General features: G+C 43.4%; 1 protein-coding gene across 2 annotated transcripts; it reads right to left on the bottom strand.

Annotated features, from left to right (window-relative positions):
- Positions 1 to 35,746: 35,746 nt before the first annotated feature.
- Positions 35,747 to 64,364, bottom strand: stk35 (serine/threonine kinase 35). Of its 2 annotated transcripts, XM_015364632.2 has the most exons (3): positions 63,644 to 64,364; positions 56,909 to 57,662; positions 35,747 to 43,091 (listed from the first exon to the last, which is right to left on the bottom strand). In XM_015364632.2, exons 1-2 carry the CDS (start codon positions 64,149 to 64,151, stop codon positions 56,950 to 56,952), a joined length of 1,221 nt encoding a protein of 406 aa, XP_015220118.1. In that variant the 5' UTR covers positions 64,152 to 64,364; the 3' UTR covers positions 35,747 to 43,091; positions 56,909 to 56,949. The 2 variants fall into 2 exon arrangements, with proteins under 2 accessions (XP_015220118.1, XP_006639520.1); XM_006639457.3 differs by lacking the exon at positions 35,747 to 43,091 and having other exon boundaries at positions 56,705 to 57,662.
- Between the last annotated feature and the right edge of the window lie 746 nt (positions 64,365 to 65,110).

Raw genomic sequence — 65,110 nt, 5'->3', positions numbered from 1 at the left:
TTGAGTGTACAGTAACAGTACATTGTACATTTACTCTTTTTTACAAAACCTTTCTACACATACTGTAAGCGCTTTAATAGTGAAGAAAAATCGTGATCTGAAGAGCATTTGAAATCCATTTATTTTCTAACCGTTTCTTCCAATTCAGGGCGAAGGGGGAGCCAGAGCCTGTCCCAGCAAGCAATGGGTGCAAAGTGGGGTACACTCTGGACGAGACGCCAATCTATCACACAAAAGCACACAGACACACTCGCACCTAGGGCCAGTTAACCACCCAGTATGGTTTTGCACTGTGGGAGGATACTGGAGCACCTGGATGAAATCCCTGTGACCACAGGGAGAACATGCAAACTCCACACGGATAGTGCCCCAGCATTGTGAGTTAGAAATGCTAATCACTCTACCCCGTCTCTCCCGGGTTTGAAATCAACCCTGTTCTATAATCGTAAGGTATAGGCTATGTAAGGAGTGGGGAGTCCGCTTCTCTTAAATGCACACAATGGAGAACGCCTGATTCTGAGCTGGCGAAAACCACCTGCCCAAATAAGGAGTGTTGCTTTGTAAGCAAGGGCTGTTGACCTTCTATGGACTGATTCAAAGGCAACAGCAATGATGTAGAAAGAGAAGTGGACTTATTTCTAATGCTGTGACCAGCACAAGACTGCCCAAGAGGACAGGTAATGACTTGTGCCTGATAAGTGATGGAAGAGAGATGAATGAACTGTTTTTAAAATATTTTGGAGGACTCGACAAATCGACAAAAGTACAGGGGTGGGGGTGGAGGGAGACATTATTAGTTCAGTGGCCTTGGAATTTGGATTTGCTGTTCTAACACCATTAGCATTTAAAACACAGATGGGCAATCCTGATCCTGGAGGGCAGGTTTGTCTGGACCTTTACTAGGCATCTTTACAAAACCAGCGCCGAAGGAGCCGGGAGAAGGTGTTGGACTGGTCTAATTAAGCCAGTAATGACTTAGGATGTTAGAATAGAGATCTGTAGACACATAGGCCCTCTGGGACTGGACACCCTGTTTTATAAACTGGTTTGCTCAGCACAGTGTCAGATAGTGTCAAAGTTTTTATGTTCTCCTTGTGTTCATATGGATTTCCACCTGTTGCTCCAGTTTCCTCCTGTTGTCCAAAGGCACACTAGTAGGGTAATTGGCTTCTGGGAAAATTGGCCCTGGTGTGTCTCTGTGTGTGGCTGTGTGTGCCCTGCACTGGACTGATGCCACATCCAGGGTGCATTCTGCTTGCCATCATGGGCTCTAGCTCTATCCCGCTGATAAAGAGGTAAGAAAGGAGATGGATGGAAGAATATGAACCTATCATTGACATTACTGTGCTTTTAAAAACACTAGACATACAGTAAAACAGATTACAATAACCTGGTTCATTCCTGACTGGTTCCGATGCAATGCTCTTAGTTACTGTGGTGAGCTCATTTGTGGGGAGTTTCAGTAGTTTCCAGAGAGCTTGAACATCGCCAACAGAGGACACCCAGGGTACAGGACCACCTGCACACCTGACAGTGCAGCGCTTAATTTACTGTATCTGTAGTTTGATTCTGTGGGAGAGTGTTTAGCCTGCTCCCTGTATCATCAGTATTGTCATTGTCCCACAGAGCCTAGTTTTCACAACAAAAGTTGTTTAAATAGACCAACTAACTTAACTAGTAACCCCATGTGTATACAGTATAAATGGCACTGCAGGCACAATCAAAGCCTCTGACGTTGTTCATAAGTTAGGAGGACTTTAAAAAGGGGTTTATATAAAGAGAGGTAATTGTGGAGTGGTGCAGATTGTTCAGGTAAAAAAAAGTCTTTATAGAAGGGGGTCATTATAAAGCGGTACAAAAATATATTAATATAAACTGCACTGCATGCTTCTGAGGGTTTCAGAATGACGTTTTGTTGTTCTGGGCTCCCTGCAGACAGGAGTGAACAATATTAGCTTTGGAAAGAAAGGCTACAAACCTAATCAGGAGCCATCACACTCTCTCCCCGGGGGCTAGAAATCTACCTGCGAGTGGAGCAGCACACCGCTGGGCAGAAAGACACACTGGCAGGAAAAGTGTGCGGTAGAGTTTAACTCGCTCTGAACGGGTCTCCCAGACAAAGCAGGTCTCTTCTTCCAAGATCCGCAGATCCAGGTTCAGATTGGGCGGGGATCTCTAGTCCTGGTCCTGGAGGATCAGTGTGTCTACAGCTGTTCAGTCCAGCTTTTCTGAGCTCGTTCGACCGGTTTAACAGCTGTCTCCCAACTCCTGAGGTGCTGCTGCAGAGACTTAGAAAACCTCTTGACCCTCAAAGCCCAGTTATGGGAACCTCTGAGCTAAGGTCCTGATGTGCTGTGAACCCTAAAAAGGAATGTATCATGGACTCCTTTATTTAAATTCTAAGAGGACTGCCTACTATGCTACTGTAGTTACACTTTGCTGTCTGGTATAGAAGTGTTTCTGATTCCTGTATTTCAGATGATTAAGAAACTTTTATTATTGAAAAGTAGAGTAGGAATGTACTGTAGGCGTGTCTGCAGACACCAGTACTGATAACCCTCTGCTGTACTTGAGGTAGTTATGGTGTTCTGCTCGGGGTGTAGGAAACAGTTAAACTATACTGTACTAATGCTAGACTCTTAACTTCCACGCTTCTTAAACAATGATTTTTCTCAGCATTAAGATTTTGTAGGCCAGTAAAAGGACTCATTTAAGACATTAGGTGTACTACAATTTTGCAGCTGCACATTCTTTCTGCACAAAAGTGAACACTCAAATGTGGAACGCTGTACTGGTTGTAGCTGGTTTCTTCAATAATACTTTGCGAGCCCTGCCAAAAATGAACTTGCCAGAATTTTCCAGAAGATGCAAACCTCTTCACTCTGCTTTGATGTAATAATTCTTTCTTTGTTGCATGTTCTGTTCATTGAGAGTGAAGCTACAAAAAGAAAACAGCCATGCATTTATTTTTTCACTAGGATAGCGGTACGGCTGTATTTAATCTCCTCTGTAATGTGCGTCTTTCAGAGAGCTGTTTAATTAACAACAATGAGTAACGCTTAAGGTTTAATACACAGTGTGTGGGGTAGTTTCTGCACAAGAATTATCCTTAAATAGCTCATCTTCAGATAGCAATTCCTCTTACTCTTGCTTGGTTAATAACAAAACATTAATATGATCCGTGCATTAATAATGCTTGCATATGCCACCTACTCTTTAAAAGTGTAGAGAGCAGATTATAGGGTTTAAAGGTGGAGACTGCAACATTCTTTCCTCTCTCCCACCACAATTCTGTTCCGTATTCAATAAATGATCCAAAAACCATTAAGATCGCTTTCTGTCGCAGCTCAGAAAGAAAGCTTGATGCTTCAGCAGTCTCTCTGGAATTTTGGAAGATTTTTTTTTGATGGCTGCTAGAGGCAGGCCCGGTTGACATGTAACAGATATCATCCTTTTTTCCCGTTTATTTCTCCTGTATCTCTACCACATTTGTGGATAATCTTTATGCTACTTATTACGAATAACCATCTGACAAACATTAGGAGTAATGTGAAAGGTACTGAACACAGGTTAAAGCCGCATATCTGTGGAAGCTACAGTATTTGGCTGTTGCTCAAAACACGTTTACCCTGAGGTTGACATTAAATTGCAATATGCTTGAGATAAAACTGCCCTGCAGTGTAAATGGAATATATGTGCTCCTGTAGCACTGATGTGTGGTACTTTATATATAAACAAATTCGAGGTAGTACTGTATATTGTCCTACACTTAATATATTTTGGAACAAACGGATTTATTAGATGATACATCAAAGATTCTAGTATAGTTTTTCTCCTTAACAGGTGTGATATTTTACAGTATTGAATTAATGCTGTGGGTGGCACCCAGATTTAAAGGGTGATGTAAACAAGCAGCAAAATTCCCATAGAATGTTCTGCTGTTCCTTATTTCCATCTCATGTGGTCTAAGACGTATCAGGGGCAGTGATCTGAGTAGTGCTATGACATTGTAATGTGTTTCTTCAGGGTGGTGCCTGATGCCAAAATTCGGATCATCCTGGGAGTGATGTCACACTTGATATATTTTTTTTTTCTTTTTCATACGGCCATTTTCATGAACCACTTCCTTCTTAGTGAATTGGATAAGCGTACACACACACACACGGGCAGACATGTTGAGATGCCCGTTAACCTAGACAGCATATCTGCAAAAGGACAGTAGAAGGTAATCTGTAGCACTTGGAGAAAGCCCACACAAATATGAGGGAACATGCAAACTCCACACAGAGATTTGAATTTGAATTTTTATATCTAATAATTACGAAGATCTGAGCTCTAGAATGTGATAAAACCACAAACAGCCCAGGATAACAATACTAGAATGGACCTACAGAGGTACAGTATTAGTACTAATGTCTTTTATGACAAATGGATTAGTAATAATAATTCTGCATCAGTGCGCAGCGTCCTCATGGAAACTGATGACAATGAAGATGAATACAGTATTTTACAACTATAATAATAAACTTGATCTAATAGAGCACCTTTCATGGGGGGGGGATCTAAAAGCTCTGCACTATAGACATTTTGGGGAAAAAAAAAACAAATACAAACGGATTGTAAGAAATTCAGGAAAAAGTAAAGGGTTATTCCATGCTGGAAAGAGAAGAAAGGAAACGCAAAGTTTCAGCCTTCTTCGAGTGTGAAGAAGGCTGTGTCACCCGAAGAAGACTCCACAGCCGAAACGTTGTTTCCTTTCCTTTCTTTCCAGCATTGAATAAACCTTTACTTTGTTCCTTTGCAGCCTACACATGCTGACGCAGCTCCCTACTTGAACTACTTAATACATAATAGATTAAATACCTCATTAGATTAATAGGAAGGCGAGGGAAACCACCGTGCTTAAGGTGAGATCAGAAAAGTAGATGCTTGGATTTCAAGAGGAAGAGGATTCTGTAGTGTGGGTGCAGGCACACCGCTGTCAAGCACAGTTTACAGTCCCTTTAATGGACAGAGGCATCAGTGCTGAAATGTAAGGGAATTTTAGCCCACTCACTCTGTATGGGACTCCCACAGACAGTAAAGCAATGGGTATCTCTTTCTCATTACATCTCATTACAGGGGCCATGATAAATAACGGGCTAATAATCTGATTGTGATGTCTGACATGCTGTCTCAAGATAGTCGTTGTTATGCAGGAGGGAGGCTGTGGCTCTTCTCCCAGAACATTGTTAGGTTTCCATGGTGATGCCGCTTTCCCAGATTGCAGTGGGTTGGCTAGTGATAGCCCGGGATGGGCTGGGCATCAAACGTAGTGTCTGGTCTCCTTTCACTCCCCGAACGCTCGTTCCCAAAAATGGCAGGTCCGTGGCTACTATTTTTTTAAACCTTTCTCAAACGAAAAAGCTTGGCATCTTTTTAAGTAAGCGTTCAAAATGCTCAGGGGAAGCGTTAAGCAAATGGTTGATTCAAGTAGAATGACTTGCATCAGCCTCGCAGCTTGTCGACTGCTGCTGCCCTTCTTTCGGCAGTGACTCAGCTTAGTCTGTTGCTGGAGTCATGGTGACCAACAAAGTGTCAAGACAGCCGTTCACATAAAACAAATACTGTAGGCCGTTTCTGCAGATCCTCGACAAAAGTTGAACTGCAAGTGCCTTCTAGTCAAGTGCCTGAATTTACACTGAGATATGACTTTAAAATCCTAGCCAGACCATATCGGCATGTAGAGATTATCCCAGTATAGCTGCCCACTCACCTCGGCCCTAGGCGAAGATCTGTCTGTGCTCTGCTGTACAAGGGTTGCTGTAATAGATAACGATCACTTTGCTGAGGCTAATCATGTGCTTTTCTCTTTGATATGTGGGCACTGAAAAAGCCCACATCGCTGGGAGAGGTGGTGATTTTTTTTGGGTTTACTTTAAAAGAAGGAGGCATTTTGACTTTTCCATCTTTAACTCCTTATGGACTGAACATGGAACTAGATTTTAAAACTTTTCTACTAAGAGATGTTAAACTATATATAGTTTTTAAATTAAACACTTGGTCTATTTCTCCTATAAGAAAAGTATTTTGTCATGTTTTGGCATGAATGGAGCTAATTTGATTGTGACTACGCAGGTCTTAGTAGTGTAATTGACATATATTAATGGCCAGATGGATTAATGTGTTCCATGTTTGTTTTAAAACATAAGCTTGCTCTGAAGTGGAATGCTATGAAGGGCTGTTTGCTTACAGCATATCTCTGTCTAGCCAACTGTGTGTGTTCTGATGAAGGCCTGTGCACCGAAACACTAATAAATTTAAGTTTTTTTATTAGAGATTGGGGAGTTGATTGAGTGTGCATCAGACTCATTTAATTACTCTGCCTACAGAGGACGTGATGCAGTTAGAATGCTATATAATCCCCTCTGGGTGGGCCATCAGTAGTGTCCTACGTTTTCAGTCACGTTTCATTTGTTTTTTTCGTTGCGTCTTGTCTCTTTAAAACTGCCTTCGGGCAAAACTGTTTCCCAGTTAAAGAACATTAGGAAACCTATTATTTATGATGCTGCTTTTCAACTGATATCTCAGCCGCTGATATTTTTGTCTCAACAGTCCCTCAGACTGGGTTTACAGGCAGTGCTGATTACTAATCACAGACCTGAGTGACAACATTCTGGTACACATCCTCTCCATTATCACCTCCTAACTAATAACATTCCTGTGGCTTAAAGACTCAGAAAAACACGTATCTTTGGAGAGAACAAGAGCATTCGACGGTATCAGATTAAATTTGCAGAACACCTACAGATGGGTTTGTGACTCACTTACTCATCAATCAGATGGCGTGGGATTTTTTTTCCCACATTTTTCTTGTTTCTCGAGGTCTGATTGCACCTCAAACCAACTATTTACCAGTTTATTGGTAAAGAAAAAAAGTTTGCTTTTCAGCCGCCTTGAAGAGAGAAATTACAGCAGGCATCGTTTCACGGCAAAGCTCTGTCACATGCAGGTTCCAGCTCGGCTTCTTCTGACTTTCTGACTCCTTAAGATGCCACTTAATGTTCCATTGATTCATTTTCTAAACACTTAAACAAACTCTTGGCAAGCAACTGGTGCAAGGCAGGATAGTCCTTGAATGGGACACCAGCCCATTGCAGGACACATACAGACACAAAGACACACACTCATACCAGGGCCAGTTTTCCCAGAAGCCAATGAACCTACAGTTCCAGCCTTTGGACTGTGGGAGGAAACCAGAGCACCTGGAGGAAACCTCTGCAAACCCGGGAAGAACATGCAAACTCCACACAGACAGCACCTCAGGTCTGGAATTGAACCCAGGGCCTCAGCAATCCCAACCACTGTGCCACTCACCCTACTGTTCCAGTGGTTCTTAAATCAAAATGAATCATCAGCTAGCCATGTCATGACCTACGTTAATAATAAAACTATCAAGGAATTGTATTTTGTGTGTGTATGTTCACAGAAGTGCATAAACCCAGGGATTCTAAAATATCCCTAGATAGTTAACGAGGTATTTCACAATATCCCATATTTCAGGAAATCTGTGTAATGAAATCTTTTCTTGAATATTCAGGGTTTCATGAATTCCTAGGTTTCACATCCTTATTGTAGAAGTTAATATTTGTTCTCTGGAAAAAGAAATTATTCTTTGATTATTTTGAAGATGATTTCGTTTTGTTTTATATGGTTACACATAACCTTCACATATCGCTTATTTTGGGAGTTCTCATAATTCTAGAAAAAATGTCATTGTAGTAGTTCAGGTGGGTGGCTGCGTCAGCATGCGTAGGCTGCAAAGGAATAAGTAAAGGTTTATTCCATGCTGAAAAAAAGAAAAGAGAAAACAACGTTTCAGCCGTGGAGCCTTCATCAGGTGTGAGGAATATCATTATGAAAATATGATTATGCCTGCCATCAGGAAATATGTTCCAAGGGGCATTCAGTTTCAGATTGCACAAGAAGAGTGTCAAGTCGCAAGAATTTGTCATTAAAGACCTTCAGGTTTAACAGTAGCTACTGGCCCAAGGACATGTTCCTTGGGGTTTGGACGTTTTCTCCTCTCTTATGAGAATGGAAGAGAAGGTGAGAGGCAGTGATCTCATAGCTCAAGCTGTTAAGATCCAGTGTACACAAATGTAGCTGAATGGACCCGAATGCTGAATTTCCCCTGTGCAGTACAGTATTTCCCATGCTGTAAATGCACTTTACTGGCTACCCATGTGTCTCCATGTTGTAAGCAGGTCTCTCCATAATCACCGTGTTCTTCACCACATACAGTACTGCTGCTGCTCGAATATTCCAAGCTCTGCGCTCGCCAGTTTGTCGGACTGCTCCTTCTCTTTCTGAGATTCACAGGACAGTTCTAGACGATAAAATTATGGAAATCTGAGGCACAGATACAGGAGTGTCAGAAATCTAGCCATAACATAATGTTTTTTATTTTTTATTTCCTCTTTTTTCCAGGACAGTTCTAGGGTAGCATTAATAGTAATAATTACTGAGTGGACCCCCCACTTCTGTGCTGGGGAAAAAACAAGAGAATGTGCACATATACAAAACATAACTTATTACTCTATCACAAGGATGTCTGGGGAAAGAAAAACAAAATTACTAGGTTGGCATAAAGCAACAAGGGAGTTGTTAAATGAGCTAATAATGTATTACTCTTTCTTATTTTATGTAGATACAAAAAAATGTATGTCTACTTCCCATTTAAAAATAAAATTAAGTAAGACTTTCTTTCAACCCAAACCCATATAAAGTATCCTTGTGAAAATATGCAAGATGGGATTTTATTTTGGAAGTCAACCTGTCAGACTGTTGTTTTTTTTGAGCAGCCGCTGATATACTGATATTGCCTGTAATAACCTGATTGCAGCACCCTGTGTTTCTTACTTGGTTTCCATTGACCAGGCAGTCCATGTGCGCGTCGATAGGGTACTGTAAGCACATACAGCAGACACTGCTGATTCCATGAAGACTCATGGATTTTCACTGAGTTTCCCTCTTCTCACCCACGTGTCATCCGTGTTCAAAAGGTCAAGGACTGACTTGAATAAGAGGAACTAATCACCGGGACAAATGAAGATTATTTTTTTTATATACTGCGTTAAGTTTTTTTTCAAATCCATCTTAATGTGCCTTTGACTCCCCAAGCAGTTATTCCTTCCTCACAAACCTCGGGAATTGGTTGGTCTTTCTCCAGCTGGTCCCCAAATTCCACCACTCTCACTGGCGTACTGTGGCTTACGGATGACCCCCAGATTCCTTGTTGACACCCCTGTGGTGGCAGGGCCTGCTGAGGGCCTTGCTGTGAGATCAGCGCTCCGTATGAATGTGGCTGCTGTTTTGAACAGGAGAAAACAAAACAAGTGAGTGGTCGAAGTTCAACAGTCCTCAGGCTTCTGTTTTTTCCTCTTTGTGCTGCTTTACAATTATAAAACAAATCCAATTCCCACATCGGTCTTTGAAAATTACTACTATAGGCATAGCCTTAAGTGCAAAGAATATTTCACAGCCCGTTCATCTAAACGACACTTCTCATTTGCGGTATGTCACAATTCCTTCTGCAAAGTCATTTAATTACAAGTAAAATCTGCTGGAGAAGAGGATGGATTTGGGACAGCTAGATGACAGGTTTTGTACACTTCAGTGCTAACGGCGCAAGATTGCGGAGAAAATACAGTAATTCACGTAACATACCCTGTCATATTTGTTGTTTTTTTTCCACCCTTTGGTTAAACTATGCTGTACAATTCCAATTTTCACAAAATAAAAAAAATGTTCTGATGCCGAGTTCATAAACTGAGTTACTAAAGAAGTAATTATATATTCATCTTAATATACAGTACTGATATCCTCTGATTATTTGGAATGTTTCCATTATTTTCTGCACCCAAGCTAGAGAAAATGCACTTTCCGCGCTGTATCCATTTTTTAAATGCCACTGTTCCCACTGAAGAAGCACTCTCATAAAATATTTACAAGTGTGGCCTTTGAATGCCAATTTTATTTTCTTCTTTAAAAATGTAATTGTGCGCATTATTTGCCTCTGAAACCTGGCGCTTCAGTCGCCTGACAGGGTTATGAAAGTTCTGGTTGACTGGGAAAGTTTTGAAAAACCTCATGATGGAATCCCTCGGAGCTCTGTGCTCAGTGTCCATTCTTCACGCAACACCACAGTGATGGTGATGAGTATGTGGGAGTTTCACAGCTCATGGACACAGGCGCCCTGCGACAGATGCGTAGGAAAGACTCAAATCCAAGACGGGCTCTGTTTTTTGGGGACCCGGAGTCTATCCCGGCAAACAATGGCCACAAAGTGGGGTACACTCCGGGCAGGATACCAGTTCATCTCGGGACACACACAACTGGCCCTCACACTAGGGCAGTTTTCCCAGAAGCCACTTAACCTACCAGTCTGTCTTTGGACTGTGGGAGAAAACCAGAGCACCCAGAGGAAACCCACACAAACATGAGCAGGGCATACAAACTCCACACAGATGGTGTAACCGTCTGGGTGACCCTTAAATTCAGGAACTACTTTTGCCTTGTGCCAACTATGCCACCTAGCCATCCTAGAGGTTTCTAGGACCCTTCTACCCTTGCCACAGGTTCCTTTACCCCCCAGAAATAGTGATATAGCCACAGACCAGCCAAGAGAGTTGGTATTGCTCAAATGCCCTTTTTATTCTCTAACAATTAAAACATCTTATCTACCCAAAATGCAGAGTCCACGACACAAAGCTCTCTCCAAGGGGCTCGCATTCCAGACCAGTACAAGTGCCCCATGGTCCCCAGTTACCAGAACAGATGTCCTAGATTCGAAGAATGCAGTCCATTAGTTCAGTCCGTTTCTTGGTTCTTGGGCATCTTCTCTAGACCCGGGCATCCTGAACGATGGTCCTTGGTTTTCTGCCCTCTGCCCTGTTTGTCTCCAAGCCTTCATTTTGGGGGTAGAGAGAGTGGAAAGATGATACTGTGGCTTTCCTCCTCTGCTCTCATCTCCCCAGTGTTAAGTCAAGTCCTGTCCTTGGTCCAACCTTCTCTAAAATCCCAAGTTCTCTGTCTACAGCTTTTTAAGCCACTTGAACCATGTTTCTTATGTCCTTTTCAGCTCAATGGAAATCCCACTCAGTGAGTTTTGTCATTGCCTCAGGCAGGGGCAGGTGTGTCTGGCTGCTTACAGGAGGAAGCTTGGCCAAACAATATGGGATGTTTGAGGACTGTCCGTATGCGGGTTTCCAGGGGTCGTGGTGACCTATCGCACTCTTTGATTCCTTTCCTGCCCTCCTCTGCTCAGTGTCTGGTCCAAACTGGCTCAGGGCCTGCAGGACTCTGCCACGTTAAGCTGTGGAAACTGAGAAAACGCTGTGTTCCTCCATCTTTGTTAATCGCTGTTTGAGGACTTTGATTATGGGCAGGAAACAGACACACCAATACTGAGACCGTCACTGGCCACTACATGCAAGCCCAAAAGACAGCAATACCAACCACTGTACCACTCTGCAGGCTGTGTTCTTTTTTCCATCCCTTCTTATTTTACTGAGCTCCAAGGAGACTCGTTACTAATCAAAGGTGTGTGTGGTTTCTGCATATTTATTTTTAAGCTTGTTTCACTATGTATGCCCTCTAGTGGTGTGCCAAAGTGTGATAATCAACCGACCTGCTGTGTTATTCAGCTCATTCTCTGCGGGAATTTCAGTAAGGCCTGTTTAGATCTGCAGAGTTAATAACTCAAACTACGTCTGCTCCCCCGATGTGACGTCAGAGAAATATCAAAGCTGAGAGTCTAGGTAAGCAGTCCTGCTGTGTGCAGGTCAAGCCTCTTAGCCAGGACACAGAAGTAGTGTGTGGGTTTAAAGAGCAGAGCCCCACAATTCGCTAGTGTGACACCCAGGACAGAATTTAAACTTTCCGGTTCCAATTTCTCTCAGCTTAAATCCTTAAACTAGAGGAAAAACAGCCATTCTTAATTCCGATGCCTGTAGTGTGTTCGCTACTTTCATTGCCAGACATATCACCCTGCAACTCACCACTGGCAGCCCACTGAAGCTTAGCAGGCGTGAGCCTGGCCAATATCTGGATGAGAGACCTCCTGGGGGAAAAAAACTATTGCTGCTGGAAGAGGTATTTAGTGGGGCCAGTAGAGGGCGCTCACACTACAGTCTGTGTGGGCCCTAATGCCACAGTAGCTAGATAACTTTAGTGACCAAGTAAATTTTCACTTACGAGGAATTTGGCTTGGTGAGTTGCTCATACACTATACACATACAGACATACCATAAATACATAGACACATAAAACACGCTAAAACATGATATACATTTCGGAAATTAAAGGAAAAATATAGATTGCACTTCAAGAATGAGTCAGAACTCTACTGATGTGTGATAACCCCATACATACAGTATATACAGATTTGTAAATGATAAGTAAACTGTCCATAATAAATATCCATATGCAGATAATAATATTATTAATGCACGTTGTAAACTAAGGAATCAATACTCAGTTTTAATAACACAATTTAAGTAATGTTCAGTGATTAACAGGGGGGGATTAATAAGAGTCACTGCCTGAGGAAAAAAGCTGTTTTTGTGTCTTGTGGTCCTGGTGCTAATTGACCTAAATCTTTTCCCTGACGGGAGACGTTGAAAATTGTGGTGGCTAGGGTGAGAGGAGTCCGCAATGATCCTGCCAGCACGCGTCTTGGTCCTGGAGGTTAGGCAGGTCACGGCCTGTGATCCGCTCAGTTGTCCTGACAACATGTTGGAGTCTGTTTTTGTCCTGTGTGGTGGCAGGTCTGAACCAGACAGTTACTGTATGGAGAAAGTAAGGATGGAGTCAATGATAGCTGTATAGAACTGGATCGTCCTTTCCTGCGACAGATCAAATATTTTAAATTGTCTCGGGAAGTAAAGGATAGTGAGTGATGTGTACACTAGTAGGGGTGTTACCCCGACGTCCTGGCCAAATTTCCCACTGGCCCTTACCAATGATGGCCTCCTAATGATCTCCATCTCTGAACTGGCTTCATCACTCTGTTCTCCTCCCCACTGAGAGCTGGTGTGTGGTGAGAGTACTGGAGCACTATGGCTGCTGTTGCATCATCCAGGTGGGGCTGCACACTGGTGGTGTGGAGGGGATCCCCATTACTTGTAAAGCATTGTGAGTAGGGTGTCCAGAAAAGTTCTATATAAGTGTAAGGAATTATTGTTGCTGTCAACATGGTTTCTGTAAAACTATTTCTCTTGAGAAAGTCATTTAGTGGCATTTGCACTGTACCAGTAATTCTAAAATTGCAACAAGGAAAGATCCTATATATTTGATACTGTATGTATGCGAATATATGTAAACATATAGTGTATTGTTCTAAGATGTAAATGCAAGTTTCTAAAGTAATTCACTTGCTTTTGTGCAAAAAAAGTTCAGACAGATTTGTTAAACTTGTTTTCTCACTATAGTGAATGTTCTGCTGCGAAAGGTGGTCTCCAGGTTGTCATTACGAATGGAAACGTAAAAGTTTTTTACAAAAAGAGGAAACCTGTGACGAACGCTTATAGAAAGACTGTCCTCTGCGCTGCTTTTTGCTAAATCCTGACCAGCTGACTCCTCCATGTTACAAATATTTCCAATCTCTACCACTAGAAGGCGCTGTTGGAAATATTTTTGTCCTGTGCATGCAAAAGATTCTATTCCCTGCCGTTGTGATGTTACTGTATGTAGCATTTACAGAGAACGTGATATTTTATAGTTTTCCACGCACGCGAAGAGTATAAAAAAAGAAAACCTGCAACAGCTTTACTGGGCTGACGTGAAGAAATTTTTCTTTAGAACCAAAAGCAAGATTTTCTTTCCTTCCCGTTTGATTAAAGACTGATTAGATGTCAGATTCGTGCATGTCTACAATATTCGACTGAAAGCAATCTTCACAGAATATACCAACAACAGATCGCTATAAAATTTTAGCAATTCCTGAGGTAAGCCCTCTGCACTGGTCTGGAGGCTCAGTACTGCAGCTACAGCCAGATGTACACAGTGGGCAATAAACTCTGCTTTTATGCAGTAGCATGATTGTGAATCTTATCACCCCAAATCCTTTAGAGACTCTGAGGCTGTGGACGTTTATAAAACTCGATTAAAGGCCTACATGTTTACTATAGCTTTTAATGCACAATGTTATGTTATTATTTGGTTTTGTTGGGTCAATATATTGAGATTTATTTCCTGCTGAGTGTTTTAGCTGTGTGCTGTTATTTTGAGGTTTTTGAAAAGTGCTTGTATAAATGTTTTTTTCCTTTATCCTTAGGGGCCCATTGTGAGCTAACCCAGCAGGCACTTTTTCTAGGAGTAAGACTCCAGTTTGCCACAGGGTACACAGAAGACAGTTACGTACATAGAAGGCCAGCAGTTCTCAGATACCTATTGACATGAGCAGAATGTCTTTGTCCTGTGAAACCTATCTGGAAACAGCGAGAACATGCAGACTCCACACAAGAAGCACTCCAGAGCTCTAGAGCTAAGAGCCATGAGCCAGACATTATAACTGCCATCCCACCACGTCAACCTAAAGTGTATCATAGCTTTATAAAACACCTCTCATGTGTGAGTCACAAATCGAATAGGATTGGATGGGCAAGCAAATCTTTGAGAAAACTGACACAGAAATGCAATATCTGAAGGACCTACTGTTCTCAGAGCCCACTGCTTCTGCATGCGTAAGACTCCAGAAACAGCAATTACACCTGGAGAGCTGAAAGATGCTCTGTTGATATAGGCAAACATCCTCTGGGTGTGAAATGTACTTGTCTTTCCCTTCTGAAGGATGACTTTGGCTTTTGTTAAATTGAAACCTTCACTGAAGAATTGTAATTGGAAGGCTGTGGGTTAATGTGGGACCCTGCTTTTATACCCTTGAGCAAGGTAATACACAGCTGTAAAAATGTGCGTACCTATAAGTTGCTTTGTATAAAAGTGACAAAAATGAGTAGTAATCATTCGAAGCTTTACAAATAAAACAAGGCTGTTTATTGGTCTGAGAATTTTATCCAGCTGAAAGAATCAGGCTACCTAGACATTGTGATTCATTTGTTGGTTGAAATAACGTACTAATAAGAGCCCATATAAAGATCAGGTGAACACCACATCATTGGCAAATTACTACCTGAACAGGAAGCAGTTTGTTTCCGAGTTATGAATTATCATGGGCATAGGAGGAAATGATGTATTATTCATAGATTCATTTTCTAACTGCTTTTCCAGTTCAGTTTTACAGGAGAGCCAGAGCCTATATGGGCAAGCAACGGGCACAAGGAAGGGTACTGTACACCATGGGTGGGACGCCAGTCCATCGCAGGGCAGAAAGACACAAACACAGACATGCACACGTTCACACATAGGGCCAATTTTACCAGGAGCCAAAATAATGTATTCACAGGGCTAAAACAATATATGTATATGAACAATTCAAAATGTACTTACAAACAGAACGAATAACAGTCATTCAGTAAATCTGTTTTGTGCTGTAGTTTATCTTAAAGTATCAGAATCAATTTAACTTCATGAAACATGAAAGAAAATATAACATTTTGACCTTACTGTTTTGACCTGATTTAGTTTCACTCTGTAGAGACATATTTGGAAAATTGTATCTAGAAATTATAGTTAAGAAATAAAGTATAGTTATTGTAGCCAAAATACCATTATGTTTAAGCAAATTGATTCTCAAGTGTGTTGTACTGTAAATGTAGTCTTCTTGTTGAAATGGACAGTACTTTTTCATTGGATAATGAGTTTCCTGGTATACATTTTTCACTGCCACTATGTGACACTCTGCAATCTACTGTAAAAAGACAAGTACTGCAGCTCCCTTAAGTGGACGTTTTAATACATTTATTTAATCTGCAAAAAGATGCTCAGCAAGACATGACACAGCCGTGGCATAAATATGATTTCATCCTTGAAATGTGAGGTGATATGCAGGCAAATGGCTTCTATCAAGGAAAGAGATGAGTTACATAGATATTACTTTTAAAATTATCAAATGGATTCCCAATATCCCCTTTCCATGAAAGCATTAGTTTTGCTTTCATAACTGAAAATGTTTTGCATTTCAAAACGCAGCCTTATGTCTGCAGTTCTTGATTCATGCCTTGTTATTTCCTTTTGTAACTGTGCCCACTGTACTTATTACTTTATAGGCATATACAGGAAGAAAAAGGATTTCCTCTACTTTCATAAGCTGTCACTCATGCAAAACAAAATCAAGTGAGATGTATGCTTCTGTGACTTAGTAGACACTGTTTGCTGGTAAACATTAAGTTCTTTTTTTGTTGTCACTGCTTTGCAATAAAAAGTATATAGTTTAATTCAGGGTATTTTTATTTGTTCCGAAAATATACATTTACTGCCCGATGATAGCTTTTGTACTTTATACAGATTGATATGGTAAAAGATTGATGGATGGAAATATCAGCAGACAGCTGGGTGTCTTAATTTGTACCTTATTGAAATCTCTGCTACAGATATTGACGTAGCAGAGCACAGGACGGAAATAAAAAATGACCAAGTTGACAGTATATGTTTTTCATTCCAAGACAATGAGCATTTGTCATTTTTGGTAGCTTTTTTCATCATCACATTGCATTACTAAGTAGTTTGCTGTTTCTAACAAGCTGAGTTTGAGTAGAGTTAGGAAGGTTGATGTCATGGAAGCTATTCATAATATTAATAGCTTATTTCAGGCAGACATCCCTGAGTGATAACAACCTGACCTTTTTGATTTAGATGGCTTGGTCTGGGACACTTAAATATCCATGTTCAGTAAGTTGTCAGGCAATGTGAAGTCAAAAAGTTGAGAACTTTCTACATATACTACAGTCCCAGGCTAATACTCAAGACAGGTAATGCTCCCCTCTAAGTTTATTTTTTAATATAGATTTAAATATAAATATATTACTGTTGTGAGGGTTTTTCTCTTGGGGAAGCACAGCTGCAGTCCTGCCTTAAAGCTCTTGAGTCCTGGGTTAGATTCCAGGCAGGGATTCATTATGTATGGAGTTTGCATGTTCTTCTTGACTTTAGTCATTTCTCACAAGATCCTTCAGTTTCCTCATCCTTCCTCAGACATGCTGGTTATGCTAATGTGTTTCCTTAAATGATCCCAGTGTGTGTGTCCAATGATGGACTGGTGTTCCATCCAAAATATATTACTGCCTTGCATCCTATCCTTTTAAGGTAGACTGTGGGTCATCATGACCCCAATTGGGAATAAACAGCTGTTTGATAATGGCTGGATGGAAGTATTTGCTCTTGGGCTGCAGCTTGGTTTGGTACCAAAGAGGAGAATTGGCTGAAAGTCAGTCATTGTCACGGGCTACAGTGTGAAATCATCTGTGCTTATATGCTAGTGTCAGACTCTGCCTGTAAAACCAAAATCTCTCTCTGGGTCCCTTTAAACCCTCTCCTGAAGTTCATGTGCGTGGTAGCTTTAATTTTTACTGTGGCTGTACTGTGCTTGTGCCGTGTATCTGCTCTGGCACTGCTTCTCGGAGCCTGTGTCATGACATCCAATGGAATTTCACTGGGCTTTACTGCACTTAATGTGTTTTCCCATGCACATCGCACAGTCAGCTCCTGGGAGACGATTCCGACACTTTTACCGAAACCATAGTGTCGTGATTGGACCCCAGTAGTCGGTGTTTATTGACCGAGGAGGTGGTTTTTGAGGACTGCTGAAAGAAATCTTTGCTTCAATTTTATTTCACAGTGATTCGCTGAAGGCGTTTCGGGTCATTCCCAGCCCTGCACTGGAATGAAAATCCCGTGTAGCTTTCATCTGCTTGCCAAGCTGCCACTGAAATCAGATGTGAACAGAAGCAGTGCTGTCCTCCTCTGAACGGAGGCCCCGATATTCTGAGACCAAGAAACACTATGGCCTCTTGCACACGTGCACGCCCCAATTCAGAGTTCACAGGTGAACGCTTTTAAATGCTGCGAATCAATCATTTTAAAAAGCCTGACATTGAAACAAGAAAACAAGACATTAGTCCATGGCAAGGTAACCACTTGTAATGCTGGGGTACTGATTTACAGTAAACACCTGGGTGGACTGGGACAATTAGAATGATAAACATTCTAATTAACACTTAACAGAAATGTCCAGGCTCTCTCCTCTAAATGTCCCAAGATCCCGTTTTAAAACAAGAGAAGAAACCTGCAGGGGAAAAAAAAAGTTTTCAGACTGATTCGGCTCAGTGTGGAAGTTGCATGCCGAAGCAGTGCTGCAACAGCAGATGAAGTCGTCACAGAAAACAAACTCCTGAAAGTGACACTGACATTTAGTCACGGAAAGCAAGAGGACACGCAGCAGAACAGCTGCTTTTTCGGCACACTGATATGAGTGGTATCCGTCCCACTGCACGGCAGGCGCGCAGCTTCAGATGTGGCGGATGTCGTGGGGCAGATAGCGGAAGGCGGCCGTACTGTTCGTGATGCACGCAAAGCGAGCAGCTTCTCCTGCGGTTTTGCGGCTCCGGCTGCGTGCACGCGATTCGCAGCCGCAAACACGCGCCCTCCCCACCGCCGCGTCTGCCGTTTGCATCCCGGGCTCAGCGGCCACATTTAAAACGCGAAGAAAACGCACTGTGATTTTCGAGACGGTAAAAGAGACGTGTTAAAAATACACCCACACACCGTCCAGAGCTGTCAAAGGTGGCTTGTTTCTACTGCAAGGGCTTGCTGAATAAAGGAAGGGGGATTCGAGAGCCATGCTCATGAACTCATGAAGTCATACACTCTTTTGGACGTAGAAATCGCTGCTTGCTTTTAAGGAAAAAAACGTTTTCAGAGCAGACAAATCTAAGAAAATCACTACAGCAACTGTTACATACATTTCTCCTGTCGGGGCAACTGGGGGTCTTGAAGAGACCCCCCCCCCAGCTCAGTCTGTCTCTGGAATGCAACAGCTAGATTCCTCTTTGCACACCATTGGTGTGACTGTGACACTGGAGAAGCTACAGTATAAGCTGTGGGGACTGGTTTTGGAGTTTCTCTTTAAACAAGAGATGGATGTGCTCATTCACAATTAAACCTTGGCTAAACCGATATTGTTCCTGCATTCCCAAGAGACGTAATGACAAGATATCAAAATAGTGAAATTTGAATAACAAAAGCAGGACGCTGACACCCCAGAAAGGAGATTAAAGGGACTCTAGTGGCAACCCTGTACATCCTGTGTTGGACTTGTCCTTTTCTCAATATGGCAGCATTCACCATTAAAGGAATAGTTATGCCATGCCAAAACTCTTAGATTTAAAAAAAACAGCATTATCGTTTCTGAAAATTGGTGTGAAAGCAATAGCACTACTACTTGTTTGGCTATTTTTCTATCTGAGATGGAGAAGGTTTGGTGTGAAAAAGTCAGGTTTTTTTTTTTTTGCTCATTACTCAGCAGTACTTGGGGACACACCAGGATAGGAACCAGAGGATGAGACACAGAATCCTGCGATTAGGATTAACCTGGTTATTCCACCAGTACACAGACAACAAAGTGCTTCAACGCACCAGACACCGAGACAGGGATTATGCAACAGTTTCCGGCGTCCTGGTATTTAATGGTCTCCTGGCAGGACATGTACACAGAACCGCACTTTAAAACACACGCAGCGATTGAGAAAACAAGAAGGCTTACAAATTAGAAGGGGCCATATGGACTGCCTAGCTAGCAGCTGATCTGATCCTGTTGCATTCTGAGGGATCTCAGTGTCAGCTTGAACACCTACGCCTGCAGCTATATCACCCTGCAACTCGCCCCTGGCAGCCCCACTGAAGCTCAGCAGGTGTGAGCCTGGCCAGTACCTGGATGGGAGACCTCCTGGGAAAAACTAAGGTTGCTGCTGGAAGAGGTATTAAAGGGGCCAGCAGGGGGCGCTCACCCTGCGGTCTGTGTGGGTCCTAATGCCCCAGTATAGTCACTATGCTGTAAAAAGGTGCCGTCCTTCGGATGAGATGTAAAACATAGGTCCTGTCTCTCCATGTTTCATTAGAAATCTCAGGGCATTTCTCAAAAAGAGCAGGGGTGTTACCCCTGCGAAACCTTTCTCCTTCTACCAGTCATGGCCTCCTCATAATGCCCATCTACGAACTGGCTTCATTACTCTATTCTCCTCCGCACTTTGGGTGGAATGTCCGGGAAAGCAGTATATCAGTCTAAGAATTATTTATTGTTAAGTAGGTTGCTGCCAGACATCTACAACTCTTTGTGAAAAGAAATACTTCCTTTTTCAGTTTCCCTCTTTGTTTTGTTGCCGGGCATGAGGCAGCCTCTTTGCAGGGCCTGGTCAGATCCTGTGAGGATCACACCTAATTAAAATCAACCTCTACGATGGATTCAGTTGTACTTCCTGACACAAACGCCTGAGAGTTAAGGTTGGGAGCTCGTCTGTTCATTCTCTAAATACTTTAATCACGGCAAGATGTAAAATTGACCAAATGTAGCATTGGGCCCAGCTGTGCTCCATAAGAGCTTAATTACAGTCGCCTGGTGCCACCTCCAAGGTTTGCCAGATGTGTGAACCAGTTTCCGTAATCGAGCGACCAGGTGTCAGAGGGACAGGACTCGCTCCATATTCTCACCATTAATGTACAAAATCTGTCACCAGTGTATCAGTACAGAGTGTCAAGAGGCTGCTGTCCCACTCCCTGTGACTCTCTGATCCCAACTGGTGTGAGTTTCATCTGGAGTCAGCTGTCCGTGTATTTCTTACTGGTCTAGCTTTCTTAGCCCCCCCGAGTCCAACATAACAATACAGCAAAATCAAACAAAAATCAACTAAAAAGAATTCTGAACAGTTGTGTTCCAGGCAGGGCCAGATTTTGGTGTTCGTAGGCCCTAGGCACTTTCACTCCCAAATGTGCAAAAAGAAGGGGAAATGCCAATTGAATGACGTTGATTGATACGATGCACTTTAATGCTAAACCACGTGACTGATGGAGGGAGTCGAGCGACCATCACTTCGATACTTCTAGTTTCTAGAACAGTTGCTAGATAGCATACAATTATTGATCTGGAGCACCTTGAGTTGATCACAAGCACATTGTTTCAGCTTGTTTTTCATTAGACACTGTTTTTCCCTCCTTCGTAGGCCCTACAAATTTCATAGGCCCTAGGTACAGTGCTTATAGTGCCTAATGGGAAATCCAGCACTGGTTTCAGGAGACAAATTTCTCATTGAGAATGAGACTGCAGAGGGGAGGAAAGATGTCCTGAGTCTTTTACCTTTATACCTACAGTACTTGATCACAGTAGTAAAAGAAGAGAAAAGGATTGGTACTGAGCTACTGCACCTGTGCTGCTTTGTCTGATTCCTGATAAACTCCATGTGACAAGCAGTCAGCTCTAATCACTGCCTGAGAATTATTTACAGTCATGATACCTGACAGCTGGGCTCCTCCCGGTTCAAACCTGTGCTCCCTCATAGCAGGTGTGTGAGGTGGGGGTAGCTGGAGAGAGGCAGGTTACAGTGCACCGGGGAACTCTGCAGAAGAGCCCAAGAGAAAGCACAAAGACAGCGTAAGACCAGCTTTGAGTGTCTTGAGTAACAGCCTCTAGATGTCGGCTGCTGAAGAACTGCTTTTCTTGTCATTTTGTTCTGCGTTCACACTGTGAACACATTTCAGGAAACAGACTGATTTCTGTTCTCCTGGCACGTTCATTACAATGCCCATAACGCTCCAGCTATTTTTTCCAAAAGTGGTCAAATATTTCTTTCTAAGCCCAACTGGTCTCGATGTCCTTTCACTTCTAAACCCATGGGAGTGTTTTTGCTCTCCCGGCGCGTGAAAGCTTTGAAAATTGTTGTAGGTTTCGTTTCATTCGACTGTGTAAAGCTGGATCTTGTTTGCCACATTCTCATTAGAAAACGTGGCTTTCTGATAATGGACGGATGACAAACGCAGGAAAGACGTTATGTGTTTCACTATTTTAAAGGTGAAAAAGGAGAACGTTGCTTTTTTCCTTGTGGCAATCTGAACAATCCTGAAAGCACAGGGCACAAGGCAGGACTACATCTGGTATGGGACAGCAGTCCGTCATGCACGCAGAGACATCCATCCATATTCTAACTGCTTCATCTGAATCAGGGTCACAGGGGGGCTGGAGCCTATCCCAGCAAGCAACGGGCACAAGGCAGGCTACACCCTGGACGGGACGCCAGTCCATCACAGGGCACAAACAGACACAAAGACACAGGCACTCACACCAGGGCCAGTTGTCCCAGAAGCAAGTTCAATTATCAGTATATCTTTGGAGTGTGGGTGGAAACTAGAGCACCCAGAGGAAACACAGGCAAACACGGGGTGTACATACAAACTCCATGCAGATAGCACAGGACCAATTTAGAGAAAGGTTAACTTTCTCAGCATGTCTCTGAGAGAGAGAGACCCAGTTCAGTCCAAAATCATAGGACCTAAAACCTGTGCAGCTATATTAACACGTTATTGAACATTGCACCTTGTAGCATTGCATTTACCTGTATGTACAAGAGTAGTGTAAGAAATATATTTTTCTACAGAATTTTAAATGCATGACACAAGAAGGGGGAATGCTTTATTGTTTTTTTATGTTTTTAACAATAGTAATTTTCTAAATCACCCTTAGAAGCCTTTTACTGTAACTGGAAATGTCAGTATCTGTTCAGTAGCACTTGCTATCGAATTCTTTAAAAATGCTATTGATTTGATTTCACTGTTCTGAATGGGACAGACAAGGCACTAACCTTTGACCTTTGACAATAGGTCAGTCACCACATTATTCGAATTAAAATCAAATGTAACTTAAGGGGAAAAAAAAAGGAACGCTAAATGAAATGTTTTCTGACACTTAACAGTATTATCTGCATGCTGACAACACTGATTGTTTACAGCATTTCTGTTTTATTTTTGTTTTCCTTAGTCTGTGTCATTAAATAAAATGACATGCACATCCTTGATGAACATACATTTTTAAAAAGCTATTCCCTAGATGTAGTAAATCAATGATCTTGCATGTTTTGAGCTTGGCTGGGCTTTCGTGTGCTCCATGCATCAGTGGAGTGTAAAGGTACAGTATTAGGCCCTAACTGCTCTGTCTATATACAGTATATACTGTATATACACAGAAAGAGAAAATACAAATCAGAGACTTCATTGGCTGTGCTCCTGTATTAAAACAATTAAACATATAATAAATAATGTCTTCTTTTGTTGAGTGGACAGCCCTTAATGTATTCTTTCCATGAACTGAAGTACCGCTAGAGCTGTTGACTGACAAAAACCCTGTGACCCCTGATTGGCTGCAGAGACTGAGCAGAATCAAGCTGCAGCTGCTTAACAATCTGTTTATCCTTAATGACACCAGAAACGTAAATGGAATCACATCGGCGGTTTCAGTTTTTTTGCACTATAAAACCTGCACGGCCCCGTATGATGTCCAAACATCATGGTGCAAATTCCAGCAGAAAAACGAGCGCCCAGAAAAGTGGGATCTTGTACAAATTGGTGCTTGCAAAGGCATAGTTAAAAATCTGGAACCCTCAACAAGGTAATATATTTATATAGGGCTGGAGGTTCTCATGCATTCAGTTCTTCATTGAAATGTAAACAAGTTGTGTCTCTTCCCTGCTCACTGTCAGATATACGGCTCTGCCACATCTGCTTGGCCCTCTGCTAGGTTAGTGGTTATCTTTTCACACGAATGTTTCCAGTCAGGCATCTCGGTGCCACAACCACAACCACACAGAGAGACTGCCACTCAGCAGCTACACGCCACTTCACCAGCGCTGCTCTTGCACGCTGCCTGATGGGTTTTTTTTTCACTTTTCATTCCTGACTTTAAGGCACGATAACGACCAGCAGCAGTGATGACACAGAGGCCTCATGTGAGCTTCCCGTTTCGAATCTTCCCCTTTCCTCTGGCCGCGACACCCCCTCCCTTCCCTACGGCGGGTTTGTGAGTGAGTGGAGAAATGGCGCAACGCCACACTCTCTCTCGACATCCAGAAGTCCCCCTGGTTTCAAAGTGAAAGAGCCAACAGTGTTTTGACACAGACGAGATGGTCAAAGATGTCGTCTGCTTCCGTTAAACTGGAAATAAACACATTTCTGGAAGCTGAGAGGATCTGGTATCCGATGGGTATTCTTCAATTGAAACCTTTTTTGTGGCAGAGAACGCCTCATTAATCGTGATGAGCGCGACTCAGTGACGTGAGATCCATGCTGTTTTACTGCTAGGGACCTGAGCGCCTCTCTGCATCCGTGCCAAAATGAACTGTCTTGTGATCTCAGGTGGCCCACAGCACGCCAGAGTGAGCCAAGCGACAATACGGTGCTTTTAAAACCAGAAGTGAAATGAATCCATTTAAAAGTCAATGGCTCATCCGAATTTATTAGTATTCTCGTCCACAGGCCCTGTGATGAAAAAAAATATTTTCTCTCCACTGCTATTACAGTACTCCTGTAACTTGAAAAGGACCAGGTATGCTGTCATTCACTCTCAAGTGTTTGGGACACTGCCTTCCGATTAAAAGCAAGGCAATTGGCAAGGAGACATTTATTGTACAAAAGTACTTCTCTTCCTTCCTTGACCTGTGCCGTCAGTCAAGCACGTGGTGGCTTCAGGGTTAGGTAGCTCAGTCTCCAGTCCTAATATCGATAAGCTGCTTACTGTACGATTTATCCCTTTCATTCATCTCTCAGCTACAGTCCACGGCTCAGTGGCTTCATTCAATTTTGGAATGCAGCCCCTGAGCCTCTCATTATCAGGCCTGTTTGTTGTGACAAGGTGTATTCACTGTAATCAGGGCCCGCAGAAATTGCGGATGGATGAGCGTCACATCGCATTAAAACAGAATAATACAGTGCAGTCAACATCTGACATGCCTAATCTTCGTCAGCCCCATTGTTTTTAATTATTCAGGTCTGTAATGTTTTTTTCACCATGTTTCTGGTTTGATTAGAGGCTCTCCTTATGGGAGAGCATTGAAGGGCCCCAAGGTGCGATTTGAAAACAAAGAAGAGGTTCTTCCCCCTGGCGAGTAAACAAAATGAGTTGCAGCACCTCCAATATTTTGGCCTGACACAACAATTCTGAAGAGTGAGGTGTGCCGATACAATTTTGCTGTAAAAGCTATGGAATATGCAAATTTTGTGCCACCTAATCATCAGTGATTGTGGTTGATACCACAGTGAGATACCATGAGACAGGTTGTGGTGTAACTGTATTGAACACTGTAGTGGGACAGTAGCTGTGGACAGTACAACACTGCCTCCCCAGCTCCCTGCTGTCACTGATAGCAACAGGACTGTCATGTGACTTCATCTTGCACACTGACAGGATGCTGGGCCTTGGCCATCACTTCTCATTGCAAAAACAAAAAAGATCCTCATTCAACAGGTTGTGACAGCACACAATGCGATCAAGGCCGATTACGTACCATAATAATGATGCAATAAGGCTGAAATCATGGCAGCAATCTGACTGCAGGGAAGGTTCGTAGATCACAGCTCGCTCAAATCTGCAACGCAATTAAACATGTTTTACCTTTTCTTGTCCGAAATTTGAAATCGCCCTTTTATTTGAATCTGCAAGTCTTAATGCAGAATCGGCAACTGTAAAACAAATCTGCTCGCCACTGTTGCTCCTGAAACGCGCTCTAGAGCTGAAGACAGACTCTTTTTAAAATACAAGGCCTAATGCAGCTCTCAGAGACAGCACTGCAAATTCCCAGGGACACAGTGCCCTAGCTGACTCAATGTAGCAAATTGTAGCTGGTCTGATTTCCCACTGCCATTTCATATGGTTATTCTTTTGAAGCTGTTGTACTTGATAATGAACAATATGGGAAAACACTCTGTGGCAGTAAGACATGAAGAGAACTGTAGGTTCCACTGTAGGTAGTTAGTTCAGTACTGGAGCCACAGCAGGCCAGGGGTCCAGAGCTTATCTTGGTTTTCCATGGCTTTGAGTGAACAGAGAGCAAATGACTCCCCCAGCAAACACTGGTCTCCATTCACACAGCTGGGTGAATTGGTTCAACCAAGGTGAAGTACTGTACCTTACCCAAGCTACAACAGTCTACAACAGCAGTGTCTGCAGCAGGGACTCAAACCCACAGCCCACCAGTAATGAGAGCAGAGACTTTCCCACTGTGCTTTGCTGCCTCAGAAGAGAACTTAACCAAATATTAACTGAATTGCTTTAGGTCTGTGAAATACCAGGAAGTTAATGACACAGCCCGGACTAGAAATGGTGATTTCTGACTCATTCTATACTCCAAACGAATGTCTTACCTGGTTCAGCTTTGTGTCTCTGTTGAAACTCTAAAACAGCAGTTGTTTTGGCTGTAAATGTCAAATATGAGAATACCGTAGTTTGCAGTGTGTCCGTTTCACTGTCCCTACTGGGGTGATGATAATTTCTATTATTTCGAACAGCTGTTATAAAATCTGCAGTATGTTAGCAGATGTGAGAAAGAATTTGAAGATCTGTTCTTGATGATAAGATGAATAACATTTGAAACCTTTAGCACTGTTGTTGCTTTCGCCTTGTTACACTATGTCTACATTGTTCTAAGCCTGCAGCATGCGTCTTTGTAAGCAAATCCATTTGTATCACTGGGTATCATACTGTATATTATTCTATCGTGAAGTTAATACACTTCATACCCATCATGTGAAAATGTGCACAGTTTGAAAAAAATTATTGCTTAAAAACAGAAACCTTAAATACAGAAAATGGTAAATGAAGAGTCTATTAACTCTGTTCAGTTTTGTTAAGTACTGATTAAAAAATTAAGTTGGGCTAAATTATGTATTTTGCTAATGGCAAGTACAGTGTGGACAAAATGCAAATGCATATGGTTTACAGTAATTCAAACAGTTGGAGGCCTGCTAGATTCGTTTTGGAGCTAAAGCACAGCTGGTCATTTTATTTGCTTTCTTTTCCGAGTAGTGAAATGTACTTTTCCAAAGCTAGTAGTGTGGAGACGGTGCTGTGTACTGTGTGGTGACGTAAGAGTTTGTTGCTGACAAGTGCAGTTTGTCTCAATCCCTTGGCATGCCATTTTAAAGGCCGGTATGCCCTGCAGCCAGATCACACCAGTAACGTGTTGTCACCTGTGCAGGCTTCAGCCCTTACATCAGCTCACGTGTCTTCCACAGAGCGGGCTTGGGAACCAGCGAGCTCACGCTGCTGTGCAGCTGCCAAGTGGAGGGCTCTGAGCGCTGCAGATCGGACTGCAGTTAAGTGTGGCAGAGCAAATAGTACAGCATCATAAATAATAATAATAATTGCTTACACTTATATAGCACTTTTCTGGACACTCCACTCAAAGCGCTTTACAGGTAATGGGGACTCCCCTCCACCACCACCAATGTGCAGCCCCACCTGGATGATGTGACGACAGCCATAGTGCTCCAGTACTCTCACCACACATCAGCTCTCAGTGGGGAGGAGAGCAGAGTAATGTAGTCAATTCATAGATGGGGATTATTAGGAGGCCATGATTGGTAAGGGCCAATGGGAAATTTGGTCAGGATGCCGGGGTTACACCCCTACAGTCTAGAAGGAAAACACACCGTGGTGAGAAGGCTTGCCACTCAACAGCAGCACAAATGTTAGTTTAGTTCGCCATGCTAAAAGCAGAGCAAAAGCTGGACAGTATAAGAACGCAAGAAGAGGAACTAACCAGTGGCAGGCCATTCAGCCTATCCTGTGTGTTTGGTAGGTAGTAGTTCATTGACCCAGGATCTCCTTTCTTGAAAGAAACCAGTGATCTTTCTAGTTTCTGGTTGTGACCACAAATAGGGACGAGCAAGAAAAAGCACTCAAAAACGTGTGAAATGATTGTAAGACAAAGTTCAAGCATGGGACGAACAGGGCTGAACTGAAACTGTGCCAGCAAGGCTCCACGTTGTGGAGGGGAGATGCAGTTCCGTAGACAGTGAGATTGCCGAGACGGTGAAAGGCAACTGGAATGCCATTATGACATGGTCTGAACGAGCTGTGACTGGAGGGCTCATCATCACAAGCTAACTAGCATTACCTACCTGACACCACTGGTCGTACCGTAGGGTCTCTGTGTAGAAAACCTCTACTTCGTACTTAACCAAACTTCTGTTCAGTGTGATACCATATAAGCAAGATATTTTCTTATTAAGATTTTTCTTCAAATGGACTATTTTTATATTTTTGAGATGTTCATCTCATCCTTCCATCCATCCATTTTCTACCCACCTCATCCAATTCAAGTTTACAGGCGAGCCGGAGCCTATCCCAGCAAGCAATGGGTACACGCCAGGCTATCGCAGAGCTCGCACGCTCACACCAGGACCAATTCTTTCCAGAAGCTTTGGAAGGAAACCAGAGCACCTGGAGGAAACCCCCACAAACGCAAGGAGAACATGCAAACTTCACTCAGCACTGCAGGATTTGAACCCAGGGCCCCAGTGCTGCGAGACAGCTATGCTAATCACTGTGCCACTCTGCTTATTGGATGTGAGTGAACAATAAAAGTGCAGCAATGAGAAACTATAGAGCCCAGAGAGACCCTCATACGTGGGAGAGATTTTAAGTGACCACCACAAGTCCAGCCCCAGCTCTGAACCCAGGGCCTGTTGTAACTGTTGTAACTATGTGGAGCTGCAAAACAGCTGACAAACCTGCTGAGTCGAGCAGTTCATCTTTCAGACTGCAGGCAGGTCTTGCCTCTGGGCCTCAAACCCGTGTTTGCATGTGAACCAGTGCTCAGAAATGTGTGAAAATGGGCCATGAGCAGGCAAGCACCTGGTTTTGATTTGCAAGCTGAGTGACACGACCCTTAACTGGCGTCCCTGCTGGGAAAGGCCCGTGTTGTTATGCAACATGTTACACAACTCTCTCGCTTTACTCTTTTCAACAACAAACAGGTAAGAGCCCTGAGGAAGCATCTCTCCCTTTCCAGCAGCCTGTCCTCGTTTACAAAATGGGGATTTACAAGTGTCCCATCCTTTTACACAGAGGGAAAGAATGGTATGCAACAAAATAGGCGCATTGGTTAATTCATTTCTTATTTGAATTAATGTTATTTCAGTATATTTGATAACTATTTTATTGGCGGCATAGTGGCACGGTATTAGTATTGCTGCTTCACAGTGTTGAGGCCCTGGGTCCGATTCCTGGGGTGCTATCTGCGTTCTCCTCGTGTTCAAGTGGGTTTCCTCCCACAGTCCACAGACATACTGGTAGGTTAATCTGGGAAAATTGGCCTGGGTTTATGTCCTGTGGTGAACTGGTGTCCTGTCCAGGATATATCCCACCTGACTTGCCAGGATAGACTACCCTGTGACCCTGCTAGCCTGTATTGGATAAAGCAGTTAGAAAATAAATGGCTGGATAAATATCGTATTGTTTTTTTTACAATTTGTCATTATGTTTGTTTCCTGGAAGTGATTCCCCTTGTGTCCTTGTATTTTTTTTTCACGTTTTTTCCCCTCACGTCGTGGACATTTTGGGGAGCGAGACACATTGAAGGGACTACACCCCTCAATCCTTGTTTGTTTACTTTTTTGCATATGACTGCAGTCTGCTGCGAAAAATGTTTTTAACCTAAAAACTTCTCGAGTAAAACAGGGCAACAGATCTTGAGGGAGAAGTAGTCATAATACCCGCAGTCATGTTTGTTTATTTACAGAGATTTGTGCAGTTTACTTCTGAGATCACTGAATTGAGAATTGTAATTTTTTAAACTGTGGTTTCACGAAAAACATTTCCCTCTACATTTCTGACAAACCCTTTTCCTTTTTCTGGATCCAGTACTACAGCAGACAATGCTGTGCGGTCACACTGTAGTAGCAGACACACATTATGGACCAACCACAGCAATATCAGCACATTGTTATGCAGAAGGGAGTTAATGAAGCTCAGCTGTTGGAGGTTAACTTACATTAACCCATGATTAGATATTATTAAAATTCTAAGCTGAACAGGATTGACATCTCTACCAACTCAAAGCTCAAGAGTGTATAGTAAGCCTTAATTAGATGTTTGATCAAACCACTCATATGCATTTGCGAGTGCCTCTGAATAGCTGCCCTTGTTGGTATTAATTATTGACCCCGGTCTCATTCTGAGACAAGAGCAGCCAGTACTCCAAGAGGGTATCTTCTCCATGGTTAAGTACTATGTTAGAAGCACTGCTAATCTGTGCAGTACCAGCACCACAGGGATCTGTTTTCTAAAAAGATAATTATACAGTATGTTGTTTTCTTGCTCTTGATCTGGCATCAGTCAAACTCTTAATCAACTATTTTCTATATTCTCCATGACTAATAAATCTGTTTCCACTAGACGGGCAAATGGTACAGTGTGACCGAAATGAAAAATCCTGCATTCTAGTTTCCAGACTGTGGAACCACTCATTGATTTTTGTACCAGTATATAGGTTTATTGTGCTGAAGTTTCCTTTGTGCGTTATTAACTGGCTCATTTCCATTCAGTGTTATGTATAGTGAACTTTCTACTGCTATTGGCACTGATTGTAACTCTGTATATATAAAATGTAGTGTTTTTTGCAATGATGGAACTTGGATTTGGGGTGGCCTAACAGCTCTTTTGGACTAGGTGAATTGGGCTTTTCAATGGGACCCCATGTGCTTGTGCTTGGGTGTGTTCTCTGCAATGATTACGATGTGGTAACCCTTATTGGGACTTTTGATAACAGTTGAGTGCACGTTCATCTATTGCTTTTTGTTTAGATACTGAAAATGTTGTTCTAACCTACTGTCCTGTCTGCAAGTGGTGTTACCAGCAGCTAAGTAAGGCTGGGCCTGGTGCGTTTTGAGAACAGAGACCTTTAAGGAACACTAGGTTGCTTCTTTAACTGTGGTTGAACTCTTTCCTGTGGACCAGAACTTCTAAACTAATTCCCTAGCATGGTGATAGGGGAAATAGTGCTGTCTTTTTGACTAGACAGTGAACTGATGTTCTGGTTGCCTGATCATTAAAGCTCTCATGGCACAGTAAGAGTAGGGCTGTTCCCTCCTATGTCCTGGCTAAGTTTCAGTTTGGGTTTGTGTAACCTGGCTTCCCTATTGTGGATGAAGTGTACAAATGCAAAGATAGCAACGGACAGGAATTTGTAGCAGGAAATGAAAAGGCTGAATCTTCTCAGACTCCAAAATCTGTAGATGGGTGAAATCTCATGTGGGGTTTGTAAATGTACAGTCGTGCAGTTTTGTACTGCACACAGCTGAAAACATTGTTCATTCATTGTTTATTCCTAATTGACTGATCACATTAGTAACATAACATCACATCACTTTATTAGCCCTATACAATTTCTTGCATTAGGAATTCATCTTTTTGCATACCCCAGCTTGCTCTCCATGAGACAAACAGACAGGGAGAGGAGCTTGGGGTCAGAGCGCAGGGCCAGCCATTGTACAGCACCCCTGGAGCAGTTGGGGTTAAGGGCCTTGCTCAGGGGCCCAACAGAGTAGGATTCCTCTGCCAGCTGTGGGATTTGAACTGGCAACCTTCCAGCCACAGGCGCAGATCCTTAGCAACAGAGCCACTGCTCTGCCCAGTAGCGGAGTAGCCTTTCATCTATTGCTGTAGGGTGATAAAGAAATGTGTGTGCAGGTTTGTTACACAAGTGAACAGCTTTCTTCTGCATCTTCCTGTCACTTTTATTAAGATAGAGTGCCAGTCACTCGTTTCCCATTCTTAATTGAATCATCAACAACCTCGTGACAGACCAACCTAAGCAAAGTAAAACGTTTGTCCCTTAACATGAGAACTTGAGTCAATATGCCAATTCAAACACTCTGAAAACTCACTTTTTTCAAATAAAAGATGTGTTCAACTAGTTCTGGAAGAAATCTGTAATTGGCCCACGTACATAGACCTCCGCTTTTGTTTTGTTTAGTATCAAATTTGATATTCTCAAGAAGACCTAATGATTGGAACATCATTTTTTATTTTTATAACTGGAGTACTCTGCTTTAGCATTAGCTAAAGGGAGGAATGTGAGGGGGTTATACAGCTGTTTCTGGTGGTGTCACTGAAATGCTGAAACTTTTTAATTTACAGTATTGTTGAGATTGTGCACAAAATATTCAGCTTAATTAAATATAGCATTCATCCATCCAACCTCTAACCAATCCAATTCAGGGTTGAGGGAGAGCCAGAGCCTATCCCAGCAAGCAACGGGCACAAAGCAGGACACACCCTGGAGGGCACCCACACAACACACACACACTCTCCCACCAGGGCTAATTTTCCCAGAAGCCAATTAACCTACCAGTATGTCTTTGGACTATAAAAGGAAACCAGAGTAGCTAGAGGAAACCCACAAACTCCACACCGATAGTGCCCTAGCCCTGCCAGGCAGCAGTGCTCACCACCAAGTCATCATGCTGCCCTTAAATGTGGCAAAAATGCCATAAATATGTTGACAATATGTAATTTGAACTATATGTTTTAAATATATATACAAAACAACAAAAAAAACAAGGTTCAATGTACGTCTATATTTGCACGTGCGTTAGCAACAGCCCGAGTAAAATACTGTATGTGATTTGGTACAAAACGCTCGATTCATGGTTAATCATTGTAAAAGCACAGAGCACATTCCTCTCTCTGTTGATGTTTCCACAAGAAGAGTTTCATTCGGTGTGACTCCTCCTGTGAGAGGCTGTGTCTAAACACGCTACAACGAGTACATGGTACTTAAAAAAGATTGCAGGAAATGAAGAACGTCAACACGCAGTAGCTCTCACAGCTCCAGCTCTCCATCTCTGACTTAACTAAACCAGGAAACTGACTAAATTGGTCAGAACTCCCAAGGCCTCCAAATTGCTGATTTAAGGGTGACCTACTGTATGACATACTTGCAGGAAGATGGCTCTCCAGGATCAGAGCTGGCCATCCTTGTTCTATAATCTTTATCAGGTTGAACCATTTAACAGCTATAGAGCTGTCACTCAGGACAACAGCTATAATTCACAACCAGGTATCTCTGTATTAATTTGTTTACAGTATTACCTGTGCATACTTGCAAATTAGTGTGACACTTACTCGTTTCTATGCATTAAATAAAAGCCACACAGTAGAAGGTGGTGAGGACAAGAATATCAAATTGCATGTCAGTAGCTATATAAAACAATGAATAATAATAATAATCACTTACACTTATATAGCACTTTTCTGGAAACCCCACTCAAAGTGCTTTACAGGTAATGGGGATCCCCCCTACCACCTCCAGTGTGCAGCCCTACCTGGATGATGCGATGGTAGCCAGAGTGCACCAGTACGCTCCCCACACACCAGCTCTCAGGGGGCAGGGGAACAATGAAGTAATGAGTAATGAAGCCATATCAGAGATGGGGATTATTGGTAAAGCCCTATGGAAAATTTGGCCAGGACACTTGGGTAACACTCCTGCTCTTTTCAAGAAATGCCCAGGGATTTTTAAGGTCCACAGAGAATACTAACATCTCTTCCAGCAGCAACCTTAACTTTCCCAGAGGTCTCCCATCCAGGCGCTGACCGGGCTCACACTGCTGAGCTTCAGTGGGCTGCCAGTTGGGAGCTTCAGGGTGATGTGACTGCTGGCCAGTGCAAACTAATAAGTAGACGAAGAACAAAATGATTAAATAATGAAAGTAAAATAAATTAATCAAATAAGACATTTCCATCCAACCATTCCCTAACCGCTTCTTCCAATGCAGGGGTGCAATGGAGCCGTAGCCTATCCCAGCAAGCAACGAGTGCAAGGCAGGATACACCCTGGGTGGGATGCCAGTACATAGCAGGGCAAACACAAACCCCCCCACACACACACTCGGATGAATGCCAAGGCCTTTTTTCCAAACCTACCAATTTGTTTTTGGACTGTGAGAAGAAACGGGAGCACCTGGGAAAAAAAAACCATAAGCAGAACATACAAACTCCACACCGATAGAACCCCAGGTCTGGAATTGGACCCAGAGCTGCGAGGCAAAACGAGCTACGTCTCGGTGCTTACAGTCAGATTTCAGTGCGCTTCACCCTGCTGTTTATACTGCATGCCAGGCTGCCAGCTCTCCCTGATGATACTGCAGTCTCTAGGAACAATAGAGACTGCAGTTATAAACAACAAAACTGTGATCAACACGGACATGATTCCGAGACTGAGAGAGCATGGCAGAAATAACATTAATCTGTTCATGGTGTTTTGTGAAACATTATCTCAATGAGCTTTACAACATATCAAAAAAGAGACAGGTACATAAAAATTACATCAAAATGTCCACAATAAACAAAGAAAACAGATTCATCTGCTTTTAATTTAATAACCACTCCTCTCTGCTCCCAACATGACCTTTTAACAATAATCTAGAATGATCAATCATCTGCAGTAAAAATGATAAATAGGAGTGAGGCCTGTGTATGCTTTTGTATTTAAATATCCAACGTAGAATTATTCATACAGAAGAAAACACTGTTCAAAACAATTCCTAACTTGAAATCCTCTGGAATGCACTTTTAAATTTTGCCGGGTGTACCATAGAAGTTACAAATATTGGATTGGAAAAAGGCCTTGTAATAACAGATTAAATTCAAAGACAGTTGGCTACCATGGAGAAGATTTAAAACCATTATATAAAACTCCAAACCACGCCAAACAGAGAATTGGGTCAGCATCTTTTGGAGACAGAGATTTGAAAATGCGATTTTAAACGTGATCACATTTTTTTTCCCCAGTCTCCAACCAGCCCCAGCCTGGTTTTTAAGTGTCCCAGGAGATGATGCTTGTTTTGACTGCTCTCGACTCCATCGTGCAAAACATTTGACTTGTCGTTTTCGAAATCTTCCAGCTGTGGGATAATGAGAACCCTTCCCACAGCCATTAAGTCTCCCAAACTGCCCAAAGGGTAGGATGGCCTGTTATTACAGAGCTGTGGAGGAACATGTGGAATGACAACTATCCAGGAGGCAGAACTGGTGCCCGGTCTGTGATAAAGACCACTTTCACTGTAGTCCCGAGGGCTGGAAGTCCCCCTGGCGCCATGCAATTCTGATCCCCTCCCTGCACTAATACTCATTATGAGCTAATGCCCATTAGACACAGGGCGCTGCTAAACAAGCACAGACTGCAGAGCACAGACATACACATCCACCTCTGGGAGAGATCCTCAGACCAATCAGCTTCTAAAGCAACCAAATTTGCACGTTGGGTCGTCTCTTCTCGTATAGAATGTTCTTAAGCCTGGCAAAATAAATAGGAGGGGGGTTCTATTGCAAATTTACCTTCTTGCGTTTCCATTTTTAAACAACATTTTAACATTCATAAGTTATGGCCATTGTGCTATCAGATTGTAGGATAAGGTCATGAAAAATCCCGATTCTTTCTGGTTCCTGCCTCGGGTCCTGCCCCGATATCGTGCAGCAGGTAAACACTCATTAAACTAAGTTGTGACAAGAGCTGGGTCACAGTCTTCATCTTGTATTTGTGTGAACCTCTGTTTCAGTGTTTCCCTTCAGCACACTGATAACATTTTGACCATCAGCTGTGGAGGTTCTCCATTGCCAACTGTCTCAAGGTACGTTAAACAGTAGGGAAGGCACTTTTCAGGAGGATGTTATTGACAGATGCTGATGTAGACCTCACATTTGAATGTGTGAATATGGCATTTGTTAAATGGATACACAGTTGGTCAAAAAAATCCCCACAAGTACTACTTTACTGTAGATAATTTATTGCAGGAAAAAAAACAAATTCTCCAAATATTTTACAAACAAAAATAAAAGGATATCTTACTTAAACTTCTAATGGCTCCAGTTTACTCAACAGGCAGAATATTAAATACAAAAAGAAAAAAAAGTGTAATAAACTGTGCTCATCCAGTCCACATTACACAAGAAGCAGAAGAAATAACGTCCACTTCCATACACAGTGTTTTCAATAGTGAAAGTTGCATAGAACAGAGTGAATCAACAGGGAAAGCACAGAATAACAGAGGATACACAGTGTCCTACAGCAGTGGTTTCTCACTATGGTCCTCAGTTCCTTCTGCACCTTTATCTCCACTGTAAATGAATTCTTAATTACTCAGGTAAATTGATCCCATGATGAATTATGGCCTTTATGTATTTTGATAGTTACAGTATGTTCTGGACCCAGTCTTTGGTAATTCCTGGCTACAGGTGCATAGTTCCCCAAGACATTCAGTCTGTCTCCTCAGAAACCTTTTGCTTCCCTTTGTCTATACAGCACTTTATGGGTTATGAAAGTGGATTCTGAAAAGCCACACTCAACGCTGGGTTAAAACTATTTTCAAACCTTTTGCACTTTTTAAAAGTGAAGGATTAATTGAACAACCAGGCTGAATGAAGAAGGTGGGTTTGTAACTCTGGGCCTTTTCAGCCATGATCCAGAAGTCTCCTTAAGTCATCAGTAACTTAAAAATAAAATGGTTATGGTAATCCATTCAAGGCTCAGTTTGACTAGTGTAAGCCTTTTCCTCAAGTCTTAAATGGCAGTTGAATTTAAGAGACTCACAAAAACCTGCTGGACTGTAGCCCTTGAGGACAGAGACTATAGCCCCCTGAATTAACACATCTGCTGTTCCGGAGTAATTAAGATTTCAGCTGAAAGGCAAACCCTTGAGCAGAAGGCCTCCTTGCACCAAGGTCTGAGAAACTCTGCCCTTACAAAAGAGGACATCACACCATGGTGTGTGTAGCTACTGCACAAAACGTCACAATCACTGGAACGCCCTATGCCAAAGCATCAAAATCCAGCAATGAGCAAAACTGTGGAGTCTATAAATAATTCACGACAGGAGAAAAAAAAAAGTTAAACGCCTTTTTTTAAAAAAGGGTACTTTGAAAGAATGAGAAAATGGTCGAAGAAGCTTCAGGTGAATAGCACCATTTGCACTCCAAGATGTTTTTGCTGTTGCTCAGGATTTTGTAAAAAATGTGAAGGAATTGGCAAAACAGGTCAAATGCAAAACATTATAGAAGAATCTCACTTGCAACACATTCACATTGATCCGCAAATACCAAAGACACTCAAATGCATAAACTACAGAACTTCTGTTACCTCCTTACTAATCCCACCCCCCCAGTCATCACAGTTTCACTGCTTTTAAGAAAAGCTTTGACATTTCTAAGTGTCCATCCTCAATAATAAAAGCCAACCTCAATTGAACACATGTCAGCTAACAAATTATTAAGATTGTTTTCTCTTGCTGGAAATAGCTCATTGTGTGCTGGCACTTGATAGGCTTAGGTACTGCCTGTCAGCTACAGGCAATATAACAGGAGTTAAAAATTAACATTAAAGCTAAAGTTAAAGCTACTGAAAGCCAAAAAGGTCTGAGGGATTCACAAAACTCAAACTCAATCAGGTTTCAAATCAAATGTGTAACTTACAGCTGTACAATCCTCTAAACATTCAGACCTAGCAGAACTAAAGTCCAACATTCAACTCAAAAGCTCACACTCAAATCACTTTTAGCAACCAAACCTAAAACCTTGAATAACATCCAAGATAAGACCGATGGAGCAAAACTGTTGATAACGTTTCTACAGCTTCACCCGACTGCATCAGATTAAACCGGTCTTTCAATTAACGGTAGAAAAGCCATTTGAAATCGTAAACAACTTTCACGTTTTCCCCCCAGCCTTTCACTGCGATGAGTGACATGAGGCTGAACACTGAAAATATCGTATTTTCCTTTTAGGACCACATAATCCATACTGGCCTGGGTGCAAATCATAAACTCCACTCACACTGTGGGATAGCATTGGTGAAGCAGAAAAGGACTGGTTGAGACAGGTGTACCAGGACCATATACCCCTACATTTTCCCACTGGAGCGGAGGTAAATGGAAATGTTACACCACTTCTCAGGATTACCGAGGAATCTGACAGCGACACTAATTTTACCGGTTTGAGCATTTGCTTTCTCCCTGTATGGAATTTGCCCCACCAATACAGTCAACATTCTAGTTGAGAAGCTATGAAACTCTAGAAATACTTTAAAAAAAACAAAACAATGGGACGTTCAGCTTGTGCTGGCTTTACAAGACACGAAACTGAAAACCTTCATCTTGCAATCGAGCATCTTGGACTAGAAGATTTGAGCTCTTGAGAAAAACTGGGGCTGTTAACAAGTAGTGTTATTTTATTCATTCACCCATGGAAACAGGAGCAGTCAGCCTTTAAAAATGTCCATCAGCATCTTCTCCCCTGTAAACGCTGAGGACATTCCATCCCGGGACTTGCCACCCTCTTGCACATACAATACTCTGAATACTAACTTGCAAAGCCGGACTGAAGAAAGGATATTTCCAAAATGCCTCGATCTGAGGTACTAACGTACATTTGACTGTAAATAGGAGAGAGATTTGGATAGAAAACCTTTCCTGCTCCAGTTAAAAAATGTTTAAAGAGCTAAATGCTGTAAGGAAACGTTTCAGAAGACCAAATCTACAAATTGCCAGCCACAGAGGGCTTTTGTATTCCTCCAGCAGGGCAGAAAACACAATGTCAATAAATTTTGAAATAAACTGCTGCTTCAGCTAATGTGCAAAGCCTTCAGCGCGGTGTATAATATTTGCAGTCAGCTTTGTTCCCTGTTTAATGAGCTTGAGAGTTCCCAGTGAAAGTGCAGAAAAGAAAGGCATTCCACCCACTTTCACTGACAAACATGCTGGAAAAAGACCAGTCATGCACATGAGCCAAGTTGGGCAAGATCAGTGCTTTAATAAGGATGGGAAGAACCTGGTTAACAAATATAAAAATCTAACCAAGAAACTTGCCTTTTTAGGGGTGAATCCATTTTAAAACTTCCTGTTTTACGAGGTCACTGACTAATTCAAGACTTTTGGGGTGCACTGTTTCATGCAGCCAGTCATTTTCAAATATAGATACAAAGTCTGGATATTTGTAAACGATACTGTCGCATATGGATTGGACAATATTCAAGCTGGTCATTTCTTAACGTCAGACTCAAACAGCTTCATGTGCACAGGAGTCTAACCTACCCAGACAAAATCTTGGCCTCATCTTTGTGAAAGAAAAAGAAACTGTTTATTCAATTACATCAAAGTACATCTTTTCAGTAAACAAAATCTGTACCTATTTGCCTATAGGGTCTGCTTCACCTACGTTATGATAACCATGAAGTTACAGATAAATGATATGCCCCACACTGTTTTCAAATTCTTTCTGTACAGTTGATTGGTTTTAGTATAGGTGGGCTTTGCAAATGACCACTTTTAAAAGTGGTTATGGATTTTAATATCATGTGTACTCCGAAATGGACCCGATTTGCACAATTTAAGTAGAGATCTAATATCTAATTATAAAAACAGTTAAACAGTCCCAAGAAAGGACACCTCTGAATGAATTCCTATGAAAATCAAAAGGGTTCTTCATATTTGTTTGGTGGAAGGAGAGGGGATATTGTAGTGTTTTGCCTTCCTGTATGTAAAAAAAGAAAAAGACCAGATTACAGAGGGGCCTGATGAGTAAATTCAACAGCTCTTAAGTTAGGCTTTTCATATCAAACAGCTGTTTCCCTCTTGAAACGGGTGTCCTTTCATTTATTAAAGACGTGTCACATAAATCAAATGTCCATTTCACACGAGAAGAGGCAGAATTCTGTGAAGTTACAAGATTTGCTATTTTAGGCCACAAAGTTTCAAAAGGTTACAGACTAATTTTTAGGCATCATCATTAACGAGAGATCATTTGCCATCACTTTTCATCCACATGCTTTGCTGTTCAGTCAGACATTCAGGCAATGCGAGTTTACTTCAGTTATTCATGTTGAATGATGGAATCAACATCTTTGAAGTCGCTGAACTATAAAAGCTTATTGAAGGTCCACAATGCACACTAAACTGGCAAAATACACTGTTGCAGTGGAAGGGTCAATTTAAAATTTCACATAGTGGGTGCAGGTCAGGTCAAGTAACTGCTACCATTGTACACAAATATATAAAATGGCAACACTGGGCTTTAAAAGCACAATTTCACAAAAGGGGAGAAAATGATACTGCATTTTTTAAACAAGTCACATGTTCTATTCCAAGAAGAGTAGAATCACGTAAGATACAGCCTCACCTTTAACTGATAAGAGTAAATGTATTAAGGCAGTGACTCTCAGCTCTGGTACTGGAGGATCTGGTCAATTCTGGTTTTCCTTCAAGCACAACTTGAAAGTTACTGAGAAGATCTTATTTTTTTTACAGCACAGTTTTTGAGCACCTAAGTTGGATCCAGTTAGGAAACAGCATCTCCTCTATACGATCGAAGAAAACCCCTCATTCATGTGTCACAGCTACCCACCTTAGATGTTAATTATCAAGCCATTTGCCATGCAGAGGTGGATGTCAATACATCATAGCACTGATTGCAATAAGGGAGCAACCGTTAAAGCAACCAGAGAAAACTGATTGCACCCATCATGTGCAGAGAACTATTCAGTCATGGTAACTCCAGGACCAGGGCTGGGAACCACTGTGTTAAGGCACCAAGTTCACTCTCAACACAAGCATAACAAACAAACAAGCAAGTATGTAGTCCTACTCACACCCAGTTTAGGAGTCAGGAGTACATCAGTGATTAAAAAAAACATTTAAATTATTCCTGCCAATTTGCAAACTACACTTTCAAATGGACACTTTTCTTGAAATGTCATACTACTCTGCACAATTAAAAGTTCCAACTTTCCCGTAGCTGTTTAGAGTAAGAAAAAGCATTACCGATTGCACAGAAGAAATCCAGCTCTGAACTCATCCACTATACCATTCGGATTCTTAAGGCATTATCCAATCATTTTGCACAGGGTTAGGTTCAGATTCTTTAGTGGGAGTTACATGTAGAAATCTGGATTCATGGGACACTATGAATTATATTATTTTCGGTGTGTTAACAGGTACCACACATCTTCATAAGCCAACTCTGTTTTTAGAGCAAAAACTGCTCTAACACGCCCATCTGTAGTTCTCCAAGTATGCTACAGGGCCTTTCTCTTTGCAAGTATCTAAGATGGCAGCTCTCAAAAGTCTCCCATCTAAAGGACAGTTTCAGAAAAACTTCATTATAGACATGGAAGAACTCAAATGATTTTTAAAGAACTAGCAGCACCAACATTTCTCCGCTTCTCTCAGTATAGGGGTAACTCAGATGCCAAACTGAGAATGTGGGACAGTATATAGCTCAAACTGGACTATGCAGTAATATTTAAAGGGGATCTTTGGTGCTAGGACTTGGTTGAAGTAAATGGAAACAGGAACTCAATATAATGGTAACCAAATAACACCAGAATCGAATAATTTTTACCACATTTCCATTACGTTGCAGTACCGTGCTGTTATATCACTGCAGAGAAAGCAAGCCATATTCTCTGGAAAAAGTCATTCTAAACCCATCACACCAGTCTCATCTGGTAATAGCTATTGGTGTGGGAGAGTATTCATGCCAAGTACAGTGGACTGCGCACAGCTGTCACTTCACAAGGAAAGAACAGAACATAGTTCAACAGGCCGCAGTGAGGAAAGTATGTCAACTAATACTGCACATGCATACCAATTCACCAAATTGGATGTATCACAAACATCAATATTGTTCCTGTTTTTTTTTTGCTAATTTAATGTTTTTATCTGCACCCCATTTGTAACATTTGGAAACTGAATCTTATGTGGAGATAATCTAAATATTGCTGGTGGAGCAAAAAGCATTTGGATCTACAGGACAAGTATTATATTCTTCATCATCTGAAGGGTGAAAATAACGGATGAACTAAAGGATCAAATTTCATTGACCATTATACTGCTGTAGTTTGCATTTCTATTATAGTAAAGGGTTTCACCTCAACTCACAGCACCGGACACGTGATTGCTGAAAATGTCAGGATATGTTTAAGGTAATCTGAGAAAGATACTTTGCCTAGTCCTGATGTACTGTAACAGACACTAATAATTTTGTGTTAAGGATTGTTACTTATACCTTTAGCTCTCCAACAGAGTGGTTAACCATTTTTGTGTAAAGAAATGGTGCTCAAATAGCTAATATTTTACATACAAAACTCTACTCGATCAATTTATTTTAATTGTAATAAAACACACTGCAAAAACTATGGTTTTACTTTGTTACACCCACAATAGAAAGAGGGTGGTGTATTACATAGCAGAAGAACAAAATTAAGTGACTGAAGGTGCTGTGAAAAACTAAGAAATCTGCAATAGCAGAATTTGTGTTGTCTTTTCTAAATCTGGAGAATGGGACTTGAAGTTTCCACTTTGACATTTCCAAGGCTGCGAATGTAACATGGTTAGGCTTGTCATACTGTCTCACTTCTATTCCTCAGTTTAACTTTGATGAGGACAACTAGGCCTGTTTTTATCACTCAGCGGTTTGCATATAATGCTGGCACGGTGTCACAAAATCATAGAAAAGTGGTAAAACTCTTTAAACCCCATAAATAAATGGTACTGTTGTTCTGAAGCTGTCTCCTCACAAAGGATAACCAAGGAATGTCTGCTATATGTACACAAAGCAGTCTGAAGAAAACCCAGATACAATTAGACACCATCAGCAGAGCTTAAAGACCCAACTAAAACGGCAGCAGCACTTTTTTTAAAAGCAAAAACTTTTTGTACATATTCATACCCCGTCTGGAGGGGAACACGAGTAACAGAGTTGTCGTTTTTTGTTAAGACTAGGAGGACTCTGCTTACAAACGCCTGCCCCGTATAACTGCGGTGAAGACACTTAACTAGTCTGTAAACAAGGTCAAAAACATACTTCTACAAAATAAACAGCATGTTTAAGGGTGTAAAACCTAACCCCCCCCAAAAAAAACCTGACTCTTTCTGTGTGCAATTTTATTGCATAGCGTTTCCGGTTGCACGTCCTGAATTCGTGATCTTGGGAGGCTGCTGTCTGCTCCCCACCCTTCGGCTTGACGGCTCACGTGAGGGAAGTTTCTTCACAGCTGGAAGATCAGCACAGAGCTCCCTTTCACCCTGGAAAGACGCTGGATCCCGGGGATGTTCAGTAAACAGTTCTGAGGAAAGAGGAGAAAGTTCGATCAGTGCTGGAGATGGAAAGGCTGTATGATGAACCTCCTTATCTCTTTCCTGCCAGTTATAATGGGAATTAAGCTCTGCCAATAGAGTTCCACCTTGATTGACAATTTAACGAATACATTCCCGATAGGGGGAAGAATTTATTTGAAGTTCTGCATAGTTCAAGTACATCATGTAGGAATGCTAATGAAACTCAATTGCCATTATTCATTTTGACTTTGAACCCAGAAGGTTGTGGGTGCACAGAAAAAGCCGAGCAGTTGAAGTGAGGATCACCAGGTTATTTTGAAGAAGACTTTAGATCCACCGAGCTTGAAGTTGCAGATTAATAATAATAATAATAATAATAATAATAATTGCTTACACTTATATAGCGCTTTTCTGGACACTCCACTCAAAGTGCTTTACAGGTAATAGGGACTCCCCTCTACCACCACCTGTGTGCAGCCCCACCTGGATGATGCGACGGTAGCCATAGTGCGCCAGAACGCTCACCACACATTAGCTATTAGTGGGGAGGAGAGCAGAGTAATGTAGCCAATTCATAGATGGGGATTATTAGGAGGCCATGATTGGTAAGGGGCAATGGGAAATTTGGCCAGGACACCGGGGTTACACCCCTACTCTTTTTGAGAAACACCCTGGGATTTTTAATGACCACAGAGAGTCAGGACCTCAGTTTTACGTCTCATCTGAAGGATGGCACCTGTTTACAGTATAGTGTCCCCGTCACTATACTGGGGCATTAGGACCCACATGGACCACAGGGTGAGCGCCCCCTGCTGGCCTCACTAACACCTCTTCCAGAAGCAACCTTAGTTTTTCCCAGGAGGTCTCCCATCCAGGTACTGACCAGGCTCACACCTGCTGAGCTTCAGTGGGTTGCCAGTTGTGAGTTGCAGGGTGATATGGCAGATGGCTTGCTTACATCTGACCTCCCGGCAAAGAATCCTGTGCTGCACAGGGAGACATACAGGGAGGGACAGACATCCATCCACCTGAGCTAGCAAAACCAATCAAGCCATTAAATTTGTGATACAGTGCTGACATCGCCGCAGGCCTGTTGGCACCCAAGACATTGCAGGAATCCCTATTCCTCCGACAGCTCAGAGTACACCGTCCATGTTCCTGACAGTGCTCCATGACATCGCAACGTCAAGATCATCAACCTCAACCTGTACTCACGAGGATCACTTCTTAAAGAGAGCAGCAACAGAACCAGAGAGACACACCCAGCTTACATTTGTGAGGACAGAAAGATGTACAGTATGGGACAAGAATAAGTGGGTTCTGACTGCAGACTCTGTTTAACAAAATGGTGATAATGCAAAGTTGTTTTACATCTCAGGCTACGAATCTCGCGCTTTAGTTTACAACAAAAGGTTAAAGGTTTCTAGGAAATAAAAGGTTAGAAACAAATTAGGATAAGTTTCCACTGCTGGAAGCAAAAGTAACCAAGTCTGCAGCTGGTTCAGGACAAACAGGCAGCTGGCTTACAGAGGGGGGAAAAGCACCAAAACCTGCTTTAGGAACAATTGTTGTAATCCAACAAAAGAACAAAAAACTATTCAGTCCAGCTGGAAAATGATCAAGTATGCTTCCTCCCATTATGAAAAAGTTATTCCTAAAATAAGTTGTAGCAAGCCAGAGTCTCTTGCAATCACATGGCAGGCTGGCACCCTCAATGGGACACAACACCACAACAGGGCACAAAATGCATAGGTTCCCATTAACTGAGCCAATGTGTCTTTGGAAGGTGGGAGAAAACCAGAGAAAGCCCAGAAGAACACACAAACTCCACCCGGAAGAGTCGACTATTTAGAAACACTTAACACAAACTTTCCCAGTCTAATACTTGAGCCAAGAACTTGCAGTCTCTTAATAGTAGTAGTCACAGAACAACCACACTTGCTAGATGCAGGATCCTTAATATGACCAATTCAAAAGTGGGGGGGGGAGGAATAGGAATGAGCAAAAAATGCGATTCACACTTCCAAAAAAAGACTATGTAGAGAGGATACATTCAGTCTGGCGTTGATTAAAGGAACAGGTAGAAGGTTTAATCAAAACTGAACTGAACAAAATCTGATTTGGAAGACGCACAGAATAAGAACCATTTTCTGCATGGTCCCCCACCATTTAAAAAAAGGTCTAAATTACTCCAATAATCACAACTCACCGAGAAGACCCATCATTACCTGCATAGTCTTGGGGAAGCTCTCACCACAGTCCCTGTGCTGCGAACACAGATCCGTCTTGCCGCATTCTCTGAACCAGAACCCCCTGCTGCCTGCTACCTGACTGACTGACTAGGAAACGCTAAGATCTGAGAATGAACTGGCCGCCCCAGCCACTTCAAAACATAAGCTGTGCTGGGCCGACTACAACGAGGAGGCTCCTCGCCAAACCCCCACGTCTGGTCCCTGCCAGGGGCTTACACACCTAATGAGAAATGACATTCAAAAAATGAAATCATTTAAGGTACGGGCCAGAAAAGATTTCATGCACCCTTGCTGTAGTACATTTTACTAATTTGACGTAAGGTTACAAATAAAGAGGAAGTCATTCTTAGACACTTGACTTGATTTGATTTTAAGTAGGGGGTCCACGATGTTTCGGAGGCCGATATATTATTCTCCAATAAATAGAAAAATTGAATTATCGTTCCGATATTGGAATTGCAGCCGATAATGCAGCGCCCTATTTTTGTTTGCACAACTAGTTTTTTTCTATGTGCACACAGACACACTAGACTGGGTACAGTACAGCTGCTGTAGAGTAAAAATGTTGGCGGTGAGAAACTTTTTCACCATTTCAGCAGAGGACAACAGAATGGCAATTTGGAACAAATGTTCAGCTGAAGTACAGCGAGGAGAAAACAAAGAACTTGTTTTAAAATGCAAAAAAGTAAAATGATCGGTTGTCGGTATCGGCCACAACAAGCTGTTAGTTATCGGTTATGGAATTTCTGGACCGATAGCGATATGATTTTAAGACCCATCTGTCGTAACCTTAGCTGTTTGTGCCTGCTTTCTCCTTTTTTTTTAAAACCAGACAGCGCCTTCTAGTTTTCAGTTTGGGGATTTAAAAAAAACTATTTTAGAAACAAAGATTGTTTGTGGGGTGGAGGGAGGAGGTTACAAGGTAAGAATCCTGTCGGCAGGGAAAACCAGGGCAGAGGTTATCCCAACAGGCTGGCACACTGGAACTTACTGTGCCTCTTCACAAGCCAGGCCTGGGGACACAGCCATCGCAGTTACACAACCGGGCCCAGAGGGGCACCTTGTTAAAGCACCAAAACAGAGTAGCTTCCAGCTGCTCGTAAAAACTATTCCTCTAACAGGCAGTCAACATCAGCTTCGGCTGTTAACGTTGGCCCAGCACGCACGCTTTCGTAAGAAGGATTTTTGTGGGTGTGCACACGAAATATACTAGCAGCTTTTCAAATGGGGAGCCCATGGGTGCTCCTTAAAAGCAATCGAAATGCAGTACACTTATTGAGCTAGCTGGCTCATTCAAACAACTACAAAAACTTTACTCAATGCATCAGGGAATGAAAATTTGGAACATCTACAAATGGGAGCACAATCCCCATGGCAGGAGGAGGTGTACACCAGGGGGCACGACACTGGCTCAAAGCGAGTGAGGTCTGTGAATACGATGGGCATACCTGCTGACTGAACACAGCTGCCCAAGGGTGTCCTGTGTACACGGTCATAGTCCATGGAAATCGGCGCCCCAGTTTCGACCAGCTCCAGTACTCCAGAGTGCCATTCCCACTGTTCGAACAGGCCAGCCCCTCTCATCCTTACAGGGAGGGTCTTCCGAGAGGCACCAGCTACACCGCCTGTCACAGTTTTGTTTGGTCCTGGTTTGGTTTGGTTTCTGAAAGGTGGTGCTGGGTAACATCAAAGAACATCCTGCTGATGGCATTATTACAGATCACTGCACAGGTGTATGAGGTCATTAGCTAGAAACTGTGTAAAAACATTTCCTCCACAGACCATTACATATAGAGATGCCAGGTTGCTCCAGATGAATACATAACCTTAATTATGTCTTGGTGCAACTTATGGGACAGGGAGTTAAAGACCCAGTAGTCCACTTTCAGCCCAGCTCACCTTTACTGAACTGGACCTTTAATATCATGCTTCATCGGACCCTTTTCAGGTCTCTATTTTATGCAAAGCGACCTACAGTGATTGCGGTCCCAGAACATCTACAAGACCCTGGCCTGCAGGAACTGGACACCTGTATGTTTAAGAAAATCATGGAGGAAATTAACAATTAGCACAATCCAGGGCTCACTTAAGCAATTTAATATCTCCGTATGGAAAAGTGGAAGATCCCTGGATCTCCAGAACTAGGATTGGGAAGAGCTGCTGGAGGCAATCCAGTGACAAACCAGACCCATCCATCCATCCATCCATCGTCAAACAGCAAAATCAATATTTGACCTAATCAGGGTCATCCCTGCTTATATACAGAAAACCAAAGGTATACTGCCTGGCCAGATAGGCATTTGCTTAATCAGCAGCACCACTAAAGCCTTTAACACGCAGTATTGCAATACAGGGGTTTTGAAACTCTGACCCTGGGGAATTGTAGTACAGGGCCCTCAGCTCAGCACCGGGATTACAACCGAGTCAATCTCTGGCTGCTGAAGATGCCCACAAACCCTGAAGGAGGGGACTCTTCAGGCCCACAGCATCATACATGAAAGATCAATGCCCCTCATCAGTACCTGTTTTGTACAAAGTCAACAAACAGGACAGGCTTAATATTGACAACTTACGGCTGATTAGCGTTAACAGCCCTGCTCCCATCACCCCTTTGCTCCCGTGTGCAGGGATTAAAGCCCAGGTCAGGGTGGCAAACCGCCCTTGGCGGCAGACTCGGGGGTGTCGTCATGAAGAGAAGAGCTCAAGATCAGGAAGTGGCATGCCGTGCTAGGACATCAGGTACACAGGAAGCCAGGCGCGTCTCGTTTACAGTCATACAGAAACTACAACGCAAGGCTTTCCTTGAAAATGTGAAGCCCTGTATACGGCCGCCTACCTGTATCAAGCAAGTGCACGATATTAAAACCCAATCACGAAAAGCTCAAATTCCTCCAACTAGAACAAGATATTCTACTCTTCACAAGCTATTTCAGCATGTGTTTGGAGTACTTAGATTAGATCCCCTTTAAGGGTCAGGAACAGCTTGTTTCTATCAAGCTGCCAGACAGGAATCTGTAATTATTCTATACCTCTGTATTGTTGTGAAGTTATGAAGAATGAATCTTGAACCACCAAGTTCTCAAACATTCACTGAAGCACAGCTACAACACATTCCTTTAGCAAAGCCCAAACTGGTTCAGTGTGGTCTGAGGTTTCCCCAACACTGCTAATATCTCACACCCAGTCAACTAAGAATAGCCAATAATTTCGGCTTGGGGACATACAAACACCCTGTGCAGATCACACGTTTTAACTTTTTAAGATGGGGGCATGCAAAGGAGATCAGAGTTCGTTAGCTCCATGCAATAATGATGTCGGAGACCTGAAACCACACAGAGGTGTTAGTGGTACAACTGGACGAGAAGCCATGTATAATGGTAAGGAAAAGCTTATATCTGCACAATATGCTGGAATATAGCTTCATAGACTATGAAGTTTCTCCATTATTGTATTTTCATTTGTGGAAAGATTTTATATTTTGTGTATTCTAAGACATTTCTTATTAAAGAGCACATAAGATTGGAATTTAACAAAACCCCCTCTCTCAAATCAGCACAATACCTAGACGGCTAAAACTTTTGGGCAAAATTTTGGGTTCAAAGTGATTAAAGCAGATGTATTTGTAGTGACAATGTATGACAACTGAAACATTAAATTGCAGAAATATTTAAGAAGGTCATTTTTCCCTTAAACCGATCCCGGTAGCTGGGATGCTCAGGAGAGAACGCACGTACTGAACATTCATCATTTTTCGGTTTTATTCCATTCATGGCCACAGGCGGGCTGGGGCCCTGCCTTGTTGGGAAAGCAACAGGCACAAGGGCACAAGGCAGGGCCCGAACAAAATGCAGACAGCACGGCCAGCTGCAGTCAGACAACACTGCGGGCTCAGAATTGAACCCAGGGCCCCAGCGCGGTGAGGTGCTAACCACTGCACCGCCACACACTGAACAACAGCTCAAGACAAATTACTCAGAAGGAGGTTTTGAATACTATTTCCCTGTCCTCTGCTCCGTCACAGTATTTAAGCATACTCACGTTAAAAACAAATCTCCTCCCCCCCAACCTCAGCTTTAACAGACCTCGAAACGACACAAGAACAGCCTTAGCGTGCGATTCGCGCGGCTCTGTGAACGCTGCACACTCTGACGAGCAGCCAGGAACAGACTCAAGGGGTAAATCCCTGACTAGACGGGGGCCTGGTATCACGACAGCCTTACTCATTCGGTCACACGCTGCACCTCCGCGACCGAAGATGGAAATCGGCTTGGGAAGAAAGGCGAAAAGGATCTCAAAGAATCCAATATCCGCTGACCCAGATAATGCCTCCTAATCCCCTCTGCCTAGCTGGTAATGTTGGAAAAACGTCCCATAATACTTTCCAGGTCAGGTCAAAAGCCAGACTTCTGAAACCAACTGTGTCAACATCAAAAGCAATAAGCTGAACGTGCACATCTTCCTGCGCGCGTTTTCTCATTCAGTCCAGACCATCATTCGCCTCATGAAAGATGAATATAGGACAAACAGCTGGTAGACCACATTTAACATTATTGTTCCACTGTAGAAGCACTAAAACAGATATTTAGTTTCTGCATATAAATATAATCACAGTCAGTGAAAACATAGGTGTCTATTTTGTATTCTGGAGACAAATGTGGGAGAAAATGTAAAAAAGCAAATATTTAGGAAATAGTAATTGAAAAATACTTGTAAGACACGTAGAATACATTTAATAATAATTCCTTACACTCACATAGCACCTTTTCTGGACACTCTACTCAAAGCGCTTCACAGGTAATGGGGATCCCCTCCACCACCACCAGTGTGCAGCAACCACACACCAGCTCTCAGTGGGGAGGAGAACAGAGTGATGAAGCCAGTTCAGAGATGAGGATTAATAAGAGGCCATGACTGGTAAGGGCCAGGGGGAAATTTGGCCAGGACACCGGGGAAACACCCCTACTCTTTTCAAGAAACACCCTGGGATTTTTAATGACCACAGAGTCAGGACCTCGGTTTTACGTCTCATCCGAGAGACGGAGCCTTTTTACAGTATATGTTCCACTCGCTATACCGGGGCATGAGGACCCACATGGACCATGGGGTGAGCGCCCCCTGCTGGCTCTACTAACACCTCTTCCTGCAGCAACCTTACTTTTTCCCCAGGAGGTCTCCCATCCAGGTACCGACCAGACACACACCTGCTGAGCTTCAGTGGGCTGCCAGTTGTGAGAGTTGCAGGGTGATATGGCTGCTGGCTCAGTTTTGGTCATCACTTAAAAACAATATATTGGGTTGCTCACCTCTAGGCTGATTCCAAAGCAGCAGGTATATGTGGAGCTTTAATGGAATGCTCCGTTACTGACAGACTGAAAAACGAATCTTTGTGGTACTGGACGAAGTAAAAACATTCTAGTTCCAGTTTTCAAAACCCTCCAAGACACAAAAGTCAACACAATGGACTGCTTCAGAATCAGCTTCCTAACACAAACCAGCAGGCACAGGTGGAAACTACAGTAAATTACATTTAGCACCAATAACAGGAGGCACTTTTACACAAAGCCGACAATCTTCTTTCAAGAAAAGGCAGACTAGGATCCATGGTTCAATTAGCACCTCGCTAGATGGCTCAAACATCCTCCCCTCATTTGGAAACTTTTTAATAGCAAAACACAACAGCTGAGATGTAAACCGAAGGCACTGTTTAACAGTCATCAAAGGGCTCTGAAACAGGATGTTAAGGATAAGCTAACTGCACAATGTACAAGAGTTTCAACTAACAGAAATGGAAATCGCCATACAAAGAAAACAAATAAAGGATTTAGCCAGTTCAACCAATAACATAGGAACTTTAAAAATGAAAACAAAATCTAAACATTAGGTATTACAATGGGGCAACGTACCGATAGCCTTTTTTGTGTATATAATCTTAGAGCCAGCCACCAGTAGTCATCCTGACCCTAGGCAGCTGAGAATGAGGTTACCTAGGCCCACCATGGGGTTTTCTACAATCCTTCAATGACAATCTTTTCAGTCTCACTGCTGTGTCTATAAAAAAGAAACAGTCTGCATGCATGCTGTACAGAGAAACGACCAAAACCCAGACATAACATAAATCCAGAGAGATGCACACACAATTCCTGCCAGTCCAGCATATTAACCGCCACCTGCTAGGATGAACGAGTTTTCGCTTCCATGCGGGGAAAAAGCATATTTAAATAGCAAAAGAAATGCCATCTCTAGTGCAGATTCAGGAAGTCAACCCATCTGAAACTCAAGCACTCTCGTTCATTATTTTCTGCCTTGGGAGTTTGTACAGAATGTTACAGCTTCATAAAATGCCAGCTAGAGAGGTTTTACCACTCAGCACACACCAAAAACTCTCACGTTGCACAATAGGCTTATTAGATTTTTGGCCTGAAGTTGCCCATAAAAGGTACACCATGCTGAGGCTGTGCATTGCACAAACCTCATGTCATCCCCTCTGCAGTTTGTTTTCATTTAAACGTAGTTGGCAATGGAGCACTCCATAGAGCCATCCCTCTCCCTCCCTTCTCCTCTGGCCAGATCAGGCCTCCTGACAGCACAGAAAGATGTTTCTTACAGCTCAGCTGCAGCATGGCTGTGCCTCTACGGCACCAAAATACCAGGACCACTACCACCACAGCATCTTGTAAGATAGGACTCCACAATTTGTTTTGGTGCAGTTCCTACTGTAATGTGTTCTTGAGTTACTGTGCTTCCTGTCCCCTTGTTTCAAAGCTCTTACAAACCTTTTCATGGTAGATGACAAAAACACGTGAGACTAATTGCAATAGGTTTCAGGTATCCATCAGCACCACACCAGGACACTGCTTCATACCATCTCCTTTCAAAGGCAATGCTGGCAGGAGACCCTCAGATGTCATCCAGCTGAATCGAATGAGCTAGATGGTGCTGTTCAGCCTTTCTTCTAGAAGTTTGACATTCTGTTCCAACCATCTTTTCCCACAATGACCAGTTCAACTTCAAACCATAAGGGTGAGTGTACCTGAAAGTGGGAGCACAGGAATGAATAACTACAACCAGAACATTTCCAAACCTTCAAGAGGGGGCTAAACAAGCTATATTCCATGATTCCAACTCACTGGCAGAGTATACGCTACATTCCGCAGCGCCCTGGCACATCGAGACCACCTCCCAGCCAACAGCCAATAATTCCCTAGCTCTTGAACTCTTGGGAGTTCAAATCCAGGATGAGCAACACAATATAGACAGAATATACCATTAACAACCTCGACATGAAGTGCACCGGATCATTAAAAATCCAAGAAAAATCCAAATTATCACTCGTGAATAAACATCACAAATGTTCATTTCTGCAAAACGGCAGCAAACTTTGGAAATGGGGGGGGGGGTCTCCAATCAAAAGGGTCCCACTCCTCCAAAGACATTGCTTTTCAAATAGAAAAGGCCTCATTTAGTATTATTTACAGGAACATTTACTGGAAATAACAGTTTAGGCTACCAACAGCCTTAACAGGTGCCAGTCCAAAACCTCTGTGTACAACTACACTGAGGCAACAGAGCCGTGTGCTCCAGATGCGCACACTGATGGCCGGGAAAGCAGGCAGAAGAAGATACTCAAAGATGACGCACATGTTCGGCCCAAGCAGATGTAAAACCTGTGCATGACGGAGCATTACTTGAGAGGCATCGACCCGTCAACTTCGTGAAAGCGCCATACTGAGCTCCGTTATGGTAATCCCCTTTGCTTAGTTTTGGACACTGAAAGAATCTGCATCAAATATATGCTACATCCTGCATGCTTGCCTATAAGCTGTGTACTGAATTCACATAATAAATAAAGCCCTTGAGGGCTGTTCCTTTCTCCACCCAGTCAACCCTTAATAATCCCTTGCGTTTGACAGACGATTGATTTCCCTGCAGGCCAGGGGCTTGTTACATAACAGCTATCCCAGCATCCAGCTGCCGAAATGAGGCCACTGCATCAACACTGAATGCCAGAACCCTCACTTCCAGCTACAAGCCAAAAGACTTGCGTTAGGTTTCATTATGCGCCGTCACAGACGTCTCATGGCAGGGTGGAATACATATGCAACAGAGGTTCAACTAAAGCCATTTTAAAATGTTCCAGTGTTTGTGTTGCACCTGCCTGCTTTGCTACGTCAATCAGACGATGATCAAAGTGCCTCCCGCAGGAAGCACAGTTGTGAAGGCAAGGTGCTTGCAGTTTATTCTTAGGGAGTGTCAAACTGGAAGAACATGCACAGGTAGAGCTCAAGACGCTACACAGGCTAAGCGCAGTACAGGTTACAGGGGCAGATTTCAGCTTGGTTACAAACCAATCCTCTGCCGTTCGCCCTGGTTTTAGACTAGCAAGCCGGTCAATCACGAAGGTGACTATCTCGGGTAACCCTTCTGAGGAACACAGTAAAGCAGCCGTAGCTGCAGGATCAGATTCTGACACAGGCAACTCCAAACAACAGAACCGAAAGACATAATAACAAGGCCTGTGCTTCAGACAACACCTCGCTTGAGAGGGAGAGACTTATCGCACAGACAGTGCTCGTCAGGGAAGAGTTCCATAGCCATGAACTCAATAACAGAAGAATGTGCTGGGAGTTTTAAGTAAGGAGCAGGTTAACCGAAGCAATGCAGCAGCATGGACTGCGAGAGCTGGCACGGCCTGCCGAGCAGCTTTTTAACACCGACTCCAGCTGCGCATAATCGCTGTTAGGACTCGCAATCCGATTACTTAAATTGAAGACGGTCTCAAGTTTTCAGATGACTACATTTCTACAGGGTACCAAGCGACAACTACAAATGGAAAAAAAAAACTCACTAAAAGGCACAAGAACTAATCCAGACATTGAAATCCCCTGCCAAAACAAAAGGACTAAAGACTTGAATTACTTCACAAAACACTATCGTAGGAGAAGGCAGAACGTCACCACTGTACTCACACTGCAGCTCATGATCAAAGCAACATTATTATACCTTATCAACTCAGAAGTTCTGCTTTTTTACATCTACATGGACTATAAGGCGTCTTGCAAATCAAGCTCATCTTTGATAGTATAATAGGACATTTAGGAGAGGGAAATCCAAATGCTGGTAATTCACAGATATTGCTTTCGTATTCTTGACTCGGCGATTTCTGTTAATGATGCACTTTAGCACTTAAAAAAATAACTCCAGTATAATTAAAATCGAAGGAAATTTTCAGGAATGTCAACAATTTGCTGACACTCAAGATAGTATTACCACTTCACCATCGCTGAAGTAATGTTTTGGCTAACTCCAGAAGTCTTTATATAAACTTCGCTGTTCTTTTAAACAGTAGTTGATCAGTGCATGGTACCAACGCAGATTTTATACACATAAAGCCAAGACAATGTCTGCTCTTTAACAGTGGTCCTCGTTTCCAGATTTAAGGCCCTTCTAACCAACAAACATCATGACTCAGATGTTCCTCTTCCATGAGAGCCACTTGTCTTTTAATAAAAACATTATACAGCACCTGGCGATTCCCCCAGACACAACCTCCTATTTCAGCAGGACACCTGGGACATTCAGACGAGTAGCTATGACGGAGGCCCTCCCCAGGGCAGGAACAACCTAACAAACAAGTTGCGTTTCAGTCCAGGAGGGAATAGAGAACTCGTTCAAGTGCAAACTCCGTTTGCACAGCAACACTGAAAACATGGGGAAATGATTCTACACGTACCGAGCTACAATACTGCCTCTGCATTTGCAGTTATGAATTGGTAACAATTCTAAAAACACGTATTACCCATTAGATCCTCCAATTCCTAACCGGAAAAGCAGCAATGCTAGAAATGCCTACAGCTACGATTCCAGTACAGACGTCATGGATCCCACAACTGGTGACATCTGTTAACTCTTTGAGACATCCAATAGAAGTCCCCCCCCCCTTGCAAGCCTGTGAAACAACTGCAGAAATCCATTTTTCCTGCATGGCTCTTGGCTTAGCCAATAGGATTTGCTGTAACTGGACAGTGGGGTGCAGACAGCAAGAGTCAACACGGAAGGAAAAGTTGCGAGATACCAAGCACAGAGGAGCACAACAGAGAAGGGAGAGCAGCCCAGAGGAAAAGCACAAAAGAGGTAGATTGCCGTTACTGAAGACCATGTCATTTTCCCCATCAACCACCAGAGAAAAGCAGGCTGTGATGGAGTGCTTTGCATAGACATACGGCACAACGAGCTGGCTGTGGATGAGAAGCCACAAGTACAAATCCATTTACTGGAAGAACCAGAGAACAGATACTCCACTGGACAGAGGTCTGCCGACCTACAGGGGCTTGCTGCACCACTAATATTCCATGTCCTAGACACCCCTGCTGCGATTTCAGGAAAAACTTCAGCTCGGTGCTATGAAAGGCTATCTAGAAAGCTCAGCGACAAGCATCCATGTCATATCGATGTCTGATCATCTCCAAAACAGCTCCAACTGTAGCCACTCTACAATTAGTCTTATTAGTAATTTAAGTCCCTTACCGGATGAAGTGATATTTAAAGGCTTCTATACTGATGGAGCACCACACATGTACATATTGGCAATATTCCCCATGACCCTTTCATGCCTAAAAGTACCCGTGCCAAGATTGGAGCCCTATACGCACACCCTCTGTGAATGTACTACTCCTAACAAGGATCAAAAGAATGAGATAATCCATCTTTAGGTAAGCTACAGGGAAAAGTGACCCTGAAGAGGCTGGCAACCTTCAAAAGCTCACATCTACTCAAGGGTCCTCAAGGGTCTCGAGGGAATACCACACATTTGGGACATTCCAAGGACCTCATGCCTCGGAGAACAGTCAACTCGTCAAGGTGCAGCGAACTGGCAAGAGAAACCAAAAAGAGACAGACCTGTGTACAGTCCGGCCAACCGAACAGGGCGCGAACCCCACGCCCTGCGGGAGGCCTGACCGGACTGCGACGCTACAAAGCTCTACGGTGCGGGCAGCGACTACACTCGGCACCTGAGGTAAGCAGAAGCGCTTCTGCTAACCTCCAAAATAAGGAAAGACTAGGCAGCAACAACAAAAGAGCTGGAGGCCTGTTCAAAAACGTAAAGGGAAAAACAAAAGATGAATTACCACACTCCCACAAAACAAGCGTGCAGTCAACACAGTTACTGTGGACTGAAAGCCGACACCTGTCATCGTCCCCCAGCTACTAAGCAAGGATAGCATTCCCTGTATTGCTCCATCGGAACATTTATACACTTTATATTAAGGTAAAAAAATTCAACCGCACTTCAATTACAATCGTTTTGATGACTCCCAATGGTACACTACAAAACCCTCCCCACCAGAGTGTAAATTTCGCACAATCAGTGATTATGTTGGAAAATATTTATTAGCGACTGTAAAAGAACAAAATCTAAAACTGGGGAAAAAAAGGCAAGCAAAGGTGAAGACATTCATACACTATATAGCGCCTCACAGGCGTCGTGACAAGAGCATGTCGTGGTAAAATAAAGGAAAACGGGCAAAGATTCATCAAGACCAAGAACAAAGCACAAAGGAAACCGCAGCTGGTACCTGAAATAAAGATTTTAATCCTCTTATTTAGCTTCTGAAAGTCAAGCAGCACATGTAACCTGGTCCATTCTGGTCTCCAGTTCAAAGGCATCGGGCCGGTCCTGCGGATTGACCGCCAGCATGTCCTTTAGGAGCTGTTTGATCCCGTCCGACATGGAAGTCCTCCGTTTCTGAGGGATGTGGAGTACCATCTTTGGGTTTTCTAGCAGCGCTTCCCCCACGGGCACGATCTCGGACCCCTGCCTGATGTAGGTGCCCAGGAGCTCCCTCTTGGACTCGGCGTCGATGAAGGTGATCCTCTCGATCATGGCCCACATGATGATGCCCAGGGCAAAGATGTCCGCTTTGGCCGTGTAGTGTCCCTCCCACACCTCGGGCGCCATGTAGAAGTCCGACCCGCAGGCTGAGGACAGCCAGAACTTGTTCACATTGACGTTTTTGTTCCCATCTTCCCCTTCCTTGCCCCGGCCGCCAAACCCCGCGCAGACCTTGCTGAGACCGAAGTCGGCCACCTTCAGCACGGGGACGCCTGACTTCTCCGAGATGAGGATGTTGTCGGGCTTGAGGTCCCGGTGGACGATATTGTTCTTGTGCAAGAAAGCCACGGCGCTGGTGAGCTGCAGCATGAAGCTGTTGTTGGTCGCCGGGTCGGGACTGCGCGACAGGATGAACTGGTTCAAGTCACCCCCCTCGCAGAACTCCATCACGAACCAGAGGTAGCAGGGCTCCTCCGGGTACCCCAGCACTCGTTCACCTGCCACCGGGGAAGAAGAAGAAGAAAAGAAACTTTCAGCGAGAGAATTAACAGCAGGAAAGGAAAAATGGAACACTGGGATATGCCTCGAACCCACGATGCTACTTCTAAAACAAACCAGGAATACACGCAATCAAAAAGCATACCAGCACACGCGGAAGTCTCATTAATCTTCAAGAAAAGATTCAATCCATGAACACGCAGACTGAGTGGAAAGAACAGACGAATGGTTTTAGGAAGGGATACCTCGGCAGAATGCATGCGTAGCAAATGAATTCGGTTTTAGGCAGGAAATATACAGAAAAACTGATCACATTTGAAAAGTAAATGTATGTATACTTCAAAGACATGAAAATCTAAAAGTTAGTATGTTCTTTATCCACATTAACACCACTTTTTCTGAGAGGTTGTCACAAATCACACTTCAGTTATTTAAAACTATTAACATGGATGAACATGGGGGATGATGGATGTTTGGACCATACTGCTTTTAAGACACAGGGAGGAATGCAGCTGCACAGACCATCACCATGGACAAGCACGTTGAGGTACTGTGCACCTCTTCAGCAGAGTACATCTCCACCCCAGCAACACTGCTGACCATAACCATCCATTTCCTTAGACACTCAGCTCCTACACCCATTCTCTCTCTCTCGTCCTCCTTGCCCACCAACAATTTACCTCATTCTGATCTGACACATGCTCCACAGGTTGAACTTTTTCTTCTTCCACCTACAGTCTTAACAACGCCTGTTCTCCAGCTTTCCTAAGCCGTGCCCACCTGGTGGCCCTCGGATCAGAGGAAATACCTCTGGGTACATAGCCATCACCCGATGCTCGCATGCCCCGTGACGACAAGAAACGGCGGCTCGTTTCTAAAACGTCTCCCAGCCCACGGCGGCAACACTCGCCACCTGCCCGAAACGTTACAACTCATTTCAGAACCGTCGGCGTGCTGCGGTGTGAAAGAACCAGCCTGAACTAGTCGCAGGGCCTCCCTTGCCTATGACACCACAGCTCTCAAAGGAGAGCCCCTAACTGCCATGAATACAGCTGGTGCTCCAGAGCACGCACCATCTTACCACACTGCACACTCCGGATCCACTATCCCCTCCCACGGCAGCAACAACATACACTTGCATCTGGAGGCCGCGCGGCCCTGGGTATAGAGCAAGTTATATTTCGGGGTTAGAAAGCACCGGCATTGAGGAGAACAGGTCAACCCGCAAAAACAAAAGTTATATGTACACAGTGACTTGTAAAACATCAAATATACAAGTAATAGGTTTATTCCATGCTGAAAAAAAGAAGAAGAAAGAGAACACAACGTTTCGGCCGTGGAGCCTTCTTCAGGTGTGGCTGAAGAAGGCTCCACGGCCGAAACGTTGTGTCCTCTTTCTTCTTCTTTTTTTCAGCATGGAATAAACCTATTACTTGTTCCTTTGCAGCCTACGCATGCTGACGCAGCTCCCCACCTGAACTACAAACATCAAATATATGTCACAAAATAGACAATCTCCAGGTATGTGCAGCGCCATATTAACCGATTCAGAACGAGGCAGCAAAACTTCCAGCGAGGTTAAGCGGCCCTATTACACTGTACACACCTCACCCAACAGGAATATTGTTCACGACTTCCGGACGGTTTTGCCGATAAACGGAACTCCGTTAACGCCGACCGCGCGTGCAGATCACGTTGGAAACTTTCTGCGGTGAAATATCTGCTGCACAGCTTCATCCGCTCGTACGTCACACTGCGTTGCTACCGGGACTAGTGAGCAGGAAGGGGCCGTTTCATATCGCAATTCATGAGAACTCTTGTTCCGGCCCATGGAGAGGCCAGGGGTTTGTGACATGGCGACTTGCAGCACTTGCACAAAGCTCACGATTTGGCGTTTAATTGGGAATTTGTCAGACTTGTCTATACCGGCAATTCTAATGACAGGTCTGAGAAACTGGGACTGCAGTTCCCCTTTAACACCAACTGGACTGAGTGGATTAATTAGTGCTTGCAGGAATGAAAGCCCCTTTGAAAAAAAAACTATGACAAATCTCTCACCTAACAATATAATTAACGACGAAGTACAACCATCTCTGCAACTCAAACAGCAGGTTGCTACAGAGTCTTGAGTGCGTACCTGCACATTAAATAAACTGCGATAACCTTAGCTTCTCTTAGCTACTGCTGTCTAGAATATTGAAAAAGATCTGTAAATGACATTGGTCTCAGATATACCAAAGAAGATGCAGAGAGCTTTTTGCTTCATGCCTGTGTGGTATTTATTCCTTTCAATCAGACATGTTTATCAGTTTCTAAGGATTACTGGCAGTCCTCGGTTTTTATTTTGTTCTACACCAAACACTTTTCCTAGAATTTCCTGAGCATTTTCCACACACTCTGCCATGCCATCTCAACATTACCACACAGCAGTAAGCTTGCATAGCCTATATAATGATGTCATCAAGTGTCAAATGTGTGTTATGCAACAAAAGACGAAAGTACTTTGCTGAAACACTGAGGCACAGGCACTGACATCTGCAATCACACTTCTGTCCAAGGCCTGAGGCTGTGCTCAGCACACAATCCTGGCTGAGCCACACAGCCTGCCTACCTGTCTGAAATTAGAGGGAAGGCAGAGGCCTGATCAACTCTGACAAGGTCCAGCAGGGAAGAAGTGAGCTATTCACTATTCACTCGCTATAGCAATCACAAAACGTGAACTAATGAATGTTTCCACCCTCTAAAACCTTACCCTAGTGCCAGGCTAATGGTCAATGCTTCTGTTCATGTGGTTAACTACAGTTTGTTTTTTGATGGGAACCAAGATGCTCAATCTGGCTATAGGCATTTTGTAATGAATGAATGAAATCTTGACAGTATGCCTTGGAAGATGGCAGATCGGACCTGTTTGTAGCCAGTTCAGCACTGGAGGAAATGGGGAGGCTTCAGGAAAAAAAATGCATCTTTGTCGGGACCAACATCCAGAACTTGAACAGGTTGCTGAATCCAATATTCAATCTTTAAAGACGGGATTTAGTGAGTGATGCCTACACCCTACCTACTTTGACACCCATAGTTCACATTTAGCACTGCACAATATTTCAACTGAAGTATTGTCCTACAATGTTTTACTGCGATTTAAGTCGAGAGTGCAACCATTACTGGTTAACCAAATCTTACCTTTTCCATTATTCTATTTCTAATATTACCTTTCTATTGGCTACCATTTCCCACCCCACCTTGTTATACCACTACTTATTGGGCTGCATAATAATCCCTGTGAATAATGTGAAAACTGTGATTTAGGCTATTCTCTTGGGTCTAGAGCTGGCCTTCTGGATTAACTTAGTCACACACCCAAAAAAGGCTCCACAGCTGAAACACTGAGTTTCCTTTCCTCCCTTTTCAGCATAGAATAAACCTTTACTTGTTCTTTTGCGGCCATAGGCAAAACTTCCCTACTTGAACTTCTTCTGCATTACCTGCCACTTGCCCAATTGATACCACTTACCCAGAGCACACGCATGCCCACACTGCTGGCACATTACAGGCTTTAGAGAAGCCCACACTGCGAATTGAACTGGGAACTCCCACTGGCCCTTAAAGAAGGAAATGTAACTGGCATCGCAAAACAAGACCCGTTTTGTTCAAGTGACCTTTGAGCAGAGCAACTTTAATGGCAGCAATGGTGAAGAAGAGCCATAAGCCTGACTGACAGGTAGCCCTTTTTTCCACACAAATCTCAATGGTCTAAGGAAGAAAAAATAGACAACTGACCAAATCTTGGAAGTCTGGAGTTGATCATCACTGGAAACAAAAAGTAACTCTCCACATTTGGAAAAAAATGCTTTTGAGAAAGAGACTATGGGAATATTTCAGAACTCTGGAACGGCAAATTTCAGTCTTCCACAACAGAACACCCTGTCACTTTAAAAACAAGGGGCATTAATTTCTGGACAACCCTAAAAAAAAAACAATACAGGGGGCACAGATCTCCATGGCCCTCCATTTCCACCACAGACCAATGAAGAGGCAGAACAGATCCCACAAACTTGAGCTGTCACACAAACGGACACCAAAACAACAACAGCAGCTACCTGCAAACCGAGTCAGTGATAAACACTGTCATGACCAGAGAAACGGAAAACTGGCACTCCAAAGTCTTAATCACTTCTAGGCTTTAAAAAAAAAAAAAGTCAGCACCTCAAGATCTAAGCTTGATAACGCATCCAAGATTTCACATTACCTAGCATGGACTTTCAAGGGGAGGGGGGTTGGTCCAACACAAAAGGCAACACCAGCAAGGGGTCTCGCTGCACAATCAAAATTGTGGGGGAACACAGCAGCCCCACTGCATGTCTGGCAATATCAGAATTAAAGGGGAACCAACAGGAGCCACTACCTCCACTGCTGAAGCACGGGACACGTCTGGGCCACTACTAGATCAGGAGAAAATGAAATCTACTGAACTCATGAGGAACATTAGGGAGGTGCGATCTTCATCCCAGGGCAGAATTCAGCTAGGACACCAGAGATCACACACCCCTGCTTTTACAAACAAGCCCGGGATCGTTAATGACCAAGAACACCAGGGCCAAGAATTCTCACCTGGTCTGAAGGAAGGCAACTTCTACAACACAGTGTCCTCCTTCACCATACTGGGGCTTTCTGTGTTAGAAATACTGTACTAGAGGGAAAAGTACATTTACACTACCTGAACTGCCAACACCTCTCACAGCAGTAACCTGATTTTCCATAGAGGCCACCCAGCTGTATTCTGCTTACCGAGAGCTGAGCAGGTTGGCAATTGGTCACATTGACAACTGGAATCAACTTCCTGTCGTGAAACTCTGTTTATTTTTAAGTTTCAAATAATGTAAATATTTTGTCCAGTAAATAATAAATAATGTCAAGTGCCCTGACATCTCAAGGAAGAGACCGTATTCCCAGTCGTGAAAGGAAAAACAAACCAAACCTGTTTGTTCTAAACTGTAAAACACAAAAGGAAAGGGTTTATTCCCTCAGAGCAGGCTCCTTTCTGAAAAGGCCAGTAATCTGAAACACATAGGAAATGACAAGCCGTTAATTAACAAGGTCTTAAGTAAAAGAAGATAATCAGTTTCGATTCATGTAGCCTATGGCCTGTTTCCGAGGTGAAAACTGTACATTTGAGAAGGGACGTGAAATCACGGTCACCTGGTCCCAGCTCCCGAGCTCGGAGCGCCCACATGTTCATGCCCGGCGTTAATATTTCATCTCCAGAGAAGTGATCAGGCCCCAGTTACATCACGCAGAAAGGGAGGCCAGGGGCCGCATCAGCGCGGGCGATGCGTTTCCAGTCGGTGCGATCTGCTGCCCGACACTCACGAAAACCACCCCCCCCCAAAAAAAACACAGGCCGAAAACCTGCATAACTCCGAGGCCCCCCGCAAAAACGGAACCCGCACACTCCCGCTGCACGCCGGGCGAACGGCCGCTCTGACTGCGCGGCTGTCCGGGAAGAAGCCTTTGTCCCGGCCGCTAGCGAACCCCGAATGGGGAACTGCGTTTCAGGACGGGGGGGGAGAGAGCGAGTCGTCCCCTCCTGCGCACCGTTTCGGCCGACTCGAGTCGCGTCCTGCCAAGACCAGTTTAAACTCCCCCCCCTCCCCGCCATCACCGCCACACACGTGAACTTCGTGCCTCGAAAACTTCAGCTCAGTTCTGCGATTGCTGGGGGGGGGGGCAGCTTAAGACGCATCTGGACCGAAACTGGGAAATAAATTCCAGCGATTCCGCTGGTGTGGAGAATAAAATCGCTCACTTAACCCCGTAGACCCCAGGATGTTGTTACACGGAATACGGTAACACATGCATTGCTTGAGATCTGAAACCCGAATCGAGCAACGCACTTCGACTGAACGACCTGGGGGGTTGCAGCTGACCCACAGAGGTGTAGCGCCGGGGTAATTTTACTGCGAGGTGGGGGTAAACCCGGTACCTTTGAGCGACGTCTCCACCAGGCGCAGGTACTGCTCCGACCGCTTGTTGCCGTGGCTCATTTTCTGGGCCATGCCGTTCCGCTGCAGGACGCACTCCTCCAGCTGCACCACATTTTCGTGCCGCCGCTCCAGGCTCGCCAGGGCCCAGAACTCGGCCAGGGCCAGCTCCACGTTCTCGGGGGCGTCGCAGCGCAGCTTCTTCACGGCCACCCTGGCGCCCGACCGCCGCGCCACGGCCTCGTACACCACCCCGTAGCTGCCCCTGCCGACCTCCCGCAGGAGGCTGTAGCGCGGCCCCAGCACCCGCCGCGGCGGCGGCGGCGGCGGCTTCTCGCCCTTGGCGACGCCGTCGGGGGCCGAGCCTTCCTCCATCGGGACCTCATCGCCCCGGCTCTGCCCCGGCGAAACTTTGCCCACCTCCCTTTTCAGCTTCGCATTGCGAGCCCCGCTCCTCCGGCAGGCTCGCACGCTGTTTGTCCTTCTCCTCCCCCCGTCACCTGTATCCATGGGTCTCTTGTCGTTGAAAACGAACGTGCGGGGAAATTCGGTTTTCCTCTCCTCATCACTTTATTTCCGGGGGAAGAAAATTAGGTGAGCTACGCGGGGCTTGACGTGCCTTTTGAGACCAGAACTTGGTTTTTGGGTCGAACCCCGCTTTTCCTGTGCCAAAATCACGATTTGCAGCTCCAACCGTTTCCCTATCTCCAAACTGTTTGAACTAAATAAACATCCAAACCTTTGAATGAAGGGGTGGACCGTACCACTCCTCGTGACGAGGGAGGTCTAGTGTTGTACAGTTTTACCACGTTCACTACTAATAACAATAGCAGCATGCCGTTCTAGAATATAAATACTTCGTTAAATTAAGAAGAAAAAAATATATAATTATATTCCAGCCTCGCACAAGTTAAAGTTTATCAATAACCTTTTGTTCAGTGTCCCCCCCACATAATTCCTAGAAGTCTCATATAAGGACGAGTCCACTGTTTAGTCATGGGGGTGTCGTACTTACAAAACATTTACGTATTGTTTTGTTATGCGCAGTATATAAATCTATTTTTTGGTGCAGTTAATTATTTGAATTATTAGACGACATAATCGGAACTGGTTGTCTTAGCGTACTAAACTGTTTTGTCATTTAAAGTGTAAAGAATTTACGTACCCCCTTCGCTTTTTCCCATGTTCGGTGAAGACCGTTCGGACATTGAATGTTTTGATTTTTTTTAACCCTGTGTGCAATATTTGAATTTGTTAGTATTCAAGCACACGAAATTATATTTGAACGTATTTTTTGCCATGTTTTGGGGTTAGTTTTAATATTTATATCTTAAAATATATATGTATTTTTTTTCCCGAATAACGTTCTTAGAGATGAACTTCCTTGGGATACGTGTGCTTAGCCCCTAGCTTACAGTTTTCACGTGTGTCCGGAGAGCACGTGTGACAGCGCCTGCTGTTTGTGGCAC

The sequence above is a fragment of the Lepisosteus oculatus genome, chromosome 16 (genome assembly GCF_040954835.1).
Source record: "Lepisosteus oculatus isolate fLepOcu1 chromosome 16, fLepOcu1.hap2, whole genome shotgun sequence".
In the NCBI taxonomy this organism is placed as follows: domain Eukaryota; kingdom Metazoa; phylum Chordata; class Actinopteri; order Semionotiformes; family Lepisosteidae; genus Lepisosteus; species Lepisosteus oculatus.
The sequence above is the reverse complement of the archived record's forward strand: the minus strand, read 5'-3'. Positions and strand labels throughout refer to the sequence as shown.

Bases quoted from the DNA above. Each gene is read 5' to 3' on its own strand.
- stk35 (XM_015364632.2), bottom strand. From the start codon at position 64,151: ATGGATACAGGTGACGGGGGGAGGAGAAGGACAAACAGCGTGCGAGCC. The intron at 57,663-63,643 runs GTACCGGGTTTA...CCCCGGTGGCAG, and splicing joins GGTGGAGACGTCGCTCAAAG to GTGAACGAGTGCTGGGGTAC.